Source organism: Urocitellus parryii, chromosome 7, assembly GCF_045843805.1.
Source record: "Urocitellus parryii isolate mUroPar1 chromosome 7, mUroPar1.hap1, whole genome shotgun sequence".
Lineage (NCBI taxonomy): Eukaryota > Metazoa > Chordata > Mammalia > Rodentia > Sciuridae > Urocitellus > Urocitellus parryii.
In genome coordinates this window covers 75,669,096-75,741,184 of record NC_135537.1, presented here as the reverse complement: position 1 = coordinate 75,741,184, position 72,089 = coordinate 75,669,096, and the positions used below count along the sequence as shown (strand labels likewise).

Genomic DNA, 72,089 nt, shown 5'->3' with positions numbered 1-72,089 from the left:
GGATACAGAAAATTTAAAGAGATTAAATTCAAGTAATGAAATTGAGCAAGCCATCAAAAGCTTACCAACAAAGAAAAAGTCAAGACTGGATAGATTCTTTTTCTTTTACTTTTCTTTTAATCCATTTTTTTTCTGTCATGCACTTTATTTTGTTTTGTTTTTGTGGTGCTGGGGATTGAACCCAGGGCCTTGTGCATGCAAGGCAAGCACTCTACCAACTAAACTATATCCCCAGCCCCTGGATAGATTCTTAGTAGAGTCCTAACAGACCTTAAGAAGAACTAACATTAATTCTCCTCAAATTATTCTTCCTCAAATAGAAAAGGAGGTAATTCTTCCACATACACTCTATGAAGCTAACATCACCCTGATGTCAAAACCAGGTAAAGACACATCAAGAAAAGAAAGCTTTAGACCACTATCCCTGCAGAACATAGATGCAAAAATCTTGATAAAATACCAGCAAATTGCACACAAAACACATTAAAAAGATAGTGCACTATGATCGAGGTGGTTTCATCTACAGGGTGCAAGATTATTTCAACATATAGAAATCAATAAATAGACTTAAATACATAAATACTTACATAAATAGACTTAAAGACAAGAACCACATGACTGTCTCAATAGATGCAGAGAAAACATTTGACAAAATACAAATCCAATCATAGTTAGAACACTGGAAAAACTAGGGATAGAAGAAACATGCCTCAACATTGTAAAAGGTATATATGAAAAACCCAAGAACAAAATCATTCTAAACAGAGAAAACTGAAAGTATTCCCTCTAAAAACTGGAACAAGGCAAGGGTTCCCACTTTCACTGCTTCTATTCAACAAAGTCCTTGAAATACTAGCAAGAGCAATTAGGTAAAAGAAACATATTAAAGGGATATAATAGGAAAAGAGGAGCTCAAACTATCTTGGCCATAGTCATGATTCTATATCTAGAATACACCAAAAAACCCCACCAGTAAACTTCTAGAAATAATAAATGAATTCAGCAAAGTAGCAAGACCAATAAATCAATTGCATTCAGATAAATCCACTTTATCTGATATGAAGATAGAAATGCCTGCTTGTTTACAAGATCCATGTGAATAAGTTTTTTTCCCTTCCTTTTTCCTTCAGTCTGTGGATATCTTTGACTATGAGGTGAGTCTTTTGGAGACAGTATATTTTTGGATCTTGTTTTGACCCAATCTGCCAGTCTGTGTCCTTTGATTGCTGAGTTCAGGTCATTTACATTCAATGTTATTATTGAGATATGATTTTTATACCCTATCATTTGATTTATTTCTGGCTTTTAATTTGAATCTATTGATTCACCATTCTTTTAATACAGTTCCTCTCTTTTTTATTGTTTTCACTTTTATTTTTCATTTCTTCTTCATTAAATATCTTACTGACTGTTTTGTCGTGCACACTTTCTAATTAGGAATTATTTTAACATTTGTTTATCATGGAAGATTTTTATTTCATCATCGAATCTGAAGCATAATTTTGCTGGATGTAAGATTCCTGATTGGCATCCATTTTCTTTCAGGGCTTGGTATATGTTGTTCCAGAATCTCCTGGCTTTGAGGGTCTGGGTTGAAAAATCTGGAGATACAAATTGATCTGCATTCTAAATGTGATCTGATTCCTCTCACTTGTGCACTGATCCACACTGCTAGAAAGGAAGACACATAGGCAAAATGAAAAAAAAAGCAAGGGAAGAAAGTGCCCCAAACAAACCAGGATACTACAATAACAGAATCCATGGAAAGCGCAGTTGATGAAATGTCAGAGAAGGAGTTCAGAATGTACATAATTAAAATGACCTGTGAATTAAAGCATGACCTAAATGAGCAAATACAGGCAAAAATTGATCACTCCAACAAAGAGATAAGAGAGCAAATACAGGCAAAAATTGATCACAGCAACAAAGAGATAAGGGAGAAAATATGAGTAGCAAAATATTACTTCAAAAAAAGAGAGAGAGGGCTGGGGATGTGGCTCAAGCGGTAGCGCGCTCACCTGGCATGTGTGCGGCCCCGGTTCGATCCTCAGCACCACATACCAACAAAGATGTTGTGTCTGCCGAGAACTAAAAAATAAATATTGAAAACTCTCTCTCTCTCTCTCTCTCTCTCTCTCTCTCTCTCTCTCTCTCTCTCTCTCTCTCTCTCTCTCTCTCTCTCTCTCTCTCTCTCTCTCTCTCCTCTCTCTTAAAAAAAAAAAAGAGAGAGAGAGTCTGGAAAAAAATTAGAAATCCTTGTAATGAAGAAAACAATAAACGAAATAAAAACTCAATAGAAAGCATCATCAATGCACTAGATCACTTGGAAGACAACATCAGATTATGAGGGCAGAATCTCCATTTCTTTGTTGAAGTGATCCTTCACTTCTAGTATTTTCTCTAATTTTACTTCATTTACTGTCTTTTACATAAAATTTTAACTATGATCATTCTATACTCTTCTCTGACATTTCATCCAGGGTGATGGATTTTGTTATTAGAGTATCTTGGTTTATTTGGATTGACTTGTTCCTTTGCATTGTCATATTGTTTGTATGTCTATCCATCTAACAGTATGGATCTGAGGCAGTAGAGTTTCTACCCTATAATACCTCACTATTTAGAGGGAGATAAATAATAACAGCAACCAGTGCAAACAATAAAACAATATACAGCATTAAACCAAATGGTTCCTACTATGACAGCTACAATTTTAATTATCACAATAAACAGAAATGATACGATCAATTATTGCCTACAATAAAAACAGAAAGTTTACAGTTTTAAATAGTGGAAAGGGAGACAACAGAAGTGATATGGAATGTGATGGTTATGAGGGAAGAAGAGAGAAGAAAGAAGTATAAAATTAAAGGAAGAATGAAAGAACAATAGAGGTTGGTTATTAGTGGAAGAAAAGAAAAAAATAATCAAGGGAAACAGGTAAGAGAAAAATATATATATAAAGTAAAAATTTAAAAAATAAAAAATACTAATAAAAAATACAAAAGAAAACTAAAATATTCTAATCAAAATATCCTAGTCCTCAAAAATCTGATCCATGAAAAATAACCAGCTTCCAAAATTCTAGAAATGAGAAAAATCCCAAATATGAGTATGTATAAATGTCCATGTACACAGGTCCCAATTTAAACAGAGAAAAAGAAACTAAAAACACACAAAGAAAACAAAAAAAATGAGAGAGAGAGAGAGAGAGAGAGAGAGAGAGAGAGAGAGAGAGAGAAAACCTGATGAAAAGTTAAAGAATTCTTTCTGTTGGAGTTCTAATGATTCTCAGCTTCTCTTCTCAGCAGTTTTAGGTGGAGTCAACTGGCCCAATCTACTACACCCTTTGGATTGCTGGAGTTAGGGAGGTAATCCTGTAGGTAGAATTCCAGGAGGCAGGATTTAGGCTTAGGTGGACACCAGGCTCTTTGCTGAATACTAATTCATCTGGAGATTTTAAATCAATGCACCTCTAGGGCCCAGTAATTTCTAGTTCATGCTGGAAGACTGTATCCTGGGGACCTTCCCTGCATTCCACTGTGTGGTGGAGGCCTCCATTCTTTTGTGTCTTTTGTGTCATCTGCAGATCCCACATTTCCTGGTCTTGGATTCAGTCTCCAAACTCAATCTCTCCCACCCTTGCCTGTCTGAATTCATGGCCAGACATGTCTCTCCTGGATGGTCTTGCAAGCAGCTGGATTGGAGGGAGAAGGGGAGGTCTGGGTGGGTTTCCACAATCAGTTGTCCCCTGTGAAAGCCTCTCTCCATGTTTTATCTTCTCCTGGTCACAGAAGCACATTCTATGTCATGCTGTGTGTTTACTGGGCCTGTATTTCAGACCAAACTCTGGTTTGCCAGGAATCAGCTCCATTAGCTGCCAGCCTCCATACCACAGCTGGGAAATGGTTGCATGCTGCCTGGAGGGATGGTGTCTTCTTATTTCCATGAGGATATTTGCAGCACCCCTTTCAGTTTAGTCACGCAATGTCCTTACTCTGTAAATGCTCCATATCCAGACAAGCCTCAGGCCTCTTAAAAATGTGGGTTCCTTGAAATTCCTTATCACCCTAATTTACTTGTGGAGGGAGGGCTCTGGCCAGTGTTTCTGGACCAGCTGCAACAACAACTGTGCCACTGGGTATTTCTTCCTTATTTTATTATATCTAACCTCCTGAATCCCCATTCTGCTTGGAATATCCGGTTTTAAATTCCAGTAAATCCCCCCTCCCCTGCCTTTTTGTTCAACCACCTTGCTGAGAAGCTGCCTGTGTGCTTTCTGGGTTTCACACCACAGAGCAACTAGGAAATCAACCTCCTCTATTCTGTTATCTTGCAAACCCATATTTTTTTTAAATTTTAAAAACCTATTTGAATAAAGAATTACTCTACCTTGTACGACGAGCTGTGCTGAGACAGTGAGGAGTCACAAGTTAATTAGCATCAAACATACCCCCCAACCCAAATATCTGATGATTTCAGATTATAGATAGTTTGACTTTCTTCAAACTCATCTTCAATAACCCTTTTCAGAATTTCATTCAAATAAAAGGTATACAAGCTACAGTTCTTTGCCTAGTATTGCCTCTGCAGTAATAATATTGGCTTGGGATGGAAAACAAAAGAATAAGACAAGTGGAAGGTGATTCTAAAAAATAAAAGCTGTATGAACTCCACTCTTAAGCTTCAGATTTCTTCAAAAAGTGCTTATTTTTGGAATCACCTTCACTTCTACTTAGCTCTCCCATCTATTTGTAATGATGCCATATAATAGCTTTCCAACTGTTACAAAGAATTCCTTTGGAAGTCACTGGAGTAGGAATTATGGTCAGATTTGATAGCGATGCTCAAAGAAAGGCTGCAGGAAATATTCTTTTATTAGAAACTTGTATTGCAAGAGGCTAATAATGTTCAAGGGATTCTCAGTGTTCCTCAATTTGGAAAGTAATTTATGTTTAAATATTTGAAAATGAATGTTTTAAAACAGCTACAAGGGCAAATATATGCCTGCATAAGCACTATATGATTCTTTTTTGTTTTGTTTTGCTTTTAATTGACAATTTTTTATTAGTTCTTCTTAGTTATACAAGACAGTAGAATCCATTTTGGTAATATTAACAAGCATGAATATATCTTATTCTAATTAGGTCCCTATTCTTGTGGGTGGGCATGATGGTGGAGTTTCTTAGGTATTTGTATATGTGCATCTAGGAAAATCATGTTAGATTTATTCTACTGTTTTTCCTATCATTGTTTCCTTTTATTCCCCCTTGTATAATCTATTGAACTTCTTTCCCTCCCCCCTCTATTGTGGTTTAGCTTCCACATATCAGTGAAAACATTCAACCTTTGGCTTTGGGGGATTAGCTTATTTCATGTAGCATAATAGTCTCCAGATCCATTTATTTATTGGCAAATGCCATAAAGTCATTTATCTTTATGGCTGAGTAATATTCCATTGTGTACATATACCAAAATTTCTTATCCATGCATCTGGTGATGTGCATATAGTTTGGTTGCATAACTTAGCTAATGTTCAACATCACTAGCAATTACAGAAATGCAAATTAAAACTACACTGAGATTTCATCTCACTCTACTCATAATGGCAATTATCAAGAATACAAGTAACAATAAATGTTGGTGAGGATGTGGGGAAAAGGTACACCCATACTTTGCTGGTGGTACTGCAAACTGGTGTAACCACTCTAGAAAGCAGAATGGAGATTCCTTAGAAGCCCTGGAATGAAACCACCACTTGACCCATTTATCCCACTCCTCAGCATATACCTAAATGACTTAAAATCCATGTACTATAGTGATGCAGCCTCATCAATGTTCATAGCAGCTCAATTCACAATAGCTAAGCTATAGAACCAACCTAAGTACCATTCAACAAATGAATGGATAAAGAAAATATATTATATATACACAATAATATTAGCCAGCCATAAAGAGGAATAAAATTATGACATTTGCCAGTAAGTTGATGGAATTGGAACCTATCAAGCTAAGTGAAATAAGCCAATCCCCCAAAACCAAAGGCTGATATTCTCTGATGTTCAGATGCTGATTCACAATAGGTTCACTGTATTGAACAAGGGGGGTGCAGGAAGGGAGTGGGGATGGGAGGGAAAGACTGAAGAATAAATTAGACATTACTTTCCTATGTTCATATATGAATTCACGACCATTGTAACTCCACATCATGTACAATCACAAGAATGGGAAGTTATACTCCATGTCTATATGATGTCAAAATACATTCTACTGTCATGTGTAACCAAAAGAACAAATAAGAAATTCCTAAAAAAAAAAAAAAGATTTTAAGATAGCATACTTATTTGCTTTTATTTAATATTTAAATTTAAATTCCACAAAGTCATTTCCCAAAATAGGTATCTAGATAAGGCTATGAGGTCTTACAGCTCACTTAAGTAAATAAATTGCCAGAGTTTCAGAAACATAAGTATCTCTGCTCTTTCTTTTCCATCACTTCTCTACTAACCACAGACAGAGAAAGAGATTTTAAAAAACACTTTTTAGCCCAATTCATTTGCATATTGCCAAAGAAGAGATAAATTTTATGACAACCTCCTGGTTTCAGGCCAAAATTCCTGCCAGTACTTATGTACTGCTTCCAGCTGAAGAGCTCAGGCTGGACACAGAGGTGGCTTTCTGAAATAAGGGTCTAGAGAGACCTGGGCGGAGTGCCACACAGCCCCCTGGACTGTCAGTCTCACTGTTTTACAAGGAGGCAGACAAAGCATTTCTTCACTGTGGGCTTCCTGAGGTACACCATGCTTAAACGGAGTCTGCCGATGTTACCAATGCCATGTTAAGTCACGTTTGCAGAGCCTTGATCTCAGAAGTTGACAGCAATAGAATAATGCCATCCTACTTCGGAGTCATCTTATGATATAAGATCCTCCCACATGAAATAGAATCAGGAAAAGCATGTTTCTTTCAATGGAAAATCCAAATTAGCAACCATGTTTACATTACTGAAAGGCTCATTGCTATTGAGTTTTTCACAAACACAAGTTTCAGAGCTTTTGGAACATATCCTATAATAATCAGCAACTGTACAACAAAAGAAATTTAGACAGATGTAGGAGAAATCCTACACTTATGACTGTAAAGAATTAACAATCTATTTAGGAAATGATATTACTAAAAGTTCTTTTTAAGTAAAAAACCTTAGGCTTGGCACGGTGGTACATGCTTGTAATCATTGCGGCTCAGAGGCTGGAGCAGGAGGATCACAAGTTCAAAGCCAACCTCAGCAATTTAGCAAGGCCCTAAGCAACTTAGCAAGACCCTGTCTCTAAATAAAAAATTAAAAGGGCTGGGAATGTGGCTCAGTGGTTAAATGCCTCTGGGTTCAATCACTAGTACCAAAAAAAAAAAAAAAGCCTTAGTAATGTTTTTATAATGAAACATTCATGTCTGAAAATTTAAATTTTTTCTTTACTGAAAAAGGAAAATTTTTTTTGTAATCCCAGTGGCTGAGGAGGCTGAAGCAAAAGGATTGTGGAAGAAGTAGTGTTCTGGTATACCAGGAAGCCCCGGAATACAGAGAAAAGAAAGAGGGAGCCACATATTGCTTTTGGAATTTTCCAATATTGTGATTGGAGTAGAGGAGACTCTGCCAGAGTTCCAAAGTGTTCATCACTGTACTTCTGTCCATAACAGCACATATTATTGGTGATCCATGGCTCCACAGAGATGTTCTGTCATGGTTGGAATTCTTCCCTTCATCAATTTTCTGTGTTCTTTGGGTACTAACAAAGTTGTCAATGTCATTTGGGTTCAAGATGTGATTGTTCTGTCTGGCATTGGAGGTATCAAGGGAAGAAACCCCACTCCTTCTCAAGAGTTAGCAAAAATTACTCACAGGTCATTCAACATTTTGGTGCAGGCTCTTTTCTTCATTCAGGAAATGTTTGTCTCACTCCCATTCATCTTAGTAGTCAGCCGGCTAATCTTCTGCATTGTTCTCTTCTGTACTCTGTATGCTGCTTATAATATCTATGTTTCAATACAGGGATTAGAATGCACAGAGGTTATAAAACAGAAAAGAATTAACTGACCTTATTACTTTGCATTAGATTCACAAATGGCTTTGCTCACAGCAATGGAGTCCTCAAACATTAGCAGTGGCTTTGTCTTCCCTATCTTCTTTCCTTGGTTCATTCCCAACACCAATGAAGCCAAGCAAACCTTTTCTGGTTATGCCTCTCTTCTTTTTTGGTGGGTCTTCTTAAGCAGTGAACTTCTATGAGATACTTTCCAGGTGGTCTGTCTGGAGCAGCTCAGCCTCTATAGAGAAGTTGCCTTCACAGCATTCATCTCCTGTCATCTGAAGGGGATATGAGGATTGCAAGAAGGCTCTGATGGCCCTTTTCCTTCTCCACCAGGGAAGCCAAGGGTCCTCTTTACAATCCCTTTCCTCTAAAGAAATGGAAGTTTTGTTTCTGATGCCCATGCGGCAGAATATTCCTGACACCCATGTGTGGATTTTTATGACAACTATGAGTCTGCAAATACCACAAGTTTTTCTGCAGCTGTTTCCTAGCATGTGCCAGCCCTTGTTTTATGGTTTGGATCTAGGAATGGCCTCCAAAGAACTCATGTGTTGGAAAATGCATCAATGTTTGGAGGCAAAAAAAATGGTTCTATTATGAGAGTTGCCACCTCATTAGGGATTAATCCATTGGATGCATTAGTAATTTGAACAGACTACTGGGTGGTAATTGTAGGCAAGTAGGGTGTGGCTGGAGGGTGTAGCCTCGGGTTATATCTATCCCTAGCCCCTTCCTCTCTTTCCCCAGCTGCCAAGAGCTCACAGATTTTCTCCCCCACATCCTTCTATTATGATATTCTGCCTCTCTTAAGGCCCAGAGCAAAGGAGTTAATTGACCATGGACTCTCTGAGATGATGTGCTCAGAATAAACGTTTATTCCCCTAAATTGTTCTTGCCAGGTATTTTGGTCACAGCAACAAAAAGCTGACTGATATATCCTGTGCCTGGACAGATTTGCATGCTTTGCTTTTCTCCCTGTGCCATTTACCCTCCTACTTCCCTTCCTACCGTCCACCACTCTTGGATGAAGGATTTTGCAATTCTAGCTGCTGGATTTTGTAGAGTAGACTTGTGATTTTTGGTGTTTTCTGTGAGGCACACAATTTGCAGAAAATAAAGCATTACCTCCAGTTTCCCTGCTTACTCTCTTAGAAACCATCACTATTTTATTTTTATTTTCTTATTTTTTTAAAAATTCAGATTAGGATCTGGTCTCTTTTGAAAAAAAAATAAAGAAAAAAGCATAAAGAGATGGGAAAAGAGGAACAACTTCACAGCCTGGTCTGCTGGATTTATACAGTGATTTTCTTCCTCCCCCTTGAAAGAGAAAATGATGTTGTCTTGGTACATTTAAAGTAACCCAACTTTGGAGAGGTGCAAATTTGGGACAAGTGGCACTACAACACAGAGTTCCCAGAGAACCTGAACTTTTCAACCCTGGGAGTGGAAATTTACCGTAGGCCACTGCACAGTCTATCTGGTATGTCAAAGGAATAGTGGCTGCTGTGAATAGGAACTAAAAAGTTAAACTTACTAAATCCACTAACCTGTGTTTGGTTGGTGTTTTTATAAAATTTTAAGAAGCTATGTATGGGAAGGGGCAAATACCAAAGCAACTGTACATTTTTTTTAATAAGGGATTGAACCCAGGAGCCCTTCACTGAGCCACATCCCCAGCCCTTTTCTATTTTATATTTTGAGACAGGGTCTTTCTAAGTTGCTTAGAGCCTTGCTAAGTTGCTAAGGTTGGCTTCAAACCTGTGATCCCCCTGCCTCAGCCTCCTGAGCCATTGGGATTACAGGGATGTGCCTCTGTGCCTGGTGCAACTGTACAAATTTTAAAAGTCACAATTATATCTGAGCTGCTTGTCAACAGAAAACTTAAAATTTAGGAAGTTCCAAGGTCTTCCTCTAATATTCCACAAAAATAATTTAAATACATTAAATTGTTATAAAACACCTCAATGTTTTATAACACCTCAATGTTTTATAACATTATAACAATGGCTCTGATACTTCAAGATCTACTTCATTGGCACTTGCTGAAAGAGAATTAAAGCTCCCCTCACCCCACAAAAAAAATTAAGAAGCATGAATCAAAGCTAAAAGTAGAAAAAGAGGAAGCAGCAGAAAATATAATTGTATGGAAGTTTCTGAAATATGTAGACTAATGAACTTAATACCAAAATAGTGAAAAAAAGAGTCTTCAAGGGATAATTGAAGGTCAAAAAGAGCCAGAAAATCTTTGGCTGAAGAAGCCATAAATATACAGAACAGGAAGAAATATAGAAAACATAAATTTATCTAAAATATTTATTTAAACAAATGAAGGCTAGAAAGCTTGTGATAACTGACAGAAAGAGTAGGGAAATAGTTAGCATTTGCTGAATACCTATTATGTGTCAGGCACTGGGCCAGACAGTTTTCATACTCTGTAATTTATAAATTCATTGAAAATTTTTTTTAAAAAAGAAGCTCAGACCATCATGAATAATTATCATTTATTATGCATAAGCAGTGTGGATTCAGAAAAGGCTTGCTGGTTGGCTATGAGCAGTAGGACTTGGAGCACGAGCCTGTCATCTGTGTTTTGAATACTTGTCAGGTGACTTGTTTAGCCAAGCTTGAACATCACTGATCTAATGCACATCCTTTAAGGTGGCGAAGGTGAAAACAAGACATTGTTGTTAAAGCATACAAAACAGCAGAGGACTGTAGAGGTGTGGGAAGACCCCCCAGGAGAGCTGAACTAGCCTGAGAGTAGGAAAGTAGAAAGAGAAACAGAAAGGACGGGGACATGAAAGCAGTCCTGGGGCTTGGCCCAGCCTGGCTACTCAGGGAGTGCAGGTTAATTAATTTGGCTGAAAAACAGGGCATAAATAACATGGGTTTTAATTAGGGAAAGACAAGAGAGGAAGACAATGTCATAATTGACTGGTTTTCAGTACTGGTCAGGGTGATATTCAAATTGGCAACGTGAGGCTAGAAAGCTAAAGGATTCTTGGCAGAAGTGTTACAAGTGCAAATTGCAATATACAAAAAGTTCCATGCATCCTACACTTCATGAGGTGCAAGAGGTAGGTGTTGAGTTCTAATAGCAGTAGGCAGAACATAGTCAATACTTAGGTTATGGATGGGGACATTATGCAGGTAGGTGTTGAGTTCTAATAGCAGTAGGCAGAACATAGTCAATACTTAGGTTATGGATGGGGACAGGTGGAAATAACGAATGAAGCAGGTATCAGCGTTCCTAGTTAGGGGCTGGGGCTCAGGATCCTGTGGCTCTCATAGAACCCAGGAACCAGAGCACCCAAGATATAGGAAACTAAATTAAAATGCTTGGGAAGGTCCAAGGAGAAAGATGAAGGTGCACACCTAGGAGGCTACACTATGGCTGCAAATTCCAGGCCACTCTCAAGTGGGAGACAGGGCCATATGCTGTGAAGGCAGGTGATGTGCTCTGAATCCCAGCATTTTCCATACTCTTGTGTACATTTGGCCTAGTTTCTTAACCTCTATGAGACTTCATTTTCTACCTATAAGACAGGAATCATAAAAGTGTCTACCTCATAGGGTTTTTGTTAGGATTAATTCAAGTAAAATATGTACAATAAAGAACCTGGCTTTAGAAAAGTCTCAAAGAGCCGGGTACAATGGTACATGCCTATAATAACAGGGATGTGAGAGGCTGAGGCAGATGGATTGCGCATTCAAAGCCAGCATCTTCAATTTAGTGAGGTCCTAAGCAACCTAGCAAGATCCTGTCTCTAAATAAACTACAAAGAGGGCTGGGGATGTGGCTTAGTGATTAAATGCCCCTGAGGTCAATCCCTAGTGCCAAAATAAATGAATAATAGAAAACAAAAAGAAAAGGGAGAAATAAAAGAAAAAGCTCAAAGAGTTACCTGTAGTTACCTTTTGTTGCCTGGCAGTGTCTATAGAATTTCTTTTTCAAGTTTTGGGCATAAGAGACTTAAAGTGAGAAGATATATGGAAATGACAGTTTGAACGAGGTAAGTGAAAAAGGGGGGACTTTATAAGTCATGCTCATTTGGTGATCAGCTATAGAGAAGCATCAATCACACCAAAGCTGTCACACAGAGTTGAAACGTTAGTGACCAGAATAATTATGATAACTATGACAGAAGTAGAAAGATTGCAAAGGAAAAGGGTGTGGAAGAAAAAATCTCACTAGAGATAGTGAGATTTGAAACAAAAATGTAGAGACTAGATCAAACCCCAGGTGGAGTTTGGGGACTTTTCCAAATAGCTGAGAGGTAGCGCTGGTCTCAGAGCTTCTGAGGTGAAGTGAGGACAGGGCACTAAGGAGCAGGTAAGCAACCCTGAGAGGAAGCCCACAGACAGTGTGAGAATTAGGAGAGAAGATGTCAAGGCAGAGTCAAAGAGGGGTTCAGGAGGGATGAGGTCCAGCAGCCTGGAATACAGAGGGAACCAAAGAAGAGAAACAGAGTTTCTGAGAAGCTTCTGAGAAGCCATGGAGCAAGCATCTTAGTCACCTGCAACCACCACAAGAGTAAAAAAGAGCCCCACTCAGGGTTTGTGTCTCTTCTTTGGTAAAAAGTTGGTTAACAGGTGATCTCAGGTCTTTTCCTTCTAAGGAATGCTATGCAGAACCAGCATACTGGGACAACAAGTGAGGAATTATAGACAGGGTACTTGTAAAACAAAAGGAGGTGGTGAATGGACACTGTTTTTCAGAATTTTTAAGGTGAAAGAAACTTGCTTACCAGCCTCTCTCTCTCTCTCTGGAGAACTAATAAGGTTCAGAAGAGGCAATCCAATAGCCATAGATGCAGAGAACAGAACTGTAGCCCGGTGAAAACAGAGCTGGCTAATTGATGAGCACAGCAAAAGAAGAAACTCAGCAAAAGAATTCTACAAAGAATGTCCTTTCAGATCTTCTCTATGAAAAATTTTGGTTTTTTACCAATTGAATCCACCTATAAGAACTAATTGAATCCACCTACCACCCATGAGTGCCAGGGAAACCCAGGAAGTCTTTCTGGGAGGATATAAATCTACATTTAAGTAATTGGCATTTTATTAATTACTTTTGATTTCCTATGGACAAGTCTCAGGATGATCTTCTCATATCCCTGTATTGTGTTAACCTGGACTAAACAGACTGCTCAGTATGTATCCTAAATGAGTTCAGTTTGTGATTATTTCCATTTGTCAAGTGGGCTTAACACTTTAAATCTATGAGCCTAAGATGAAAAGTGAAGGTCAAAGATTCTCAAGTTGTAGGTCTGGGGGATGAATAATTCAAGAGAGCTAATGTATAACATGAGGACTATAATTGATAATATTGCATTTTATAATGGTGATTTGCCAAGAAAGTAAATTTTAGATACTTTTACTACAAGGAAAGCAAAAAAAGTTAAACCCAGGAGGTGATGAGCATGTTAATTTGCTTGATTGCAGAAATCACTTCACTACATACACATGAATCAAGATAAGTATACCCAAACAACACATTGTAAACCTTAAGTAGATGATACAAAGCTGAAACTTAATTAAATTAAGCAGCAAAAGCTCACAACCATTATAGTGTGTTGGCAATGACTAATCTTATCATTTCTTTAGTATGTGACCTATTCCATTATAAAATGGTTCTGAGCAAAACTAACCTTAGTCTAAAGGCTCTACAATATATGAGGTATACTTAAGGAAATAGTTTGGAAGAATCTCTCAGCATGTAATTATTTATATTATTTAGTGGGATTGAGCTTTACAATGTACAGAGAATTTCTCCAAAGACTTTCTTGAAAGATTTTTTCCCCCCAGGGATGATAATGTTATGGATAAGATGTTTTGTGTTCAAGAATAAACACTTTGAACTCAACAAAAATCCTTTGAATTCTAGCCCAGAAAATAGATCTGGATTTTGATTCAACATATACCAAAAATATCTGGCATTCAGATCTAGCCAGGCATTGCCAGACAGCTCAATATTGTGAGATCAGAGCTTCCATTGTGAGATTAGAGCTTCCTTCCCACACAGACTTCAGCTTAAGCATAGCTTTCTTCAGAAAGGCAATAATTCACCCTCGACAGATCCCTTAAAGAACAATAAAACAAATATGTTAGAAAGTCTTAATTTGAGATTCAGGAAAGCTTCCTGGTTGTTACCTGGCAGATCATTATTTATCAGGTTGATAATAACTAATGTTCATGTAGAGCTTAATTGCTTATAAATAATTTCAATATAAACTATCTCATCATCTCTTTATAACCATCCTGAGAGGTAATTATTATTCTCGTTTTCTAAGTGAGGAAAACCAGGACTAATTTAAGGTTATTCAATTAGTAAATAGTTCAGGATACAGATCTGCTACTGCCAAGATACTTGTATTTTCTATCTTACAGCGTTCATGCATTCATTTGCCTATTTATTTATTCAATAAACACTTGTTGAATACAAAAGAGAGGCTGTCAAGAGGTGAGTTTGGATCCCAGTTCTATGAGATCCTTCTACAGAAACAGTGTGAATTTTCTTAGCCATAATCCTCCAAACGTGAATCCAGATATCTCTAGCAAACTACAGAATAGCCTGTAGGTGTGGTATTATAGCTCTATCTTTGGATTTTCTAAGAAACAGAATTGAAATAAATTCACTAAGCCAATACTATACAATATAGATTTCTAAGGTGACTTGGCTTAAGAAATAGAATCTAGGGACTGAGAAATTTCTAGAGACAAAAACACAAGATAAGAAAGTAGAAAGAATCTGAGGACCAATGGTTTCATAGTGGTTTTCTACCTGGATCCAGATCTAGTTAGGAAAAGAGTGATTATCTTCTTGGAATCCATAAAGATGACACCTAAACTGAAATTTAAAATAAAGACCATAATGGAAAAATTCAGGATATGTGGTTGGTAGAGACATGTTATTGACTCTTCAGAGTTGAATTAAATCTTGAACACTTGAACTTTTAGTTGGCTGGACATTTGGAATTTCTTCTTAGTCTTTAAACTCATAGAAGTTAATGCAAGTAGGCACAAATATTTCCTTATTTGTGATTTTAATGTGTTTGAAAATAAAATGAAGGTTAATGTTCTAGAAGACTTGTTCATTCTCATATTTTAAGTACACATCTTTCAGTGGTAAAATGATTACAATAAGAACCTCTCCTTTTATACTGTTTGGCTACTAATTAGTCAAGTCTCTTTTTGAGCACCAGCAAGCCACTTTGCCAGGTTCTGCTGGAAAATAACGATGAACAAGATCTTAGTTTTAATAGTTGCTTGTTAACCCTGAAAATATAAATGTGAAGTACATGTGTAATACAAGACTCTTAATTAAATCATGTGAGAGTTTAGATTTGTATATCTAAAGTGTCTGATGTATTATTTAGAGGAAAAATAAGCATATTTAATATTTAAGACAATCTTTAGTATTTTAGTTCAACAGTATTTTTTGCCTGTATTCCATGATTGTGGCATGAAGCTAACTAAAACATCTCTCAAACATTATTCTAAATGAAATAAGTTCATTTATACAAAAACCTGCATACATTGTCATGCTAGTTTTTTTTTAAAATTCTGCAATAAATAAAGGTAATTTATGGTGGAAAATCAGAACTATGATTGCTTCAGGTGGGGAGTAGGTGGAGTGACAGGAGGGTGTTGATGGTTGGGAAAAGCCAAGAATGAATTTTTCTAAGGCAGTAGCACTATTCATTAACAGCTATGTGATTGAATGGATATTTTTTTTTAACAGGACTTGGAATCAGCTCTAGATCCTCATGCATGCTAGGTAAGTATTCTACACTGAGCTGCATCCTCCATTCCTGGCGCATGCATTTATTAAATGTCACTGAATTCTAGATTCAAGATTTGTGTATTGGGTTTTATGTAATAATTGCCTCAAAAGAAACAACCATAAAATAATGTTAAACCCTAGTTGATGATATGTTGGAGTATTTGTTGGGGAAATGTACCAAAACAACTTGCTTTCAATAAATAAGGTGAATTGATGGGTGAAAAGCAGGATATATAGATAAGAATATGATAAAAATAAGTAGAACAAAATATGAGTACATAGTCTAGATGGTAGATATCGAAGGTGGTTATGATTAAATTGATTCAACAATTCATACATTTGGAAATTTACATGATAAAATGCTAAGAAACATTTAAAGAGTATGTACATAATGTTTAAGGTGCCTAGTGTTATCCTCTAGTGTATTATTGATGTCACCTCTGTTTGTTTGTGATTCATTTATTTTGCTTAAATCTTGTCACAGAAAGAGGGTAGGTGTCCACTTGTTGACTTCCTCCTCTTCCCAGCTGCATGGTTATTTTCTAGTTAATCATGGACTTAACTGTGGTCATGCAACTGAATCTGACCAATGGAACTGAGGCAGGGAAAAAATACCCAGTTATAGGCATGACTCATGAAGACCGCCTCTGTCTGAGGTTGAATGTAAACATCATACCTTGGTTACTCTGTGGTGAAGGGGTAGATCCATACACAGTGAGTCCCTGAAGAAGTAATGTTTGCCAATCAGAAATATCTGCTATTAACTTATTATGAGCTAGCAATACAGTTCTCCTTGTTAAACCATGGGATTTGTGCTTTTACCTGTTATAATAGCTAGTGCCACTCTAACTTGTACTCAGCTCCCCATTGTCGGTACTATCAGTATCCTTATTTAACCTGTGAGGTCAGTCTTGAAGTTAGACAGTTCCGTGGCAGCCTTAGGATTCTGACCCAGAAGGTCTGGCTCAACAGTCTAAGCTCCTACATACTTCATTAATCTGCTTCTCTATTCCTTGAAGATATTAATATAAGATGAATAATTACTTTCTTCTCCCTCTGATCAAATGACAGTGAGTTATCCTTCAAAGTACAAAAATGGAATATCAGGTGCAGATTTTTTTTATTTTTATAATGACTAAGTATGATGCTCAGCCAACTAAGTCACTCAGGCCATTTCTGCCAGTGGGCAAGCTTCCAGGTATGCAGGGTCTGGGAAAAGCAGAGGGAGGCAGGAGGGGAGGAGAGGATTCAAATAACAGCATCAACAACTTTTGCAGATATCCTATTGCCCATTGTCAGTCTATAAATAATAATAATAATAAAAGAGGGTGTCTCTATCCATGGTGTAGAACTCATTGTCATCTTGCAAGTTGGTGCTTCATTTCAAAATAGGGAAGATTAAGCTCTCTTCTTTAACCTTCACCCAGCTAAGTTTTATCAGTAGTGAAAACAGCTGAAAGGCGACATTACTCACCCCAAATAGATCTTTGAAATAAACCATGTGTATTGATAAATTCCTAACAATAAAGTGGGTCCTGCAAGACTCAAAATGCAAAAAGGGAGAGAGCAGAAGAGAACCTCTGCTGTTTTGCTGAACTGCGTGTTGATGACTTTTCCACCTCTCAAAGAAATACATCTAAAATACAGCACCTTATTCTCCAATATGCAGATGCATGGAGTGGAAACATCTATATATAGACTTATTACCATGGTGTCTCTGGAACTTGTGTTAACCATCAGGCTCTTAATTGCCAGATGTCATGCCTCTCTGAGTTACATTTAGGAAATTATTGATGCTGCCAAGTTCACAGTTAAAGAGAATAAAAAGGGACACTGCAATACTAACAGGCTTATGAATCAAACACAGACTCAAATGAAATGCAGCCATGGGCATTCTGTTTCCATGTTTGTTATTCTAGGTTACCTGTTGACAAAAGAATGGTGGCAATTGTTTTTGAATATTTTTCCATTTTATTATTTGACTTGAGTTTTTGATTGGCTCGTTTTATATGTGTATATATATATATATATATATATATATATATATCTCAACGTGATTGCTTCATGTAAGCTATGAATAGTGATCAACTCAGAATAATTCACCTTAAACTTTTATCATTTCTACATGGTGACTATTAATTGCTTAAAATTTGTTACCATTTAAACAATCTGAAATATCTTGAATCCCAAGATAAAATCTTTCTCAAGCTTCAAAATAGAAATGAACCAACTTTATTGTTTAAACTTAACCTTTAAAAAACTCTTGCAATCCTACTCTGAGTGACTGTGGTATTTTGTAAGTGACATTGATGAACACTGCTCTCAGCTTTTTCATTTGTATCCATGTTGGGGTCTGGTTTGTCAATATTTGTGAGCTGAATCCCAAAAGACCATTACATTTGCTCATGTGTGGCCCTAGGGTTGCCCTATTGGTCCCAGTGACCATAGTGGTCATTGGATCCCAGACTTTTGGTTCTATTCTATCACAGAATTCCTAAGGAGCCTGAATATTTAGGTAAATGCCCAACTTATAAATAATGTTCATTCCCAGGATTCATTTCCTCCCAGAACCTCAGAATGTGACTATTGGAAATAGGGTCTCTGTAGATATAATCAAGCAAAGGTGAAGTCATACTGATTAGCATAGCCCTAAATCCAGAATGTCTGGTGTGCTTCTACGAAGAGAAAATAAACACAGAGAAGATACACCCAGAAAAGGCCAGATAGTGACAGAGACAAAGATCTGAGTGATATGTCTTCAATAGAGGGAACATCCAGGATTGCTAGTAATCACCAGAAAGTAGGAAAAGACAAGGAAGAGTCCTTCCCTAGCACCTTCTGAGAGAGCATGGCCCTATCAACACCCACACTTCAGGCTTCTAGTCTTCAGAAGTGTAAGATGAAAATTACTGTTGTTTTAAACTATCCAGTCGGTGGCTTTATCATGGCAACCATGGGAAACTGATACAGAGGAGATTATCTCTTGATGGCAAAATGCAGCCACAGAGTAAGACCTCAGTTTCCCAGAGCTCATCCTCCAGTGGTATTGTTTTGGTCTACCTTTGCTACTCTCGCAGAATATGTAAAATTGTTTTATAAATCATAATAAAAACAAATCTATTGGTTCATGGTTCTGGAGGCTGGAAAGTCAACATTGAGTAGCAGTAATCTGGCAAAGGCCTTTTTGCTGCAGCATTCCCTGGAAGAAAAGCAAAAAGAGGGTGAGGGGAATGAGAGATTGAACTTTTAATAATAAAACAATCCCTTTTATTATTATTATCATTGTTTTGGTTTTTGAGTCTTTTAATCAGAAAGAAGTCAGGTCCTAATGAACTTGAAATTTTGGTACTCCAATATACTGCGGGCAGTTTCAGTAGTGCTAGCAGCAAAGCCTTTAAATACCCAAGTCACAATCAACTTGAAATGGATGTATATGACTATACATAATTAGGGAAAATAAAATTGATGATCACTTGATATTAGTTGTTTGGGCATGACCTTTAGAAGTAAAAGGTAAAGGAGAAACTATAATATCATATTTTTGAAGGTAACTATCTCTAGCTAATATTTTAGGGATACAAGAAGAAATCTCCTTTTGCTGTCTCTGCCAGTTCTTCTGTCTCAGTCACCAAAACATCCATCTTGGTTAAAGCCTTGCTCCTTTTCTTTAGATTTGCATCTAAATGAGGGATATTTCTAATTGTTTCAAGATGGGTTTCCAATCTCTCAATGAAAGTCACAGCCAACTAACTCCAGCAAATGTACCCTATATCTGTGATAAAAAGCCTCCAAAGGTAAGTTTTCCTGGCACATGGGTTTCAACAGTCTTTGCCTGAGGGACCTCTTTTCTTTCAGCACAGCTTCCAGGTGATTATTCATACTTTGTAGATCATGACACTTTTGAGACAAAGAGAAAGGATGAACAACATCTGCTGCATCTTTTTCTAGTTTCAGAAGTTCAATTTCCAGGCTTTTCTGATAGATTTCAGCTTGAATATTTGTGATCTGTTGTAGTCTGGAGAATTTCTCAAAGCAAGGAGCTGCTTTCTTAGATACATTTAACATTTCCTGAGTGACCAACCCTGAAGCCACGAAGTGGCCCAACAGTAGCCCTGGGGAGTTCGGCGTGGAAGCCAGGTCCCCAGGCTTGGCCGCAGCCATGATTTTCACACACCTCCCCGCTTGGCGCCTGGAGTGAGCGGAAAGCGCGACGAGCGCTCGGCGCAGGTCGATGACATCACAGGGCGTTCCCGCCCTGGCGGAAGCCCTGGGCTCAATCCCTTTTATAATCAGCAATAATATACTCCTAAGAGTCCTTGTGACCTAGCACTTCCCATTAAACCCACATCCCAACACTACGGCATTGAGGCTTGATTTTTTTTCACATGAACTTTTTAGGAGTATGCGTTCAAACCATAGCAGTGACCATCACTGTCTTTTCTGATGGAACCTGTCTGACTGTAGATCTGAAATCACCTTCACTGATTTAAGTCTCAAAGAATAGAGGCATCTCTTTACCAAAATATGTAGTATAAGTCTATAGAGCACGAGAGCTTACCAGTTAACACATGCATGAGCTTGTACAAACGGTCTAACCTTCCAAAGCCTTAATTTCATCTTCTATAAAATAGAAACAGTAGTAATGCCTACCTCATAGTATTATTTAAATTCCCAAGTTAATAAGTGAAAATCACTTAGAACAGTAGCCAGCCCACAAAAACACCTAATCACTGGCAGTTGTTGTTTTTGTCTATGCCAGTCCCAAATGTCCCAGAAGGAGAACTTAAAGCTGAACAGAAATTCTCACCATGGCGACTATAATTATGACTTTGACATTTAGATTCCATCCATGAAAATCCAAAGCTTATATAACATTATCCACAGTTGAAAACTGTATAGTCCTCGATATGAAATTCAGTAACTGCTCCAGTTCTCATTGCTCATGGGTGGTATGCCAATTTGGAAACAACTTTTCTCAAGGGAAAGTTTAATATAGAGGTTATCCATAGTCTGAGAAACATTTCACTTGACTTGTTTCCTCATGCTTGTTACATAAAATTCTGGACTAAGTCTAAGACAAGTGTTGAGCCCACTGACATAAAACCAAGGTAGCTCCTGTGTTAGTCAGCTGTTGTGACTCTAACCAAAATATGTGACAACTTGGAGGAATTTTTATTTTGGCTCATTGTTTCAGAGGTCTCCATCCATTGTCGACTGACTCCATTGCTTTGGATCTGAGGGGAGACAGTGCTTCATGGCAGAAGGGCGTGGTGGAGGCAAGCTTTCCAATTTATCAGCCAGAAAGGAGGGGCAGGAGAGAAGAGAAGGAGGAGGGAAAGGAGTGGAGGAGAAGGGAGGAAGCAGGGGCAGAAATAACCCAAGGCCACATCCCCAGTGATCTGTCTCTTCCAGCCATTCCTATACCTGCCTAGAATTTCTACCCAATAGTCCTTTCATATTATTAATATGTTAAATAGATTGATCCACTCAGGAGGCTACAGTTCTCATGATGTGATCATTTCACCTCTCAGCATTGCTGCATTTCCTCACACATGAGCTTTGGTGGGGGGGGGCATTCTAGATCCAAATCACAGCACTATCTCTCACTGGTAAATAATATATGCCCCTTGCCACTAGCAGCACTTAGGAGATGTAGGAATCATCTTCCATAGACTCTTGATAACAGTGACAAAAAATCATTTGTTGCTTAAAAAGAAATATCTTCCTTTCTCTTCTTGGAGTATGTAAACAAAGTGTTCTTCCTTTAACCAAAGCTTAGAACCGATCTTACATGACATGGTCAGCAGAGATGAACCAAGTATTCCTCTTATGGAGAGAATTCCAATTTCATAGACATCTGGAATTGCAACCTGCGGAGGCTGATGGGACATCTCCATTGCTCAGAAAACACAAATATATTTACTATTTCATCTGTCATGAATACTGCTGCTTCCTGAACCTTACCCATTTTCTCACAATATATTTATTTCTAGAAAGAAAGTCGGTCATAGTTATAACGAAGATCACACATCCATTTATCACATTAATAATACATAAATTTGACCATCTAGGCTGCTTAATATCCTTCAACTCTTTGTTAACTCATTTGCTCAAAATATAGAGTAACAAGTAAAATAGCAAAAGGTAGATGATGTCATGTCTCTAGGCTCCTCTTGACCGGTCAAGAAAAAAAATCACAGTTCTCAGACTTTCCTTATTTTTTATGATACTGAAAGTTTTAAGGAGTATTATTCAGGGTTTTTGTTGTTATTGTGGGGTGCAGAGGTAGAATGGGGATTGAACTCAGGGGCACTCAACCACTGAGCCACATCCCCAGACCTATTTTGTATATTATTTAGAGACACGGTCTCACTGAGTTGCTTAGCGCCTCACTGTTACTGAGACTGGCCTTGAACTCACCAGCTTCCCAAGTTGCTGGGATTACAGGCACATGGCCGGTCTGTTCAGGTATTTTGTAGAGTATTCTTCAATTGGGATTTGTCTGATTTTTTTAATCATGATGAAAACTTGAGTTACCTTTATTTTTGAAAAGGAAAACCAAGGTAAAATGCTATTCTCACTACAAATTGTCAAGCGAACTATCTACATGACATCATTCTTGATGTCGATCTTGGGCACCTGGATGAGATAGTGTTTGTCAGGTTTCTCTACTTTACTCTTTTGGGCTTCTTTCCATGGTATACTTCTAGAACACAGTCACAATGAATAGCCCATACTTTAGGAGTAGGAAATTATACGATACTTCATTACAGGAGCACTATATACATAAAATATTTGAAATTCACCTTTTCTTTCCATTCATTTATTTATTCAAAGTTATATTTGTGCCACCATGGGCTCATGGATATTTATGCTATACAATTTACTTATAATCTAGTACTGCTTTGTTTATTTTGTTGCCCAAATTGTTCCAGTTTTGGCCATTGAGATATCTTTCTGTTGGTTCCTGAATCCCATCTATATCTCCTAAGAAAATTGATCTATTTATTTATTTTGAGCATAATCTTGATTTTTGAACTAAGAGATGTTCCAGGATAATATTTTATATTACCTTCCCTAGTTGGTTGTGATGGAGAATGACATTAGGAACTGTGATCTGTGTACTGGATGTGCTCCTTGCTACTGGGATGTAATTTGTTTTAGAGCCTTTTGATTGACAGAACAAGAATGTATATGTGTCTAATAATTCATGAATACAATGTATCTATAAATTTTTCTATATGTAATCATCTGTTCCTATATTAAAATAAACATGAAGTCATGCTGATGCCTCCAATTCCAATTTATTGCTACATGGAATAACAATATTCCTTGCCAGTCTGAAAATACCAATAAAGGAGGAATATGGCTCACATCCATGGATTTAATTTTTCAATTCCAATACACACATGTCATACTGTCATTTATCCATCTTTGCTATCTTAAGGAAATTATTTCACTGTCCTAAAAATCTTTTCTACTTCACTGATTAAACCTTTTCTCCCTCCCCTTGTACCTCTGGCTGCCACTGATCTTTTTATTGTTTCTATAATTTTGCCTTTCCAAGAATATCATAAAATTGGAATCAGAATGTATGAAATAAAAATTAAGAATGGATTCTTTCATTTAGAATACATTTAGGTTTCATTGTGTTTTTTTGGCTGTTTAATAACTCCTGTCATCACTGAAGAATATTCCATTATATAGATATACCATGACTTATCCATTCATCTATTGAAGGATGTCTTGGATGCTCTAATTTCTAACAAATGTGAATAAATCTGCTATGCACATTCATATTCACTTTTGTGAGTGGTCATCTTTGCTACCTTAAGGAAATTATTTCACTGGGCATGTTTCCAAAATATCTGGGAACCCTTATGGTGGATTGCATGGTAATACTATGTTTAGCTTTATAAGAAAGGAAAGGGATTATTTTTAAAATCATTTCCATACCAATGTTTTATGATCGTACCAGAAGTCAGCAATTGTTGCATCCTATAACAATGGTTAATAATGATAAAATGCAATGATATTTTACAAAGGTATACCATATCAGCACCACTCATTTCCCCAGTGAATAAGTACTTTATCTTAATCAAATCATTTGGGATGAATAACAAAATTCACATAAAGAATAGAGAAATTGATGCTGATCTTTGTACCTACCACCTTAGAGATCTCAAATCTCACGTGATTCATGCTAACAGTCATGAAGAAATTATTTTCTTTATCAGTGTTTCAAGGCATATTCATTGGCCTATCTTTGGCATTCAATGAGATGTATTCATGCCAAAAATTGCAGTGCTATATAATCATGTAACATAATCCCAATGGTTTATGAACTCTGGCAAAATACAATATATAATTGAAGCACTTCATTGAAAACAAACCTGATGAAATTCAAATTTTTTTTTCTTTTTTATTTTTTATTTTTATTTTTTTTTATTGGTCGTTCATAACATTACATAGTTCTTAATACATCATATTACACGGTTTGATTCACGTGGATTATGAACTCCCCCTTTTACCCCGTATACAAATTGCTGTATCACATCAGTTTCCCTTCCATTGATTGACATATTGCCTTTCTAGTGTCTGATGTATTCTGATGTCTGTCCTATTCTCTACTATCCCCCCTCCCCTCCCCTCCCCTCCCCTCCCCTCCCCTCCCCTTTTCTCTCTCTACCCCTTCTACTGTAAATCATTTCTTCCATTTGTATTATCTTGTCTTACCCCTCCTTTCCTCTTGTATGACATTCATTAAACAGGGATGAGAGGTGGGAGGGAAAGGGAGTGAGAAGGGAAATTGCATGGAAATGGAAGGCGATCCTCAGGGATATACGAAATTCAAATTTTTTAAAAAACTCTCAGCTTGCATACTAATGTTTAAATTCCAATTAAAGAATATTGTCTACCTACTTAGATTTTCAGATTTATCATACATCTTATTAGTCATCTCAGGCTACAATAGCAAAGTGCCAAAGACTGAGTAAACAACAAAAGTTTATCTTCTTGTATTTCTACAGGTTAGAAATCTGGGACCATCTCGTCAGCAGGGCTGGTTTCGTCTATGGCACCATCTTTCCTCCATATGTATCTGTCTTAATGTGCTCTTTAAAGAGCTCAGTCATGTTGGATTAGGGCCCATCCTAATGAACTTATTTTAACTTAGCTCTTTAAAGCTCATATCTCCAAATAAATTCCTATTCTCAGGTAGTAGAGGTAAGAACTTCAATATTTGGGGGCACACAATTGAGCTTCATATATGTACTTTACTTTTTACTATCAATTTTTAAATTGGCACTGATCACAAATTCAACACAGACTCAATTTACCAGGAATGTCATAGAAAAGCTTTTTAAAAGGTGAGATTCTCAGGAAAGTTTTATTTTTCTTTCTTCATTTTAAAAAGCATTCAGAGGTGCCTGGCAAGACAACAGCCAGCTCTCCCAATCAGGGTTGGGACACCATTTCCTACAACATCATTTCCAACTAAGCCTCAGTGTATCAAAAATACTGTTATTACCAGGACCAAAGCCTGAGGCAGGAAACAGCTTTGACAGCCCCTGAACCTCAATTTAACCACAGGAAATCTGAGAGGTAAAAAGACATGTATAAAAATTAACCTTTCTCACAGTAAAATATTCTTGGTCATTGTTTACACCTTCAGGTTGTACAGAGGAAAATTAAGAGGTCTTAATGTGAAAGTTAATACCAACATCTACAGCTAGTTAAAGCAGAGCCCACATTCTGGGTTCCTAATCCACTGCTCATTCTCATTATTCTTTAAAGGAAAGATCACTTCATATTGTTAAGGGTCTTTTAGCTTGTAAGTAGGAAATTAGAACATTTATACATATATTCCGAATACTTGACCTATTTTAAAGTAGACCAAGTTCTGTACTGGCTCTTAAGGAGATAAAAAATATGCATAGGATTTTCAGAGAGCTTATGATTATATGGAGGTAGCTAATGGGAAATTGGAATATGATCTCAAATGTCTCTAGAAGAAAAGATAGTCGAGCTCAAATATTATATGAATGAAACAGAACAATATCATAAGAACTCTAAGGATAAAGAAAGCATTTCCTGTTGGAGTGATTAGTAGAGTTATGATTCCCACAATTGAGCAATACTAACAGGTGTCCTTAGGTATCAAAGTTAAAGTATTAAGCATCACTAGTAATCACAATTATATTTGGAAGAAGGACTCCATAAACCAAGCATTCAGTTGGTACAACACCTCACTATTAAAATTAACCTTTACAGTCACCTACCAGTTTCACAATATAACCAAACACATAGGAATATTAATATTCTTGTTTTCTGAAGGTTGTTCTCTCTCCATATGTATGTGCATGCATGTTTTACACATATATAAATATATATGTGTATATATATATGTGTGTGTGTATACATATACACATATACATATATATATATATAAAACATATATACTCATATACATGCAAAGGTGTTATTGAGAAATATTTCACAAAAGTAAAGCAATGTGAACTAATATACAAACTTAATGTCCACTTCAAAAGATTAAAAACTGTATTTATTTTTATTTTCTAAATAAACAAAACCACATGTATTATGGTTTAGATATGAGGTGTTCCCCAAAAGCTCATGTGTGAGACAATATAAGAAAGTTTACAGGTGAAATGATTGGGTTATGAGAGTCTTAAACTAAATGATGCATTAATCTGCTGATAGAGAGTCACTGGGTGGTAACTTTAGGCAGGCAGAGTGTAGCTAGAGGAGGTGGGTCATTGGGGTGTGCCTTTAGGGTATATATTTTGTCCTTGTTAAGAAGAGAAATACCTCTCCCCCTCGTTTCTTCCTCTCTCTCTCTCTCTCTCTCTCTCTCTCTCTCTCTCTCTCTCTCTCTCCTTGTGGGCACCTTCTGAGGGTCTTTTCTCCTTCATACCCTTCCATCATCCTGTCCCACCTCACCTTGGGTCCAGAGCACTGGAGCTGGCCGTCTATAGACTGATATCTCTGAAAAAACACGATCTGCAAATAAACATTTCCTCCTTTAAAATTGTTCTTGTCAGGTCTTTTGGTCACAATGACAGAAAAGGCTGAGTAAAGCATGCCTTCAGCTCTTCAGGGGATGCCATCTTCTTATGCTCTTTGCCAGACAGATTTACAGTTCGTACCCCCACAATGAACTGCAGTGAGAGTGTGAGTGTGCATGTGCTTGAAGATAATCACTATATATATATATATGCTAGATAATAAAATAAGGGAATCTATGAATATATGTCTTTCTTTATAGAGAATAATGAAAAAAGAAGCATCTCCCTTCCCCATCCCCCATTTTGTCTTACATTTTTACCTGAAAATCTATCACTGGTCTTCAAGGAAATTCACTCTAAACTACACTACAAACTGTGAGTTTTATAAAGCTGACTTTAATATCCCCCAACTTTACTTTACTGGAAAGTATTAATAAACTTGCTTCTGTATTTGATCATGTACTCTAAAATCCCCACCTGAATTAACTCAGAATAAATTGGTATTACTCTGAGAAGAAATAATCATGGGCTCCTTAATGTTTCATCACACTTATTAAACTTTATGTAATTGGCTTTGGGAAGTATATTTTAACATGGTACCAAAAACCCATGTTTCTATTTGTATCTCAGATTTCTAACCCAAAATTCCAAATAATCTATTTGTCATAAGATTCTCAAAGTAAGTACTTTTATCTTTCTTTTTTTAGTGCAGAAAGAAACAAAGACTTGAGAACTATTAAATAACACAAAGTCACAAAGCAAGTAAATGGAGGTGATTCCAAATCCAAATTTCTCTACGTCTCCAAACCATGATCTTTAACCTTTCCCCCAGTGTTGTCTATAATAATGTTGGTAGAAATTTGTTACAAGAATATTTAGGGATGTGAAATAATATGTAATAATAAATTTACCTTTTATTACAAACTCTTCATTGTGATAGTTATGAATATCTAAATTTGTTTTTTTGTGTCCTTATAAAGTGTCTACAATCATTGCTAGTTTACATTATTAAAAATTTTGTCTCATCATTATCTGCCATCACTCAGCTGCCTTTAATTATGTTCATTTATGCTGTTTATGGACCAGAAGTAGCTAAAGCACTTGGGATGTGTATTGGGTGAGTTTCTCAGAAGTCTAAGCATTTATGTTACTATTCCTTAAAGAGTCTGGGAATTGGTGAGCCAATAAGATTTGGAAGAAAGGATAAATCTCTTTGGGATGATACTTTTTATCACAACGAATAGCATTTGGGTGCACATAGTATGCTGATTCTAAGTCCTTTGAATATAAGCTGAGAAGTAGGATAAATGGGTCAATTGGTGAGTAGGGAGGTTTTGAGTGGAAGAATGGAGTGAAATCTGCTTGCTTTCTGTGCATGCTCCAGTTACTATTGCTACACAACAAACCACCACAGAATTTGTGGCATAAATAACTATGTTTTATGCTCACTGATTCTGTAGGTAAGGGACTTGGAGAAGGCAAGGATGGCTTGCTCTGTTTCATAAGGTCTGGGTTTTTAGCTGGGAAGCGGTCAAAAGCTGGAAATGAGGGCTGGGGATATGGCTTAGTGGTAGAGTGCTCGTTTCACACAGGAGAGGCACTGGGTTTGATCCTCAGCACCACATAAAAATAAATACATAAATAAAATAAAAATTGTGTCCATCTACAACTAAAAAAAATTTAAAAAGCTGGAAATGACTGTCTGGGTAGGGGCTAGACTTCTAAGGAGACGTCTTCACTCACTTGTCCTTCAGATAGTAATCCCTGTTTGCTAGAATCCTGACTGATCTTTTACAAGTGGTCTCCTGGTAAGAGCTTATTTGGTTTTCCTTACAAGGCTGCTGGTTTCAAGAGCAAGCCTCCAAGGCTTTAAATTCTTAATTATATTTGAACAAATATTTGGATGACGTAATCTGAAAAAACATGTTAATGTTTTAGTATAATAAATTTTGCCTGAGTATTTCTCTAAATGGAAATGCCCTCCATTCCTAAAAAGCACTTCTAGAAGCAAATTCTTATGTACAGAACAATTGTATTAGTCAGTTTTCTATTGCTATGACAAAATATTGAAGATAAACTGCTCACTTGTGCATTACTGGTAGGACTGCAAATTGGTGCAATAACTCTGGAAGCAGTATGGAGATAAACTCGGAAGCACCAATTGACCCATTTATCCCACTTCTCAGCTTATATTCAAAGGACTTGGAATCAGCATACTATGGTGATGCAGCCATATAAATTCTTATAGCAGCAGCTCAATTCACAATAGCCAAGCTACAGAACCAACAACCAGGTGCCCTTCAGCAGATGAATAGATAAAGAAACTATGTCATATATACACAATGGAATTTTATTCAGCTACAAAGATGCAAGAAATTATGGCATTTGCTGGTTTTACATGGATAGAACTGGAGAATATCATGCAAAGTTAAATAAGCCAGTCCCCCAAAAACCAAAGATCAAATATTCCCTCTGATATGTGGATTCTAACCCTGACAAGAGAGGGTGGGGAGGAGAAGTATAGAAATTCATTGGATTACACAAAGAAGGATAAAGGGAAGGGAGGGGGAAGGAGAATAGGAAAGACAGTAGAATGAATGGTACATAACTTTTTTATGCTCATGTATGAATACATAACCAGTGTAACTCTACAACATGTTCAACCACAAGAATGGGATCAAAATTGTAATGGTTTGCACCCCATACGTGCAAAATATGTCAAAATACACTCTACTGTCTTGTATATCTAAAAACAACAATATTTTTTTAATGTAAGGAAAAGTTGATATGAGCATTTTCAGAAGTTTCAATCTATGGTTGCTTGGCCCTGTGGCAAGGCAGAGCACCGTGGCAGGAAGTATACAGTGGAGCAAAATCCTCAATGACCTAAGTTCCTCTCTCCATGCCCCACCTCCTCAAGTCTTCACAATTCCACAGGCTGGAGACCAAGCCTTTGGCATATGAGCCTTTGGGGGACATTTAAGATACAAAATACAACAACCATTTAAAAAAAAGAAGAAGCAAAAAGAAAGAAAGGAAGGAAGGAAAAAAGAGATGGGGCACACCTATAGACCCAGCTTAGGAAGCTGAGACAGGAGGATCACGAGTTCAAAGCCAGCCTCAGCAAAAAGCAAGGCACTTAGCAACTCAGTTTGACCCTGTCTCTAAATAAAATATAAAATAGGGCTGGCTCAGTGGTCGAGTGTCCCTGAGTTCAATCCCGATACCCCAAATAAACAAAAACAACAAAAAAAGAGAAAAGCTATGATCTATTCTTTTTTTTTTTTGTATTTGAAAACAAATTTGGGAGAGGAAATGCCTCACAGAACAAAAAAAGCACAGCTGGCAAAGCACTTTGAGAGATTCATGGTGTGACAGTGTGTTCATCACAGCAGAACTCCAAAATGAAAGCAGGCTGTGGAAAAGAACCTTATAGTTGTGGGGGGGGCACTAAAAATTAATAACGTAGTCAGGTTTTTTTAATATTTATTTTTTAGTTTTAGGTGGACACAATATCTTTATTTCATTTTTATGTGATGCTGAGTTCAAACCCAGTGCCTCACACATGCTAGGCGAGTGCTCTACCACTGGAGCCACAAACCCAGCCTGACATAGTCAGTTTTTATTGGTGTTCTCCCCATTATACCTCACAGAGTACAAACATTCTTCATCTACACTCAAACTGAAGTGTGCTCTGGCTGGCAGAGGTTGCATCTCTGTGTCGCTACAAAGTGGATGGCAAAACCCTCTTCTTTTTATGGGAACTAAATATGTCTTTTCTCCTTACTGTCCCTGAACTGGAATGCCTTCTCCATATCAACTATATAGCTGGGTTTATGTCCCTAAAAGTAGTACCTAATTTAGACTTGATGCTCATAAGATTACTTTGGGACAGATATCTCCCATATGACAAAGTCCCATGTCTTTAAGAGCCTGTCTTTATAGAAGGCTTAGGAAAAGCACTAATTTAGTTAGAAGAGGTAATCAATTGTTCCAAAGAGTGGTTTGTGGTAGCAGTGACATTTTTAGAGGTTTTTTTTTTTTTTCATTTTTAACAACTACAAATACTCATTTATTTTTAACAGCTACTGTCATGTACTATTTATAAAATATTGTCAGTGTCAAAACTCTTCAAAAGGATTATATACCCTGTGGCTTACATGTTAAATTTTACTTATTGATTTTAATGATATGCTATTCACTTTTATTAACACAACACATGCAAATTTGGATTTCAATTGTTATTTAGAATTAGTACTTGAGAATATTAATATATTAGGTGTAGGTTTTCTTCTTGGCATGAATTTGGACCCTAGTTTCCAGAACAGAAGGGAAGTAGCACGGGCTGTCAGAACTCCATGTGCCCCTATTCTATGGCAGCCTATGCTAACAATACTGCTGTTCTCATTCGCTCATCCCACACCTCTGCTCACTCTCCGCCTCCACTTCCACCTGCAATTACTTTTTACATGTACATTCCTTTCAAAGTTGCTTTCCCCATTTTTTTTATTCCCACCAGATTCTTCTCCTTCCTTCCTGTAGAGACACTGAGAAAACGAAAAAAAAAACTTTGGTTTGATGAATACTGTGATAGATAATGATTGTGTTTCTCTTTCCAGTATTCTTTTCTTTTTTCTAGGAATAGAATCTTTCCTTCCAATGAAAATCCATGGTACGGAGCACAAAGAAAACGAACCGTTCCTGATTCCTCCCTGCTAATACACACAGGCACATATAACCTACTCCTGGCCAAATGGAGTGCTGCATCTCCCAGCAGTAACAATTGATTCAGGGATTGGACAGTTAGAATCTACTTCCTTGGATAGATGGGTTCTAGAGAGAAATATGATAACTGTGTTTCTAAGTTATGATGAGCTTTATGATCCATGTGAGCCTGGAGCTGTCAGTGCCATACTGAGAAAGATGGCCTAAACATGAAGCGACTGAGAAGACACCAAAACAAATAAATCAATCGAGAAAGAGAGCCCTCACATCCTCATTTGAGCATTAAATCCATTTATGTCCATCATCTGAGGTTTTCAGGTGCCTGAGCTATAGCACAGATGAACCCCTGATACCAGATGTGCTATCTCCTTGGTTGAAAGAGTAACAAGGCCAGTTCTTCCCCTTCAAATAAAAATTCTCACTTCCAGAGGGAACCAATCAATGGTGATGAGACCATCCATTAAGAACTTAGTTTTGGAGAAGGAAACAAAGTCTTTGGACTAGGTTTCTCATTATGCAGGAAGAATAAAGACCTGTGATTTGTCAGGCTCTCTTTGGATGCAGTGATGTCCAAATTATGTTTCACAGCAATTGATGGGAAGGATATATGACAATAAAAATGAGTTGTGTCCTCACTACTCACCAGACTGCATGTGTCTACACTGTGTCAGATGACTATATGAAGCCCCCTGCAAGGAATTCAGGCGCATGCCATTTTAGAATTGTAAGAAAGTAGAACTAGTTGAATCTAGTGTTTTTTCCAGTGAGGCTAATTGAAAACAACAATAATTAACTATCTTCAAATATTGAGATAACTGCTATTTTAACTTTTGTGGTAATTCCAAATATAATATAAAGTTATAAGCAAGGTGATTTAAAAAAAAATAGACCCATGCAGATGAATAGCATACCTTCTAGAAATGATTACATTCTACTGATTTGTTCCCCTTTTGCAGTTTGCTGCATTTACTGGCTCAATCTCTTATCTTCTTTAGAATGCAAACATCAAAAGAGTATGTGGTTTGCTTATCTCTGTTTATACAGAATCTATCAGTTTCTAGTATACATATGATAATATTCTCTCCAGCACCAGTTGTTGAAAACATTTCAATTATAATGTTCATTTCTTTGTCAACACTAGTCTCCCCAAACTCAGAGAACATCAGAAAGAGTGTAGAGTGCTGCAAAATAGTCCAGAAAGTGATCATAATACCTGAAATTTGTTGCATATTGTGTTTTCTCTACAAATATATTAACAATTTCCATAGAAAATAAGTTTCTAGTCACATCCTACATACACAATCATTTATATACCCAAAGATTCAGTATCCAGAAAAAAAGATCTTATTTCAAATGAAAAACTATTTATGTCCTCATATCCTGAGATATTTCCAAATTATTTTTGTCACTATTTTATTAAATAGACCAAAGTCTCCTCCAAATATTGGAGGTAGAATCCTATGATACACTTGCACTCCAATTACTTATGATATTGAATTATGGATCAATGATAAACAATGTAAGAGATTTGTTGTTTTAAAATGAGAACTTATCTGCTAATATGTTCTTCCCACTTGGCAAGATGGCCCCTTTTTACTTCTCTAAGTTTGTGCTTCTACTTATAAAATCTTTCTTTTGTCAAGACATTGATTCTAAAAATTGTTCTTTGTTCATCTGTACAAATACCATGAGGTTTAGAAACATTCATGGCAATGGTGTGGTTATATCAACCCCAGGGCAGATGGCTAACTGTGTTTGTAGGTTGAGTTTGATTTTGGTAAGACAGCTTAATTTTGAAGTTTGCATGGTTTTCACACTGAAGAAGCTGATTTTCATTTGGAGATCAGTATTTAACATCAGTTCTTGTATCCTGACAGCGTTACTATGAGAGGTGAATTTCCTAAGTGATTCCATAAGTTTGGGGATATTTTTTTAAAATATTTCTTTTTCAGTTGTAGATGGGCACAATACCTTTATTTGATTTATTTATTTTAATGTGGTGCTGAGGATCGAACCCAGTGATTCATGTGTGGTAGGCAAGCGCTCTACCACTGAGCCACAACCCCAGCCCAGGTCTGGGAATTTAAGGTCATAGTTTAGAATACTACATGTTTTGTTCCATTCCATTAATCACCCACAGTGCTGTTGTGAACGGAAACTAACACAACATTTATAGTTTTGAGAAACACAACATTGTTCTTGATGATTTACAGTATCACTAAAGTCATTGAAGTATAAATGATTTATTAAGTAATAGACTATTGTGACTTTAAGCAGGTATGATTTTGGTTTTATTGCAAGGCACACAATCATATATACAATGCATAATTATCACCTTCTAAAAGTATTATATATAAATAATATACATTATAGTAATGAATATATGAATATACTTTTCTTTCAGAGAAGAAAACCATCTTGGCACAAGTAGTTTATGCTCTTTTTGGATGGGATTTTCCTATTTATGCTGAATCATCCAAACAACTCTTGCTTAGAAAAGAAATCTTTTTGAGCGGACATATAACCTTGCCACAATTTTCCTTACAATGCTCTCATTTAAAAGCAGTCAATGTGTTCCTTTTATTCCAGTTATTCATCTGTGTCCCAGTAGTAGATGAAACATCTATAAATGGTCTGATGCAAGTTAATAAAAGTTTATTTATCAGTAATATATCACAAAATGGAACCATTTTTCTTAAGTTGTCCTTGAAAATTTCTTGATTTCTTCCCCAAAAGTATTTTCAAACTGTACTTCTTTTTTAGTGGTAAGCCCTGACCCTAAACTCTTTGCCTAGAGGATGATCCTAGGTTCATAAGCAGACCAGGGGCACTAAGAGTGTTTTCCACTTTCGTCCGAGTTAGAGTTGTAAGTTTCCTCCTCACTGCTGCCTCCTGCGTGTCTGGTTCATCTCTCTGCATTTTCTCTGACCCCTCACTACATCCTGTCTTCCCAAAGTTGTTATAAGCACAGGAAGAAAGAGTTCACACAGATAGTCAATCTCGAGGCCAGAGACACAGCAGGCAGTGCCCTCCTTGCTGAGGTGGGAGAACAGGAACATCAGGAGATGTCTGAGAGGCAGTGAGGTTTGGACAAACGCTTTGTCTGGAAAGACGATAGGATGGCAGTATGATCGCTCTTCACAGCAGCCCACACACTGACACTCACACATACCTGCAAACAGACATGCTTTGGACAAAGAAACACATTTATAGAAGGGGTACTTTTCCTACCCTATGTAATTCACTTTATCATTCCTTTAAAGCAGTACCCTAAAATGACCATTTGCATCTTCCTTCTCTTCCTTCAGTTTGAGGAAGTCAGTGTTAACAATAATCCAGAAGCTACTTATCTTCCTCCTGGGGCTGCAACTTACACATGAAGAGATGCAGGATTATCAGAGAAAGATTCCAACTTCAGTAATGACAATGCACGCTTGGGGAACATGTAGTGTGCTAATTTAAAGAGAACTTTACCATAATTTCATCCTCAAATTATATTTGTTTTATACTTTCATTCTGGGTGAGAATCCACCAAGAAAATCTACTGGGTTTAGCTGTTTCATAAAAAAGGTCTTCCTGTTTCTTCTTTCAGTAGAGTTTGTTCCTGGAACTCCTCTCTCTATAGACATCCTAAGCAATGTATGGTAGCCAGGATTTTTAAATACTGTGTTCACATCAATCAATATTTAATCATCTACATCCAGTTACAAGGATACAGGAGCACCTAGGAATTTTCAATACAATTTCAGAAATGTTCAAAAGCTCTCTTCATTTTCATTAGGAAAAATATCTTCCACTTTGCCTTATACCATGGGTGCTCAGATCTAGAATGGACACAAACATGATCAAACTACAACTATGAAGCCACAGGTAAAACCTTTAGTGCAAGGGTAGGTTTCCAGAAGGAAGGGGAATATCTGCTAGAGAGAAAGCATAAAGTGAACAAAAGTCTAGATGTAGTAATAACCTACAGTTATATGGGGCAACACATTAAATTCTCCTAGTAAATTCCAAAAGGTGCTGCCCTAATAAGATACAGGTTTCGAGATGGGTGTCATTTCTAAATTATCCCTTTCTTCTCTCCAGGCAAATTACAGAAAAAGCCATTACCTCTGAAACCATAAGTTTCAGGGGGAAAGAGAGAATTTATATGTCATTTGGAAGTTTTAGCAAAATTATCCTAAATACACTGCTTATGGCATTATCCTCAGCAGGCATGCCCTTCACAGAACACCATGCAACTATGTCCAGGAACCCTGAGTGACATAATGTCCCTGTTCAGCACACATTTAGGAACAATTTTACTCCCTGCTGAAAGCCACAAATAATACCTTGAGATGCACATAATCAAAACACCTTACCTTCCATGAATAGAGAGAATCTGGTGATACCTATATATCCACAAAGAGATTCCACAAATACAATAGATCCTGCCAAGGTTACAACCTGGGAGTGAGTTTGGGGAATTTGTTAACACATGTGTTACCAGCATGGCTAAAGGACTAAATGGTGTTCAGGAGTCTGAAAGAAATCCCTCATGACTGACTTCCAGAGACTAGTTTATGTTGCAGCAAAATGTGTCAGTATCAACTCTTAAGAATGCAAGGGATATCATTAGTGTGCTCCCGGGAAATGTCCTGGCTGAAAAGGAAGCCCATTTCTTGTTTCAACATAGACTATTATTTACAGATGAAATCATATACACTTCTGGTGGCATTTAAACCACTTTATGTTTTTTATATCAATGCATGCTTTATCAGAATATTATTTATCTGAATAGCATGCTAAAACAAAATAAAAGTCAGCAACTGTAGTTTTCAAGATATTAGTCTATGTTAACAGAAAGCCACATTTTGCATGTTTAAATAAGTTCTTAAATGTCAAAACAATGTTCTGTCATATGTGATTATCAGATGCCTCATTTGTGGGTCCAATTCCTACTTTGGTGGAATTTTTTCCATAGAGCCACATGAATACGGGTCTACCCAGCAGAAAGTTAGCTAGGCACTGAAAATGGTTCTCATTCTTGTTTTAGATTGTTGCTGTCCATGTTGAACATCTGAATTGGATGCTACTCAGTTCTGAAGCTAATGTTTGGGGTAATTTTTTTCTTTTTATTTATTTTTTCCTAAATAGAGCTTTGAAGCCACATTGCATAGAAAGGCCACAGCAAATGGGGATTGAACTAAATTCAGGAAACCGGAAGAAAAAGTCCTATTTCTTTGTTCATCAAAGGAACTGGGAATCAGCCTTGCTTGCCTGCTGTAGAGAAGAGTTGCATTTGTGCCTTGGACCCTTCATCCTCCATCCCTACAGCCCTGGATATTTCCACTGACTGGGTTTCTCATGCAGCCTGCACCTTCAGACCATGAAATTTCTAAATGTTTATAAAAAACCCATCTTCTCCTCTCAGACTGCAGTCGTAATCTGGGTAAATCCTAGATCGTTGAACTCTTCTCTTCCTGGAGAACCGTAGGAAGACATCTCCACGACTAGTCATACTGGCTTATTCATCCCCTCCACATCCCTCATGTAAGTGGGGTCCTGGACTGTATTCCTGACTCTGCTCGTGCTCTGACGCTCCATCCTCATCTTGATGGGAAAGCAGAAGTCTCTAAAGCACCTCTTGAAGTTTTCATCAAGAAAGGCATAGAGGATGGGGTTCAGGCTGCTGTTGGTGTAACCCAAGGCAATGCAAAAGTAATAGCTGGAGAGGGCGGCTGTGCTGTGGGAAGTGCTACCCAGAGCCTCCACCAGGATGAAAATGTGAATGGGGGTCCAACAGATGATGAAGACGGCCACCACCACCAGGACAAGCCTGGTGATCCGGCGCAGGTTTCGGTCTTTCTCTCGGGAGCCGGAAAGGAGTCGTACACTCTTCAGGCGCAGAATCATCAGGGTGTAGCAGACAATGATTATGAGGACGGGGATCACAAAGGCAAAGACGAAAACGCAGATCTTCATGAAAAGGTCCCACCAGGAGTAGTCATCATCGGGGAACTGCAAGGAGCACTCGATGACATCCACATCTAGAGGAGGCAACCAGAACCGCAAAGAGAAGCCTGTTGTTAGTGTTGCCTGCAACACAATGTTTTAAATGTGCATCTGAATACCGTTGATTTAAAGGTCCAATGACAGTGAGATGATGTTACCTCAAGCAAATGAGGAATAGATGCCATATTACAGTAACCATTCTATCACTGTGCATAAAACCGAGAAGCTGGAAAACAGCCATTTATTGGTACACGATGCTTAACAGAATAAATAAGGTGAGCTAGCAGTATGACTTATCCAGCTGTGAAAGTCGGTTTGGCATTGCTGGCTTTCAGGAGAGCTATATTGTTAATTTATAGCATTGGCACTTATTCGCATCTCTGTGTATTAGCAGTTCTCCCAGACCTAAGGCTCTGGCAATTAAAGCTAGTGTCTATTTGTAATAAATGACTGAAGATTTCAAATCTAGCCATCGAATTAACAAATACCAACTTATCTGAAAAACATCCACTGCTTTATGTGGATCCACAAAAACTGATAGAGAAATTTGTCTACCTGATGACCCAGGAATTGTGATTTAATGGAACCAAGCATGCTCATTATGATTAAGGGTGTTGTTGAAACATGAATAAATTTGGGGAGGAGAATAAGAAAAACAAAAAGAAGGAGATTAAAAGGAAACAAAGAAATACAAATAGAATCATCATCATTATCAAGGGAACTTTAAATAAATCAGGCACACTTTTACCATTACTATATAACTCAGATAAAACAAGTGTGTGTGTGTGTGTGTGTGTGTGTGTGTGTGTGTGCTGTGTACACATATGCTTAGAAAATGGCTTGATTTGCTCTGCTTCTCTTTGCTAGATTGAATTCCCTTGGAGTGACCCTAATATTAAAAAAGACCCAGGATCAGTAGTTTTTAAATTACTTTCATGGGGTGGGGCGGTCCATTTACACATCCCCAGACTTCCCATTCCCCAAGGCCAGCCAGCCCCGCCTCCTTCTGCCCCTGAGCAGTCAGGAAGCACACAGCAGGTGGATTTCACTTCGCAGTGTCCTCCCTCACAGATGACGAAGTCATGAGCAGAACTGTCAGTGTCATTTTTGTTTAAAAATATTTTATTTAGACGAAAAAAAAATGTTTAAAAAATAGCACGACAAATATATTTTAAGATAATAAAACTGCTACATTATAAATGGGTTCAAAAATAATTCATGGTGATCTTAATCAAATAGGCTTTACCAAAACTAAATGTCTCTTATTAGAATTTCAAGTAGATGTACTGTAAAATACAAAATATAGAATCACTTTGGATACTAATAAAGATGGCTCTTATAAAAATATTTGAACTTTAAGTAGTAAATGAAAGCTCCCAGAGTAAGTGGTCATTTTGGTTCCCTAAAAAAATCATTTCCAAAGTACTATTTCTATGAAGACTATCAGAAACTAACAAGGAATCATTTCAGTTTTTGCTTTAACTTCAATAGGAAATTATTTAAAACATTGTCTTTCTAATTTACCATCACTGTTATAGAAAGAAAAATATCTATTAAACTTTTGGTCGATAGTATTTTTTAAATGTCAATTTAATATAAATATCCTACTATAGATTTTTATTTTTCTCTTGAATCTGGTAATGGTTTCCTTAAAGGTCAGAATATACATTTTTTGGGGGGAGGCATATTTCCTGCTTAACTTTTGCATTCTGCATTATCTCTTTCTCATGTTTGTCCTCAGTTTAAATGTCACCTCAGAGGCAGTTAGGTAGAAGTCTCTCTCAGTCCTTCCCTTACAAATTACCCTATGTATTGTACTCACTCTATTTCCTAGACAAAAGTTTTTTTCAATCCATAATTATGTGTTATGTTTCCTAATATTTTTCTCTCAATGTAGAATGTAAGAACCTTAGGGTAGGAACCTAGCCAATGTTCAACCCTTAGCAAAGGGTGTTGCCTGGAACACATAATGCATAGAGAATACGTTTTAAAATAAATAAACAGTTATATTCCACGTGAATATCAAAACCTTGGAAATACATATTATTTACAGTAGTGAATATGCCAGAGTCACCTGCCTAAGTCAAGCAAAGCAACACAAGGGCTATTGTATGATTCAGAATCATCATTTAACCATCTTGCATGGAGGAGGAATTCAATAACTATTTGATAAACAGGTGAAATAATCAACAATAGCCAATTTTACAGCAGTGTAGGAAATAAGTATCGATGATAGAGTTGGAAATGTCACCCAGAAATATCAATGAACTGGAATTTATACCATCAAGAATAGGTACTCATCAAGAAATTCTAGTCCAAATCTGCCATTTTCATTAAAAATTCAATTTCCAGAAAAACTATGCATTTTCAGGTTGTCTTTACAATTTCCTCAGTTCCAAAAGTAGTCTTTCCCCAGATAATGCATAACTCCACATATGTGGAATCTAGAAAAACTGATCTCCTAGAAGTTGAGAGCAGAAAAGTGGTTACCAGAAGGTGGGAAGAGTGGGGAGTCATGGGCTAGGGAGAGGCTGGTCAAGTACAAAGTTACAAGTAGACAAAGGAACAAGTTCTGGTGTTCTAGTGCACAGTGGGTTGGCTATAGTGAACAATAATGCATCTTCAAAATAGCAAGAGCTATTTTCTTACCACATAGAAATGACGAATGTTTAAGGTAATGGATATGCCAATTTGATCATTCCACAGAGTATATAGGTATTAAAGCATCACATTGTATTTCATAAGTATGTACAGTTATTATGCATGAATCAAAAAAATTAAAGCAGTCTTTTTATTTTATATCAATATCAGAGGGTCTCAGCTTCTACTGACACACGTTCCAACATCTTATGGCTTCCATAATTACAGAGTTAGATTTTATAGCCAAACTGAAGATTTTGTTGTGTGTATCCTTTTTGGTTAAAATAACAATGCTATTTATGCTTGTAGTTTTTATACTTAGCTATCACAATAACAGTAAGAGTCAGATTATGAATTCTCAAAGTATATAATATGTGCACCTACAATATGTAGAATATCAGATGTAGAACACAGTATGTAAAATACAATATGTAGAATATCACTCTATTTTTATAGAGTGAAAATGTTGTTATATAAAAGAGCCCTCATTATTGAATGAATGTCCTGACAAAGGTGGATAAACATAAGCAATAAGCCTAGACCTATGAAAGGCCACTCTATTGGATGACAATGCTGATATTTATCAAGTACTTACTTCACACTGGGGACCACTTTGCCAGCTTTCCATGCATCTACTCAGTAGATCTGAAAAATACCTGAACAGGTAAGCTCTGCTGTTAACCTTATTTTGCAAATGAGAAAACTGAGGCACAAAAATCTAAGTGACAGTTCCACAGGGACAATGCCTGTAAATGGTGAAATCAAGATCCAATTCCAGACAGATTTTTCCAGAATCTGTACTCTTACCAAAAAAGTAATACTGTAAACTCTGAGGCATTAGCTGAGCCAGTGTTTGTCCAGGTGTATGTATTCCAATGCGATTGATGATTGATTCCCTTTCAGTGAACCTTCTCTACAAACATGAGACTATGAACCACCAATGTCAGTCAGCCCTGATCCAGTGCAGAGAGCGTATCTGGACTGCCTCTTAAGAGTCCTAACATGCATGCACTACAATGCTCCAAAATGAATGCAGAAAATGGGGCAGTCTTTCATCACATCAACAAAACCTATTTTTGAATTTTTTTTAAAAAAAGGAAGAACAGAACCCTCCTATAAGACTACTTTAATTTTCTCCCATTTTTCTTTTTTATGCTACACAAATTAATCTTCTGCTGACATTGGTGTATCTTTTCTTCCATTGCATCTGCACACATTTATCTACAACATCTCCTTCCTGGAAAAACCGCATCTATCTTCATTTCCTCTTTCAAAAGCCTAATTGAAATCCATTTCTTCTAGGATGTCATTTTCTGACAGAGATTAGAAGGAATACAGTGGATAAGTCTACAAGTGTAACATGAAATATAAAAATTGTTTATTTATTTGCCCTGGGAAAATCATCTATCTTCTTTTATTATTTAGGCCATTCTTCTCACTCTCCTAGTTTAACGGCAGCATCTGCCCTTAAATTGGAGTTTTGATATACAAACACCTCAGTGTCAGAAGACTTTCTTGTAATTTATTTCCATTTGCTGTAGGCAAGAAAACATGTGATTAATCATATTTTTAAATGCTTCTCTAATAGAGAAAATTAGGCATTTCTTAAAATTTGCGATGTATTAGAGCTTATCACTCATTGGCTGTGGTTGAGCTAGAAATTCATTTTATAGTTTTAGATGAAAAAAAAACATGTTTTGTTTAAAAACAATGGATACATGTCATTATAATGTATCAAACCCATACAGGATACAACACCAAGAATGAACCTAACTTGAGCTCTGGACTTGGGGGGAATGTTAACGACGGAGGTGGCTGTGCCTGTGTGAGGGACAGGGTGTAAGTGGGAACTCTGTACTTTCCATGCGATTTTCTGTGAACCTAAAACTGCTCTTTAAAAAAAAAAAAACTGTCTAAAACCAAAGACAAGCTGTGCATGTACAAAGCAAGATAAGCGACAATTATTTTAGCACCTATATTTTTACTATTACCTGGAAAGTCTTTGCTGCGCATATTCAATTATCTGTAATCACAGGTATCACAAACCTCCCTAATAAAATGGATCATCCAGAGACTTGCTGGAAACATTAAATAGCATTTATAAAGTTCAAAGTGAGTTGTTCTGCAGCCCTCCCCTCAGCAAATCTCTATTAAAACCAAAGATATTTTCCATAGCTTTGTCTTTTACTAGTAAAGCAAAATTATTCCAAAAACAGTAGTTCTCACCTTGGCTCAGGTCAGAGTCACCTAGGAGATATTAAAAATCTTGACAACCAGGTCACACTAGAGGTCAATTAAACCTTGGAGGCAGGACTTGGGTGGCAGTATATTCTAAAGTCCCTAAGGTATTCTAAAATACAGCCCAGAAATACAGGGAAAACATCAGTTATCCTGTCTGCATGGGGCAAGAACTAATATGTCCAAACTGAATGGTTGTGCTCATCTGTATTACTATCCATCTGTGGACTCGATTTTTGAATGGCCTACAGCCAATGAAGCTGTCACAATGATGTGGAGATTAACACTGAAGGATAAAGGTGAAGAGATCTAGCATATGTCTCTAATGATTCAGTTTCTTGTTAGGGAGAGAATAAAAAGGAAAGAGCAGTGTGTCATGGAGTTGCCAGATTATATTTTCAGAATCCACAAGCCTGTAGATTTTTGCTTCATTCCACCTATCCAGATTCTGATAAGCATTTCCAGAATAGGAGATGGTGGGTATCTGTGTCTTAGTAATGTTGATATCCCATTCTGCATTTAGAGGTGGAAAGGAACACAGAATGATTTTATAAAATCAGACATTATATTTTCATTGTTTTTTTTTACTTTTATATGTGCCACTAGATATGTGCCCTACTTGCTCCCAAATTAAAAATTTGTATGATTAGAAGTTTTTTTTTAATAAATGGAATGAAAATGATGACTCTTACCTTCCCTGACTTTGGTACCTCCAAGGACTATTGCAGATATGCCAACAGAAGATGACAGGAGCCAAATACAGATATTGATGATCTTTGCCTTCAAGGGTGTGCGGAAATCCAAAGCCTTCACAGGGTGGCACACAGCTATGTAGCGGTCCACACTCATCATGGTCAGAGTGAATATGCTGGTAAACATGTTGTAGTAGTCAATGGAAATGACTATCTTGCACAGCACATCCCCAAATGGCCAAGAATTCATGAGATAAACAGTGCTCTGGAAGGGCATGGTGGTAGTAACTAAAGCATCCGCCAAAGCCAGGTTAAATATATAGATGTTGGTCGCTGTCTTCATCTTTGTGTATCTAGAAGACAAGAAGCAATAGCATTTTCCTCCATCTTTTAAGTCAAAGTCGTAAGGTGAATGTGTTTGTGACTACTTTGGGTTATTAATTTTGCCTATTTATTTACTTATTCTTTAAATATCATTGTGTAAATCTAGAAGGAGTATTCCAGACAGTCAGAGTAGTTGAAAACTGGGCAGAGATCTCTGAGTTTATTGAGTTTTTTATTTTAGAGGTTTTTCTAAAAAATATTTTAATAATAAAAATTATTTAAAATATTTAATAAAAAAGATAATGAAGGTAGCATGAATAGATAAATAGATGAATACGTAGATCTTTTCAACAGAATTGCACTTAGTAAAGGTCTTTATTTTGTGACTGACAATTAATTCTAATTTGACAGAGGTGTTTGCCTTTTAGCATGTTAGACACTTTATCCTTTTCTCTTCCTTAGGTAAAACAAAGATAAAACATTTCTCCTCAAAGTTATTTTTAATAAATTAATCATTGTAATTATCCTATCTTTTGAACATGAAAAAATGGTTTTTGATTCTTATAAATGTCCAATTGCAAAGTCTAAAACAAAATTAGATTTGTTGGTTTTTGTTTTTCAGCATGTCACTAGCTTGTCATTTTAAGTGTATTTTATAAATAAATTGGGCTGAGTTCTCTTACACATATCACAGCACTTCTGTAGCAGAGGAGAAATAAATCTATCTCTACTCCAATCTCAACAGATTTTTTTTTTACAACACATATTTGTCTCATCTTTAAATGAAGGAGACAGTAATTTTCAACATAGGTTCAAAGATTGCTTTTAAGTCCAAATTATTTATATTATTATAACAAAAGTTTAGAGCAATTCCATTTTCACTTAAAACTGAATTTTGCTTATTTTGCTTGGACAATGCTTCTTCCAAAATCCATACAGCATTAAGAGACCAAGAGGTAAAACCATTGCTTTCTACACACCTCAGATGTCGTAGACCTTCTCACAGTTCATTCATCTGGGCCCCCTTCTCTATATATAAATTTCCGCATGAGAAACATCTTTTAAAATTCAGTGAGAGAGCAAGCAACCCTGGCTTCCCTTAGTGACAGAATAGTCTAACGTGAAGTCCTAGTTCTGAGTCTGAACTCTCTATGTGACTTGCTGAGTTTCAGTTCCTGATAAATAGGGACAATAAAACCTAACTGGCAGTTCATGAGATAAGGGCAGCTGATGACTTGACTCATAGGATCCCACTTCACCCCCAGAGTCATGCCCACGTTCCCCATCCAATCCCCCTCTCCCTTCTCATCGTGTTAGGAAGTGGATACACTCATAGTTGGATGGAAAAGCATTGGAAAGGCTGGGTTGGTGTCCATTTCAATGTTCTGTTACTAAAAGAGTGATTTAATCTAGAAAATAAGTACTCTATTTAAAAATATGTTTTGTGTATCAAGCAAGTATTTCTACTCAGAGCCAAAAGTTTCTAATGGGGAAGACTGAAATGTGATTTCCTCAGATATTGTCTTCTTAAAAAATGTGATTCTATTAAGAATTGTAATGCGAAAATAAATAAATAATAAATAAATTTTTTAAATGTGATTCTATGTTTGAAAAAAATATAGCTTATACACCGATCTTGTACTCTTTCAACTTTCTCCCACCCCCAACACCAAATTCCTGCTACTGACCAAGATTCCAACAGGCAATACCTTTGGTGCCTACTCTCAGATTTTGTGACCTTTATATTTCCCGCTTTCTTATGAAGTTAGACTACCAGTCCTTGCTTTATAACATTAGGGAAACCTGGGTTCTAGTCTTTTTATTATTATTATTATTGGTCTTTCAAAATATTACATAGTTCTTAATACATCATATTACACGGTTTGATTCAAGTGGGTTATGAACTCCCAATTTTACCCCGTATAAAGATTGCTGAATCACATCAGTTACCCTTCCATTGATTGACCTATTGCCTTTCTAGTGTCTGATGTATTCTGCTGTCTGTCCTATTCTCTACTATCCCCCCTCCCCTCCCCTCCCCTCCCCTTTTCTCTCTCTACCCCTTCTACTGTAAATCCTTTCTTCCATTTGTATTATCTTGTCTTACCCCTCCTTTCCTCTTATATGTCATTTTGTATAACCCTGAGGATCGCCTTCCATTTCCATGTGATTCCCCTTCTCACTCCCTTTCCCTCCCACCTCTCATCCCTGTTTAATGTAAATCTTCTTCTCAAGCTCTTCGTCCCTACCCTGTCCTTGTTTACTCCTCTTATATCAAAGGAGTCATTTGGTATTTGTTTTTTTAAAGATTGACTAGCTTCACTTAGCATAATCTGCTCTAATGCCATCCATTTCCCTCCAAATTCTATTATTTTGTCATTTTTTAATGCAGAGTAATACTCCATAGTGTATAAATGCCACATTTTTTTTAATCCATTCATCTATTGAAGGGCATCTAGGCTGATTCCCTAGTCTTTTTTTTTCCTTCCAACAATATGTAGATTTTAGAGAGTCATGTTAGTGTTTAGTGTTTCATCCCTATAACGAATAACTGAAATAATCAATTTGTAAAGGGAAAAGGCTTATTTTGGCTCACAGAGACTGCAGTTCATAACCTCTTGCTCTGGGTCTGCAGCAAGGCAGCACATCATGGCAGGAGGACATGGCAGAGCAAACTGCTCACCTCACCACCAGTACAATGAGTGGGCTGGGAACCAGCAGTCCTTTTCCAGAGCACACCACCAATGACCAGTTCTCCTACTAGGTCCCGCCTCTTACAGGCCCCACTACCCTCCCAGTAGTACCACCCTGAAGATCAAGCCTTTAACAGATGGACTTTTGGAGACATTCAAGATCCAGACTATAGGAGGGGCTCACTGTCCACCTTGAGCCTCAGTTTCTCCAATTATAAAATAGAAAAGTATAATGTTTATCCCATAGAGTTCCAGAAATAATCAATGAAATGCATCTGATCCCAAGAGCATGTCTAATTTAGTTTTTGTTCTCAAACTCATGCATGTGGTTGGAGGCCACCAGTTAGCACAGCAAACAGAGGACTGTAGTTATAGATAATGCTCATGATCAGATTTACCCAATTCAGTGTGAATATAAAAGATAGGAGTAAAAGTGAAGACTGAGACCCGATACACTGGAGAAAAACTGACAGAATCATACATAAAATAAAACATATCTTAAAGTAATCACAAAATGTTTAAAGGTAGTTTGCTTTTAGGTTTTTTTTTTAGGTATTTATAAGCAATAGATGTCTAGAACTGCATAAAAATTGACCTTATACAGAATTCAAATCCTGTCATCCAGTCTTAGAATGAGAAATATGAGCATGGACAACAATCATAATAACCACTTATTTCAAAAAGCTCCCTGTGTCAGGCACTGTTCATACAGTCCACAGACTTTATCTCATTTAGTCCTCATAGTAACTCCACATGGTAGATGTTCATATCCCTGTTCTATAGATTAGGCAACTAAGAATCACAGAATTTCCTCAAATATCCTCCCTGTTAGCTGGGTATAGTGGCACACACCTGTCATACCAGCAGCTCAGAAGGCTGAAGCAGGAGGATCACAGATTCAAGGCCAGACTCAGTAGCTTAGCAAGGCTGTAAGCAACCTAGTGAGATTCATTTCAAAATAAAAAAGGGTGAGGGTGTGGCTCAGCAGTTAAGCACCCTTGAGTTCATTCGCTGGTACCAAATAAATAAATAAATAGAATTCTCAGCGTTATAAAAGGCATAGCAGAAATTCAAACCCATCAATCTCCAGTACTTTATAATTGAGTGCAGTATCTTGACTTTCATGTGTCTTACTGATTCTCACAACAACTTCCCTTCTAGTTGGCATTTGAGATGTATGACTTTTCCCTCATGGATCCGAAGAGTTCCCCACAGGTAAGTTAGGTGCTTTGTCATGAGAGGTGGGACCTCAGTGGGAGGAACTGGAAGGGGTGTCAGGTGTCAGGGCAAAACCTCCCTTCCAGGGTTCTAAAGACACATGTTTATACACCTACATCACTGGAGGAGGAGAAATCCCAGGTATAACTAAAAGTGATGAATAAACTATGTGTTCCATCAATACTTGCTGATGATCTCTTAGGGACTACCTGGGACTGAATCCTGTGAACATGTGAATCTAAAAGTAGACCTTTACCCTCAGAGACAATCCAGGTGAGCCCTCAGGTAATTGCTTATAGTTAGCCACAAAACATGAGTCGGTTCTAACTCTATGTCATTCACTGTATATCCACTGGTGAAAAAACAAGGTAGCTTTGTGGCTCTGATAGGAGATGACAGTATTTTCTATTTCATCCATGTGGCTTTACAAAATTTCTCAAGCATTTCAAGTAAAATGGCACCATCTGGGTGGGAAGCTTTGGCTTGTGTGGAAAAACTGGAGGTGGGTTGGCAGCAAGTGGCTGCACTTTTTAAGCATACACACCGCAGGAGCATATGGCACTAAAAGAGCAAAGTCTGGGGGCTGTCCTCACTAAACTTGAGAATGTTACCAATCAAAGTACAATGCACAGGATGAGGTGCAAGGGGCAGGTCAGGAAAAGGGGTCCACCTGGGAGTGGGGAAGTGTGAACCTCAGGGGAAGAGTGTTTCAGAGAGGCGAAATGCTCCCCCAGGATATCTTAGTGTGTTCTCTTTATAGAGAATGGGGTAGTGGCTTCTAATGTGACATCCATAGGCCCTTGTGTGATGGTAAGAGGACCAAAGTTATCTGCTGATGTGTCAGGAACAAAGGTCATCAGGCAGAGTTCCTAGGAGATGTGCAGGTCCAGAAGGAGGATCTCTGTCCTTATGACTCAGTCATGAGGGCTTCTTGTCCTTTTCCATTTGCTTGCTATGGTCCAGCAACACACAGGAGGAAGAGATGATTAGTGAATCATTGGCCTCCTTTGCTGTCTATTGCATGAGCTTGGTTTTTGTTTTGTGATTTCAATGATGCTTCTTTAATCAGGAACTCTATTTCACCTTCACAACAATAGCACAATAAGCCTTTAATCTTGATGACTGATCACCAGCACACATTCAGCTTTATTGATTCCTGTTATTTTTAGCCTTTACCTCCAACGTGCCCCATGTTTCTTACACACACCCTCTCGTCTCTCTCCATTTATATTCACGCCCCCTCCTCTGTCTTCATGTTTTTTAAGTGCCTACCCCACAGACAGCAACATGTTATCATTTGAGGATGACTGAAAAATAAAATCGACATTCAAACCCAAATTGTATACAAATTTAAATTATCATCTGCACTAAAGAAAGAAGAGAGAGATCGGTGAAATCAGGACATATTTGAAAGAAGAGAGGATGTGGCAGGACCTTCAACTTTGAGAAAGATTTGGATAGAAAAGCTAGTGTCTCCTTCAAGAATGGGTGAGAAAAGGGATTTCCGGGTTTAGGGATGCTGCTGAGGATTGGGGGCAGGTGTGACTGGATGGGAACAGTATATTGGGTTCCAGAAGACCTTGAACTCCAAAGGACAAAAATCATTTTAACATTTATTATTTCTTATGTCACAGACACTATTTCAGAAACTTCTTTTTATTTGGCAAAGTTGTCGTGATGAGCAAACAGCACACACAGAAAATTACTTAGCAGTGGGGCTGGTCCTTGACAGTTGTGCAGTGGGTGCTAGACGACACTGTCACCAGCACAGTGCTGCTGCTGCTGCTGCTGCTATTGCTGCTATTATTAATTACCTGCCAGAGCCCTAACAACCCATAGCGCAATTTTGTTTGATGCCATTGACCCTACTTTTGGGGGGGAAAGGAAAGGTCTGAGTAAAAAAAAAATCTTAGCAAGTATTCTCCATGTTTCTCAAGGATTCTTAGAATCCACATGTAATAAATACAGGAACTCAGGACCATCTTATGACAAAGATTTCTAAGGAGTCAGGGTTTTATCAAAGAAACAAGGTAATCCTCTGAACTCTGCTACTTCTTGCAGCTAGCGATTGGAAAGCATTCTGATAAGTGTGGCCAAATCTGCATCATGGGCGTGGAAGATATTTCACATGAGAAAACAGGGCATGCTCCAGAGGATAAGATGATTATAAAACATTAGCATACTGACCCTATATGACAAAACACTTTCACATATGTTATGGTATTTGAGGTTTTCCTTAGGTGGTCTAGTTGTTCATGGGTTTCTATGGGAGATTGGTTCTGGGACCCATAAAGACACCAAAATCCATGGATGTTCAAGTCCTGATATAAATTGGTGCCATATTTACATATAACCTGAGCACCTCCTTGATCTACTTTAAATCATCTCTAGATTACTTATAAAACTAAATATGACAGGCCTGTTTGGTATATGGAAAGCCAATCATACCCATTTGGGGGGCAAAGAGACAGCCCAGATGAAGTAGGTGACTTGTCTGAAACTACAAACTTGTGAGACAGTGGGAAGTCAAACCTTAGTACCAATGTGATAAAAAAGAAAAAAATATAAAGATTAGTGACCATTTTTCTGAGTGGATTTTTTTAACATACCAAATATCTAAATATCCATGAGATACACTTGCAATGCTGTTTGGTTAAAAAGAAGATTGTGATCAAACTAACCCATGAGAGCTGGCAGCTGTATCCCAACAATGAGTAACCACTCTGAGTAAGAGGAAAGTTCTGCAGCACCAGGGAAATGCAGTCCTTTTTAGCTGACAGTGGGAGACCAGCATGGTAAGAGACAAGCTTTGGGTATCCTCTGCATTTCCAACAAACATGGTTATTCACTTTACCAGGCATGTTTTCCAGATACATAGCATTCCAGATTTTGTGTTTAAAATGATCAGAAAGTTTGAGGGAAGGGGGGAAGATGTTGATGACAAGGCAAAACCTTCAGTTATAAGAGGAATAAATTCTGGGGATCTAATGTTCAGACAATAGTTATTAATACTGTATTGAATACTTGAAATTGGTTAAGAGAGTAAGTCTTAAGTTTCCTTGCCTAGCACACAAACCCATAAACATGCACAAAATGGTGTGTGGTGATGGATGTGTTAACATTATCATGTTAACACATGATATATTTCACAATGTATTTGCATTTCAATTGTGTTAGGTTTCTTTCATTATAAAAAATTGCCTGAGATAATCAACTTGTAAAGAAGATTTATTTTTGCTCACAGTTTTAGAGTTTTCTGGTCATTTGGCCCATTTATTTTGGTGGGGGGTGTCTGTGGCCAATGATATATCATAGTGGGAGCATGTGACAATGGAGATGATTTCACTTTGTTTGGAGAGAGAGAGAGAGAGAGAGAGAGAGAGAGAGAGAGAGAGAGAGGGAGAGAAGTAGATAGATATGAGAGAGAGATTGCAGAGAAGGAGAGACAGGAAAAGCCAGAGTCCCAATATCCTTTTCAAGGACACTAACCTCCCACTTAGCCACACCACCTAAAGACTCCACTACCTTCTAACATCACCACATAATTGTGACCAAGCCTTCAATGCATGGGACATCATGATCTAAACTGCAGCACAAACCATCACCTTGTACATCTTGGATACATACAATTTTTATTTGCCAATTAGATCTCAAAAAGCTTGTGGTGGGAATGAACCTTAATGTAAACTATGAGCTCTGGGTGATAATGCTTTGCCAATATAGGTTCATCAGTTATAACCAATGTCCCATTCTGGTGTGAATATTGATAATGGGGGAGGCTATGCTTGTGAGGGGCAGGTAGTATATGAGAAATCTATATTTCCCAATCAATTTTGCTGTGTTCCTAAAACTACTTTTTAGAGTAGTCACTCTAAAAATTTCAGTGAAAATAAAATGATCAGGAATACTAATTATGGTCCTGATGTGACTTCTCACATTTAAAAAGAGACTTTACCAGGCATGTTTTTGTTTCACTAATTCTCCAGATAGCTTTGGTTTGTCTCAATAACATTAGTTTGCTAAGTATCCTCCTAGATTACTTGCTAGTGGAATTGTGTTTGTTTACAAAAGGGCAGTGGTTTACTTATTTTCTAAAAAGAAAGGAAATTCAGTCATTGTTTCTCCAATGATTTGACTGATATCTCCTCAGTCTGTAATATCCTAAAAGAGTCATATTCACATAGGATTCCGACCCTTACAGTTACCCTGCATTACTCCTTCACATGCATAGAGCAAAAGTCTTGAGCAGAACTCCAAAGGAACCTGAGTTCCTGAGCCGTTGTACTGCAGTTGCACACAGTAGCAATGCACAGCCAGGATCCCAGGTGTGCAGCTGCATTGCACCCTGGCAGTCTGCCCCTGAAGGGCAGTAGCCAGGAAATACAGGGACTGTCCAAGTAGGAATTTCACAGGACCACCCAGTGCCCCAGGAACAGCTCATTCCTCTGTCTCACTAGTTACAGTGGTGTCATGGTGCACCCTTTCAACTCCCAGAACAAATATTTGAGTGCACCCAGTTGTGCATGCAGTGTGAAAGTTATCATGTCTGCCAGCTCCCAGAAGAAAGTTAAAATTATGAACTAGCATGTTGTTTCCTAGTGCAAAGCTACTTAGTGCCTAGAGGTATGTGGATATTTTTAATTCCACTCCATATCTTTACATATAAATCTGACCCAGATAAGGTCAAGTCTTAGAGCGTGAACTAGTAGAGAGGCCCCATGATTACCCTTTCTGCTGTGCCCTATGTCAGATGAAGTTGCTCCTTCCCTGGGTAGGAAGCAACACAGTAAGGCAGAAAGAAGAGAGAAATTTAGAGTTAGACAGACCCTGGGCTCAGATATTAGATTGGTCATTGAGCAATCATGGGCCCTCAGACAGATACTTGAAACTCTGCAGTTTTATGTCCCATCTGGGAAAAAAAAAAAAAAAAGCTCTAACAATCCTTATTTCATAGGTTTGTTGTTAATTTAAATGAGCTAATGTTCAATAGGAGCTAAGAAGATCATGCCTATTGTGGTACCTAATCTCTACATGCTCCTAACTCCAGTCATGCCTAAACTTAAGGCCTCCCCCTCCAGCTTCTGACCAGTTTCTTTGGAATCTCTCATTTCATCATGTTTTCCTTATCTTTCATTTAAATTCCAATTTGCTTAACCAGTACAGAAAGCAAAAAAACAAATAATAACCCACAAGCCTTCTAAAATACTATCCCATTCCTAAAATCTATTCTTCTTACATAGGTTCTTCTTATCTAAGACATAAACTGGAATTCCCTCCAAAACAAGAGGAGGGAACTACTGTTTGATTTTTCCACTGAGGAATAAAGAAATGTTATTCTGAAACTTTCTATTATTAACCCAGTTCTAAGTCTATATTACTTGTACCACTAAAATCACATGAGCCAAACTTTAGAAAGGGCATCTGTCCTGCAGCCATACCGGGCTCAGAGCCTCCTGGGGCAATAATTGAGTTCATCCAAAAGTTAATCTGGAATGAAAGGAGGAACTCTTCTCTTCCAGAGAAAAATAAACCCCTCTCAAAATGAAGAGTGAGGCAGACACCAGGAAAAACTGTAAAGCCAATAGAATTGAGAAGCAATTTTGGAGGCTACAATTTTTTTTTGAGTTTGTTAAAGTTTTAAGAGCTTATACCAGGTCTCCAAATGAATTTCCTTCCTTCCCTCCCCCTAATTCCCCTCCCTCCCTTCATCCTTACACTTGCTTGATCTCTGACCCTTGAAATGGTTACACCAGGTTTTGGACTTCTTCTGCAATCACACACCCCAAGGGTAGGAAAATCATTTTAGCTAATCCATATAAGCAATTGCAATGAAACTGATTCTCTTTTTTTTTTTTTTGAGAGGCTGTCCAAAAGGTACAAATTTCTTTGAGAAGTGAAAGATAGGCTTTTAATTCCTGAAGTTATTTCTGTGACATTTGCATCAAAGGAAATGTGTAACGCTGATTCCAAAACAGGATTTAGGAAAAATGAGAATGCACTATTCAAAGCCCCAGACAAGGCCATTGTTCAACAGGGAGCATCAAATGGTGAATTATGCAGGCACAGCATTGCACCTTGGTGTTTTTGTTAATACCTCTCTCCATGTGGTTTGGGGGAACATTATCTAAGGTGGGCTATGGTGACACTTGTGAGTCTGTGAGAGACGTATATACACACCACTGCAGTGATGACAATAAGTATCTCAAGGAGGGGGACGAAAAGAGGCAGGCACTGTGACAGACACTCTGGGCTACCCTATTCCTTTACATACAACTCCAGTTCTTGATACAGTTACCAAGGGACCAGACTGGCCCAGCAGTGCCCTGAGTGAGTAGAACATGCCACAGAACCTAGGAGAGAGAAGCATGGAACTTCTGCTCAACAGCGGAGGGAAAAATGCTCTTTCCTCCAATTATGAGCAAGAAAATAGGTGCCTTCATGAAGACCAAGCTCCACACCCAGAAAACTTGGGTTGTTTGTTGCCTGTGGAGAAGAAATTTGAGTTTAGCAAGTGTAACAATTTCCATAGTCTTTTTTGGTTTGCTTTTCCTCTGAACTCCTTATAAAGTCACCCCCGTAGAGAAATTTCAATGTGCTAAGGCTGAAGGAGAAGGAGGCATAAGACTTCTACTCCCAGGGCAAGGTCAGGAGGACTGAATTCTAGCAACTAATTAGTGAAAACTAATGAGAAAAGGGAAAGGCAAAACTTATGACCAATAATTAAAGAATTTTCTGATCCTGCTTTTTTTAGTAAAAATTTCCTTGTTTATTTATAGCTTTCCTCTAAATTAAACAAAAATAAACATAACATTATGGAATTTGAAGCTTGAGAAGAGTGTTCTCTTAAGGAGAATAGAGGGAGAAGGGGTTGTGTTTGGGTTGAGCTGTGTCCTCCCCAAATTACTATGTTAATGTCCTAGTCACCAATACTTCAGAGACAGGGCCTCCAAAGAAGTAAATAAGGTCAAATGAGGACATCTGGGTATGTCCTAATCTGATATTATTGTTGCTTTTATAAAAAGTGGAGATTTGGATACAATTGTACAGAGAGACCGTATTAGGATACAGGGAGAAGATAGATATCTATAAGAAAAAAGCAGAACTCAGAGAAGGCCACCCCAATGGATACCTTGACCTTACACTTTGGCATCCAAAACTGAGACAATGACTTTCTGCTATTTAAGCCACCCAGTTTGTGGCACTTGGTAAGTTCAGTCCTTGCAGACCAGGGTAGGCTATGTCACCATAGCCTATCTTAGATAATGTCCCCCAAACCACATGTAGAAAAGTATTAACAAAAACACCAAGGTGCAATGTTGTGCCTGCATAATTCACCATTTGATGCTCCCTGTTGAACACTGGCCTTGTCTGGGGCTTTGAATAGTGCCTTCTCAAAAGAGTCATCCAGAAAGAAAGTTAGTTGAGTCTGCAGAAGGGATGGATAACTGGGAGGCAGAGATTGGATTTAGGATTTTTCAGAATGTACCTGACAGTTAAAGTCACAAGAATGGACCAAGCCATTGAAAGGGGGTGTGATGGACAGTCTGCTGTATCCTCTCAGCCAGGCTGTGACTAGGTCTTCCAAACACCTATCTGAGTGTTGCTGTGAAGGTGTTTTCTGCAAGCGATTAAAGGACATAATTAGCTGAGATCATTCTAGACCTTAGGGAGATCATCCTAGGTCATCTAAGTGGGCTTGATATATCAGAAAATAAACCTTATGAGCAGAATTGGGGTTTGCTGGGGAAGAAATTCTACTTGTGGATATCAGCCTGTACTTTCCAGCTCTCTGAAGCCTGTCCTTTACGGATTTTGGATGTGCCCAGCCAGCTAGCTCCACAACCATGTAACCCAATTCCTTGCAAGACATCTCTTAGCATGCATGTCTACTACTGGTTCTGCTTAGCTGGTTGAACCTTGTCTAATACAAAGAATATGTCAAGTGGGGACATAAGACAGCTGAGAAGACCCTAGGAAAAATATCAGAGGAAGAGGAATATGTGAAGTGAAGCCAAGAAGATGAGGGGGAAACTGAGGAATGAGGGTTTTCAGAGAAACCCAAGGTTGGGCAAAGCATGCCAGACCTCCATAGATGTCAGGCACCAGCCAAACTCCAACAAGCCTCTGAAACATAAGAGCCATAACTTTGGCACAGGAGTCTCAAGCAAAGCAACCAAGTGAAACCATGAAAAAGAGGAATGGGGAAGACAATGAAACCAAGAGGATAAATTATTCCTCCAAGAAGTCCGCCTATCTGCAATGCACAGGATGATAAAGGACATTAGCTAGAGGAACTCAGAAGAATGGAGGGTTGGTGGATATTGAGCATGTTCATGTGCTGAATGGACAAGAGACAGTGGACAGGAAGAGATTTCAGATAGAGTAAAAGGAGATAACTGGATAGCAAAGCCTCCAGAGGATATGAGGGTCAAAACACAGGAACTGGTATAGAAATAAAGAAATTCTTCCCCTGAGATGGAACAGAATGTAGAGAGGGTAGATATCAATATGCACAGGAGAAGAGACCACAGAAACTGAATTCTCCTCCCTCAGTGACCTACTGGTTAAGGTCATTCATTAACTGTTAAAAGAGAATATAGTCAGATGAAAAGTTTGGAAACCAGTGCATATTTAATTCTGGCTTCCATTTTTATAGGAAATGGGAGAAGGAATTGGCTCATGTTAGAAAATAGGATAGAGACATAGAAAAACAAGAGTGACCTTAGTTTGTTTAATCTGCCCTTGATTTGGACTTCTCATCTGTTAAATGGGTATTGTAATAATATATCTATTTCTATTAAGATTAAATAAAATAATTCCCATGAAGTAGGTAGATTTACCTATATGACATCATGTTAAGCATTCATTAAATTTTAATCATCCTTGTTAATGCAGGAGACATTTGTTAAGCATGGAAAGTTGTGGTAAAGGTAGGAGACTGGATGTTTAAGATATCAGATGTAGGGCTTCCTGCCAAGGTCCAGGGTACAGGTGTGCTGGACAAGAGTGTTTACTAAAGTTTAACATGGCACTAGGAACCTGCGAAGCATACCCAAGGGCACATCCAAGGATCACAGCTCCCAAAGTCTGGCAAGGGGAAGAGGCTTGAGTACATGGATTTTAAGGTATTAACAGTGAAATGTAGATGTGCCCTAATATTAGTGGGTCATGATTGTTGGTGCACAGTAAATGATGAGAACCCTTGAAACTTTATCTTCAGAAGACACTGGGCAGCATTCCCAGGTGCTCAAGGTGGGAAAAACTACTTGTAAAGCAGGTCTAAAAATAGTCATCAAGCTCTAGTTTTCCAAAGCTCTAGTTCCACAGTTCTGATTTTCTCCCCAAGTTGGAGCTTTCCATCCTAGACCTATAACTGCCCTTCATTTGAGCATCTAATTGTCACCTCTTAAAGGATTTTCTTTAAAACTGAGTTACACTAGGAAATTTTTCTATGTATAATATTTTAAAGTAGTGTCTTTCTCAAAACTGATGCTCCATCTTTTCAAGCAAAGTGGTCAAGCCCCCAATTTCCATTAGAAGAAGGGCATGTGGATTCCACACTTGACTTGGCTCAGTCCTGAAAAGCATATCAAACCTCCTTCTCGTTGCCCTCTCTTGAATCATCATCCTATTCTTCTCCTGAGCTAACTAAACACAAGCCCGTCACCTTTTCTTCAAAGGTTTTATTTTTCAATTCTTGAATCATCTCTCAGCATGAACAAATTCTAAAAACTTTTTTTTTTACCCTCTTGGCTATGAATTTAAGTGAACTGTCATACCTGGCTTTCCAGGGTAGCAGTGTAACACTTCATTTTCATTTATTGTCATACTTAACCTCTAAATAGTGAGAATGTGGTAGGAGACTGGATGACATTGTTCTGTGAACTACTTTTTAAAATATTTTTAGCTGAATTTATCTCCATCTAACAAATTTTAATGGTGGCTATCTTTGGGAAGTCTATCCAATAAAGTCCTATGTAATCTGCAAGAATTCCTTTCTTCCTCCCAACATGTCTATCTTTGCACAGAGCATCTAAGTGCTGCTTTAGGATTCTCCATTCTTTTTAATTCTAGTCTACAGCCATTTAAAACATTGAAGAGCAGCTAGGAAGCTCTTTTCAAACTCAAGATTTCAGGTACTCATTCGAGTAACAATAAGATGTACCTGTTTCACTTAAGCACTTGATAGGGGATGAGTAGAAACAGAGGAGATGTGTTTGTCAGAGTCCTCTTTTTGTATAATGTTTCATTACCAAAAAAAAAAAAAAAGGACCTCTATACCAAGATCTCCTAAAATTTTTAATTACAATGTAGAATACAGTTGTCTGTTCTTTTGTGTAATTTTCTCTTTGAATGGAAACCAGTCCTGAAATTACTAATGACTTGGACCAATGATTTGTCTTTAACATATTTTCTCATATTCTTTACTCATCACATAGAAATTGCTGTGAAATGTGATAAGCAATGTGGAAACTAAGGGTAGCATGCTACAGCGTCTAACTATAAAGTGAGCTTTATAATATGTATTTAAAGGCTTAACTGATGATTTTTAACTTCTGAATATAGATGGAGATAAAAGACCTGACATTTCAAAGCTCCCTCCCCACCAAAAAGATAAAGAGGAAATTTAATTATGGTGACTTTCCAGTAGAAAGATTCATGCTACTGTAGATATTGTTTTTAAAGTTCACATTTAAAGGCTCTGCCTCAAAACTAAAGTCAACATGAAGGTGAAGAAAAGAAGAAGGAGAAGGGGAATAGGAATAAGAAGAAGAGGAAGAAGAAGAAGAGGAGGAGGAAGAAGAAATAATTAGTTCTTCATCCTTTCAATGTCCTTAATCAGGGCAACTTGCCTCCTCCATTTTTAGGGACAACAGGAAGGAATGTAAGCTTTCTTATACACTTTCCAAGGTGTATTTCCTAAGCAGTTTGTCTCAAGAAAGTGAAGCACATATATCTCAAAAGGCATACATAACAAAATACATCTTTTCCCTTTTCTGTCTATTTAAAATTAAGAATCAGTTTACTTACCAGAAATTTAGCACATATGTGGATATTTGGAACTTTATTGGAAGTTAACATCAACAAAATTCCACAAAAGAGCAATAAAATAAAAACCTTCAATATCTCATCGTGGGGCAAGAAACAGCAAAGCAATTTTAAAAATATCGCCACAGTCCACAGTTTAGAGGATGAATATTAGTTGGCTAATTTACAAAAGTCACTGATAGTGTAAAGATATGAAGCATTTTAGTACTAAAAAGGCTCCTATATGGAGTATTATAACCTTAAATAGAATATTAGGTTTTGTTTGTTTGTTTCATAAGCCATAACATCAGTCTGATGAGTCACAGAAAATTCTGAATTGCCTTCAGTGCACTTGGTGGGCCTGAAATTCATCTTAAGAAATATTTAAAGGGCAAACAAAGTGCTGCAAACTGGAGCAGGCAACCAGGTAAAATGCCACGAAAACCATCTGGCTTCTTGATCAAGAGACATTGACCATACAGTCTGAACCTTGGTACCTTCACACACACTGTTTTCAGAGGGTTTTGGCGCCCTGGGATGGGGAGCGGGGTAGGTCTCTCTTAAATCCTGGAGGCACTTCAGGCCTGCAGTCCCCCACTAAAAATCCTTCGCCTGTTTCAAGAAGCCACCCTCTCAGAATTTCCTGAACCCTGCACAGAGGAGTCCCCCACCACCAGGCTGGCTGCTCCAGGATCCCGCTGCTTCCCTCCCTGCCTCGTCCTGTCTCCACCACGCCCTGACCCCGGTGCTCACCGGATGATCACGAACATCACCAGCGAGTTGCCCACCAAGCCCACGACGAACACCACAGAGTAGACCGCGGTGATGATGACGGGGATGGCGGGGGAGATGTGCGCGGGCTCCAGCTGAGCTTCCTCGGAGCCGGCGCTGCCGTTGCCTGACTCGGCCCAGCCGGGGAACCAAGCGCTGCTGTTGGGGAGCAGGCAGGCGCTGGGGGCGCAGGTGGGGCCTGGCTCCCCACGGAAGATCTGGACCGGTGTCTCCATTGTGGGGCGGCTGCAGCTGGAGGCCGAGGAAAGGTGGGCACCTGCGTGGCTGTGGAAGCGAGAGGACACGTTGGACCCGGAGAGGCAAACTTTGCCCGCGCGGGGGCCAGCGCGCAGAGGCTGGCAGCGCTGGAGACCAGCAGCCCCAAGGATGCTCAACCCGTCGCACATTCCCCCGGGGGGCGGGATGGGGAGGACAGACCTCCCTGCCTTCCCAGTCAGCTGACGCCCGGCTTGATGACCCGCAGGGGTGGAGAGAACTCGCTTCTAAGATGACCCCCAGCCAATTCCTAGGTACTTTCCACTGGTAGAACTGTCCGCAGACTGCTGATCTGAGTTCCAAGGACAAGGGACGCCTCCCCCCCCTCCTGCCCAGAGCACAGAGTCCTAGCTGGGACTGCGCCTCCTAAGCCCAAAGCTCACCTCTTGTTCCCAGTGGCAAACGAAGTAGTCGCTGTGGAACCGCGCGTTCCCAGGTCTGGCTCAGCCTTCGGGGTCTGTGTGCACCTGTCGTCCGGCGTCACTGGCTCTTGGACCTCTCTGACGCTCTGAGTAGAGCGCGTTTTGCCAAACACGGTCCCGGTCTCTACTGCTCAGTGCGGGGCTCCCACTACTGGAGGCAGTTGAGGGGGACTGGAAGCAGGTAGGATGAGGCCAGGCACTGGGTACCCGCTGGCTGAGAGCCGGGCTCTGGCTCCCGCCCGAGGCCCGCCCATCGCGCTCGGCCCCGCCCACTCAGAGCTACTCCCCTCCCCCTCCAGCCCAGCTGCCCTAGGAGAGCCCCGCAGACTCACCCTGAGCACTAACTGCCTGCCTAGAGGCGCACACTGCCTTGTTTTAATGCTTCTAAAGCCTCCCCAGTGACCTAAGTCTGAGCTCTGGGTCATTTACATTCAGTAATAGGAAGGGGCATGCTTATTTAGTGCCAGTGTTCATCTGGATAATTCATAATGTGCTTAGAATTTATTGTCTGACACATCTTTTTTTTTTAATGAGAAAAGCTATGGTAATTTCATCTGTATTTTGTTTGTTTGAGTGATTCATATAAAGTTGTGAAATAATCCAGTTAGAATAAGACCAGGTCCTAAAATATTAATGATTTCAGGTGCATACGTAGAATTGGCTGTGCATTTTGTAACTTTCAGTCTGCCTCAATTGGAGTGGCAGGCTGCCCCTAAACTGCATCTTATAGGTACTAACTGTATAGCCTGTTATTACCTGCCAAGACAAAACACTGTCCTTACCCAGGCCTCATTCCTGGTCCTGGAGGGTGATGGTGTTTCTCTCCCCTACATTAATCCTGGGAAGCCATCACACTGTCCTTCTTTACTCTAAAGCCCAGAATTTAACCTCTGTGGAGAAACTCAGTCACCACAATTTCTTGTATGACTGTGCCAGTGCAAGAATTACTGCCAGATTCAGCTGGGTGAAAGAGGCCCTGGGGCAAAGGCAGGGATCCAGGACTGTCACTAAGGTGAAGATTGGCAAAGAAAGTGGGGACATTCCCCTTTCTCATTGGGTATTGGAGGTGGGATAGGAGAACAAGGACTAGGCAGTGAATTTCCCAAGTGGATTCACTGTCTTAACCTAACACACTGTTTTCCATAGTTCAAGTTCAAGATCACACCTCAGCACTCTAAAGGGCTCGAGAGACCTTCCCTTCATCAGCTCACAGTAGAAGAGGGCTCCTAGTTCTTTCAAGACACCCTGACCCCAAAGGAGATTTGGTCACCAGAAGTTTCCCACAGCCTTAAAATGCACAACTCTTTGGAGAAGTATGATGTGAAGAGCAAAAGAAAAGCGTCCCTTTGGCCAAATGTATCACTTCAACTTTGAGTTTCAAGATTATCAAATCTTGTATCCTTTAAGTCTGTTTGTAAATTCTTTTTTTTTTTTTTTTTTTTTTTGCGGGGGGAGGGGGTTACTCCTGAGCTGCTGGGATTATAAGCCTGCACCACGGTGCCCTGCCTATGTACAAATTCTTACTGGAAAGTACCATGTTTTTGAAAAATAATCAGCCCTTCTGGAACCTCCATGTATCTAGGGGTGACTTCTCCATAAGGAAGATGACAAACAGAATCTTACCTCCTATGGCTAAAGACTAACTTCCTGTTAGAATGATCCTATGCTATCACCAAACTAGCCAAGCAAATTCGTTTCATTTGGAATTAGCAAAAACTGAATAGTACTAGAGTTGAAAAGAAGGTAAAAATAGTTTGTCAATGAAAACTATTGGGAAATCCAAAATTACCCATGTATCTTTTCAACTGTTACTTATCTATTTATCTATGATCTCGTGCATTAAAGACACAACTGTCTTTGTGGTACACACTTTTGAAAGTGTGCCTATCTTTCTATTGCACTCACTTTCCACAGTGGTTGTTTTCTTTATTTAGCACACAGATAGGTGGTTCACACAGCTAGATCTGGGTTCAAACTCATATGTTCCATATGTGCAAACACGGTTCTTGCCTTGTGCCTATTGAACAGAACTGTTTCATATAAGGAGACAAATGCAGACCCCATATGCCCCAAGCGCAAAACAAATTTAGGAGGGAGGTATTTAACAAAGAAAAGAAGAAAGGAAAATGTACTACTTTAAATGATTTAGGTAAAGTTTTACAATTGTAAAAAATTCTAAGAGTCGGACAATACAATTCTATCAATTTAAATTCTATCTCCTTTTCTCATGTATATAGTTGTCCCTCAGTATTCTCTGAAGATTTGTTCCAGAACCTCCACAGATATCAAAATCACAGGTGGTTAAGACCTTTATATAAAATGGCATAGTATTTGTATATAAGCTATGCCCTCTTCTAAGCTTTAAATCATTTTTAGGTGACATAATATCAGACATAATACAACTGTATGCAAACAGACTGTATTGTTTAGGGAATAAAGACAAGAAATAAAAAGTCTGTATGTGTTTAGTAAAACCACAATTTAATATGTATGTATTTTTCAATCTGCAGTTGGTTGATCCACAGATACAGCAACCATGTATAGGGAAGACAGACTGAACATAATGAGTATGAAAGGGTTTCTCTGGAATATATTTCTATAACTAAAGCAGGATGCAGAACTCAGCCAGGACTTCTAAAATGTAAGAAGATGTCCTAATGCTGATCATTGGTAAAGAAAACTCTACTAGTTGAGATAGTCTTTTGAAGATAAAATAACACTGATTATAATAAAAGTGGTTTTGTTTAATTTATGTACCCCTAATTTTCTCCCTTTTTCTTAACCAAACTAATGGCCAAAATAAACTGAAGTCAACATGGGCAGAGCATTGAGATGCCTTGAAGCGACTCTGGTTGCCAGGGGAACCCGCCAGAGTCTTCGAGTTTGCTAAGTGTGGCTGTTTCTGTGGTGTCAGATAAACTACTAAAATGCCATGCACTATTATATACTGATATAGAGCCTGGACGATAAACTCAGTAGGACTTATGTCTGCTTGCCATTCTACTCAATACAAATAGCTTCTAACTACAAGGAAAGCATTTTAAAAAGCAAAAAATGTTGACAGATTTTTATTGGTTAATGATACCACGCATCTTAGGTGCTGAGCAGCTCTGGCATTTCTGTCAGAGGACTAAATAACTCACCAGCCAACCATGATTTATTTGCTTTCTTGTGGCTCTGTGGACAGACGCAAATGTATGTCAAGTTGAAAGGAGCAGCCCTGTTTGCTTAAAACCCCAGGTTTAGCCACCACAGGACACTAAGCCAGGACGCAGCCAGTCTCAACACATATTGCTAACTGGACCCAAGTGGCAGAATTAAAGGCAGGCTGTGCAGTTAAAACAACATCCAAGACAAAGTCAATCTCTTCTCAAAGGGAAGGTGCACTCAGGCATGAGAGAGAGAATCTAAATGTTCAAAATTTTATGAATAATTAATTAAAAATTAAATAAAGGCAACTCTGGTCTCTGTTATATAGGCAAAGTTTTAAGAAGAAAAAAATAAATCAGAATGACAGTCAATGCATCAAGTTTGTGCACATTTGAAAAACAGTTCTGCCTCTTGGAGACATGTTACATACACTTGTGGGTAAGTTGTCATCACAAATATTTAAGTTAGACTTCTTTGGAGTGCAAATATCCTGTGAGAAATTGTACATGTGGCTGGTGTACCATCTGCACATACGTACTGAAGGCCTGAAGATGCCAGGTAACCACAGTCAGTGACAGGATCAGGGGTGTTCTTTCTGAAGAAGTGGCATTGAACTTGACATGTAGTTGTAATTGTTATTACCCAAGTGAAGAGGTGTTGGAGGGAGGGGAGGTAGAGAACCATTCCAAACAGGGAACAGCACTTGTGAAAGAGATAGGTGGGCAAGAATTGAGTCTGTTTGTGGCACCACAGTCAAGGTGTCTGAGCCTGATGGTCAAGAACAGCAGGTGTAAAGTAAGATGGCACATCCTATTGGCTTGCCAACAATTTTGACTTCAGTGACAGAATAAGAGAGAGCCACTGAAGAAGTTGAGACAGGAGGGAGACAAGCTCCGATTTGAGTTTTTGACATCGCTTGTCTTTAGTGTGGCGAAGGTACTGGAAGGGAAGAGAGAAGAGAGGAGTTCCATATTGAATCAGCATTGTTCACTGTTATTGCTAAAAGCCACCGTCGTATGATATACAGTGTATAAATGAGGGGTAAAATAAAAACTCTTACCTGGGGACAGAGGCTGTGCTAGATGGCCAGTGTGAAAGACCCTTGTCTCTCTATTCTGTCCAGAGGCCATTCCTCAGTTTATATCACAACTTTAGGAAAAGAAAAGCCCGGCCCTGCGGCCAGCATTGGGATAGGAGAACTGCACTCCTTGTGGGGGAGGATGCATTTGCTTTCTCTTTCCGTCAATGTCCAGTTCTCAGCCTTTGTGCTGTTTGGGCATCCAGAATTCAGCTCTGGGGCAGGAAGGCACCATTTTTCCAGTTTCCCAGAACCATGTGGGCTGGATATCCTCAGGTTGCCTGTTTCTCCACTCTCCACCTTTTCACCCTGCTCTGTGTCCAGGAAGGTTCTCATTAGCTCCGGACAATGGGAGACACCTGATAAGAATCCAGAGGGCAGGTGGAGAGTAGAGTTGTGTTTCTGTCTCCCTTTTCTCCCCTGACCCCAGGATTCTGTCATGGACCTGTGTCCCCCTCAAAGAGCCCAGCTCCTGCCACAAAGTCCTCTTTGCACAACTATTCTCTTGAAACTCCAAGAAATGCTGCTTTTTCTTTGCTTCAGGCAAAAGGGTGGTAAAAATTTTCTTCTATTTCTCTCTGGAGTGCCGAATCAAATCCTTGCTGGTTTTCCCAAACATTTTCCATACCTTATATAGTCTCTTTATTAAACCTTCCTTAGCTACTGAGTTTGAGGTAGTGATCTGTCCTACCTGAGGATCTGGGATTCCTGGTTTAAGTGGAATCTATGCTCACCCTACTGCAAAGAAGGAGCTGGACAATGTTGCAACTCACCCAGTTCCCTAGGCATTGTTCACCTGTGTTTATAGAGCAGGAAGTTGATTGTGGTTTTCTTTATTGGGGGGAGGGGAGACTACAAGGGATTGAACTTAGGGACATTCGATCACTGAGCCATATCTCCAGCCCTATTTTGTATTTCATTTTGGGCTCCCAGAGTTGCTTAGCACCTCAATTTTGCTGAAGCTAGCTTTAAATTTGCAATCCTCCTGCCTCAGCCTCCCAAGGTGCTGGGTTAACAGGTATGCACCACCATGCCTGGCAATTGTGGTTTTCTTTAAGCTCATTTCAAAAGACTGCAGTTTTGTGTTTGATCATGTGTCTTTCAAAATGCCCTGATTGAACCTAAAGTGATGTTGTCAAGCCCTGCCTTCATTTTTTTTTTTTTTTAGGAAAGAGCTTATCTTTGAGTTATCTTGGTATGGATAAAATAATTCATTAGTGCCACAAAACAACATTGATACAGTAGGGCCCTAAGCAGAGGTTCATTATAACCTTTAATCATCAAAGTCCATGCTTTCCTTGAGTTTTTAAAATATATATGCAATAGGTCATAGACAATATACTTCATATACAATAGGTCATGATTAGGCTGAATATTGACTAAACAGCATCCTCATTTGCCACTGTGAAGAGAGAAGGCTCCTGATTGGTCAGTTGATTCAATTCTGCCAGGCCATGGACTCACACATATCAAAGCCACTTTGCATCTCAGCTAATTAGCTTCTATGGACATTGTTTGTAGGAAGTTGAAAAATTTTATGAGTTTTTCTTGGTATCATATCTCAGATCATTTTATTTATCTAAACTCTTTTATAGAGACATATTGGATTTCTGAGGAATTCTTTCACCATTTTTTTTATCCTCTTTATTGGTTTGTTTTCTGTCATGACCAATAGATTCCCTTGTCCCTACCCCCAAGCCACAAACAATAAAATATGTTAATCATTACTGAGTGTTTCTGGGAATTATATTCTCTTCCCTAGTGTGTGCATGCCCCTGGTTTGCATTGGGAAATTCCTTGGGATTCTTTTCAATAACATCCATATCTCTAGCTCTGATGTAATCCACCCAAGAGAGTCTAGAGGACAATTGGATGCCTTGCCACTACCATCATTACTGTCCAGGGTGCATAGGAAAACACTGGCTTGAAGTTCTCCAGCCTCAGAGAACTGAATGGGAAATGCCATGGTAAAGGCATGAGCGCATTCTTTAGGCGAAAGTGTTGCTCATGGTTCATACGGACATCGTAGGATTTCATCTGATGTACAAAGACATGAGTGTCAGGGGAGAGCATGAAGGTCAAGAGCTTTTCATCTCCGGGAATTATCATAACTACTAGTGTGCAACCCAGCAAGCAAGGACATTTAGGGCAAGAAGGAAAAAGTACTGACAATTGAGGGAGTGACTGACTGCTAGTTCAGAGGATAACTGGTTTCCCTGGAACTGAGCGTCTCCTCGGTCCCTGAATGATTTCTTTCTTTATCACCTTTAAATGGCCCAGCAAAGGCTATACAGAACCCCAAGCAAACAACCTGGCTTTCATCCCCCCTAATTCTTGATGCAGAAATTATTGGACAAGGCAGTGGTGCATACTCTCAGTTCTGCAGAGGGAACACAGACCTCATGATGGCTGGCCAGTTCTTGTACCAAACCTAAAACACAAGGTCACCCAGAATTTTCTGCTACCACCCTTAAATTCCCCAAACCCTAAGTCCTTTATACAAAAACTAAAAAGCATTTTGACTTAATAAATGTTCACATTGATGTGATTACTTATAATACAGTTTCTGGCACCTGCTAAACCTATGTTGTCTGAGTGAATTAAGAATAACATCAGATCCTATACTACATTTTGCAGAGAAGCAGTGAGAGTGGATGGGCTAGGAGCCAGAGACAGTGCTTACAGACTGATAGCTTATGTTTGAAAGGTGGCATTACCTTGAGAAAGTAGTTACATTTGACTTAACAACTTTGATAGCATTTTCTTTTCCTTTTTTTTTACATACATCTTAAAGCAAAATTATGACCTAAGTGATAAAACTCAAGGGATGATAAATCTAGAGAAAACAAGTTGTTGGATTCCGTTTAGTGGTACAGAGCTCTGTGTATGTTCATTAAGATAGAATAAATTCAGTGAGCCTAATGAAATTTATGAATTCAGAATTTCAGAGGTGTCAGATTCAGAATCATCTACATATCTGAAGGCAGTGTGTGCCCAAAACATACTTATTTTGCACTAGATTCTACAACTGTTTAGTTAGCACTAGAAACAAAAGTCCCCTGAACAGAGCAACAATGGCTCAAGTAGTCCAGGATTGACACCTGTAACTGACTCTTTTGTCTTAAAAAAAAAAAATCATCAAAATGTAGCATTTTACCGCATGTGCCACTAAAATTAAAAGCTTTAGACTGCAAAGAGTGATATTTTTAAAAAAATTAAAGGATACCTCTACAAACTGGGGGAGAGAGAGAGAGAGAGAGAGAGAGAATGTTTGAATAATTTACCCTAAGAATGAGATAATTACAAGGATAATTCAGATAACACAGAGGTGAATTCTGTTTGATTTTATCTCTGTTTTTTTTTTTTCTGCTCTCAGTTCAACAAAATGTGAAAACAAGTACATATGAACAGCAGAGGGAGTAGGTGCTATAAAGTAATATTTTTTGGTAAAGAGATAAAAGTAAACAAAGATAGAAATGACATAAATATTCTCAATAATACAGCAAAATTTAAATCCAGTTGTATTTCAAAAACATTTTTTTCTTTTCAAAAATCTATGCATCATATTAAACCACCTCTTTGAGGTCATAGTAATAAGAATATCATGCATTTGTGTTAGCCTTTGATTTCATCAAAACACTTCTGATAATAATGTCTCATTTGGTCATGATAAATTCCTGTATTTTGTGCAAAAAAAAATCCTGACTATATCAGCTATATAATTTAAAAAGCAAAATCCAAGAAGTTAAATTCCATAAGCATGATCATTTAATAAGTGGAGGAAGTAGGAATTGAATAGTTCTTTTGAATTCCAACCCAGTGATCTCTTCACCTTCCCAGGGTGCACAAAATTTTTAGTTAAAATGAAAGCAGAGATGAGTCATAAGAATAAAATTAAAATGTGAGAAGAATGTCAAGTATTCACTTCAACGTTGAAGCATGAACTGTGGCTTTATTGTCTTCATCGTGCAAGAGCTAGCTCACATTTTATGAAACACACAAATGGTCACAGTGGAAATTATTTTGGGAAACTGCATTAATGTTAGTACAGTGTGTTAAGCTCACTTATAAAAGAGGTATATTTAGACACTAAAGCAAGTATAAAGAATCAATTCCACAATTAAAAGAAAGATATTGTGTAATCAAATGCTACAAAATATATGTATTTGGGGGAAAACAATTGATATGAACTGGATGAAATTCCCCATCTAAAATTATAAGTGTAGTACAATTTATTAAGTTTAGATAGTAAACAATAAGAAAATTCCATTTATAATTGAAAATAAGCAAAGGTTTTTTTAATGGGTTTAAAAAGGTTGTCAATTATTTTTAGTAGTACATTCACATGAGCCATAAACTATTTACCATAAATAAATTCTCATAGAATGAGAAGTTGTTTCTCCCTCTCATTCTATTTTTATCCTCCCATTCTACCTCTATCCCATGTAAGTAAATTACTTTTTGAGTTTCATATGTAATACACTTTTTTATGAAATTGCTTTCTCTGCATTTTTTTATACAAAAATATCCAGTGTTCCACATTATTTTTTGTTCTTGTAGCTAGTACATACTGGAGATATTTTTAATAGCAAGATACAGTTTTTACATTTCATAGCATAATTAAAATTTTTAACTTCTTCAGAGCGATCCCCTTTGTGGGTATATCAGAGTTTATATAACTAGTCTTTCACAAGTGGAAACTTGAAATTTTTTCTTTTTGTCTTTTGATAGCACAAACAATGCTGCAGTTCATGCATGAGTGCAAGTCTATCTTTTAAGATAAGTTATCAGAGGTGAGCTGCTTTAATCAAAAATTAGAGTGACATGCTAGAATTAGCTGTTAAAACTATGGGGATCTTTTGATCTAAATGTTAAAAACAGGCACTGTAAAAATTTAAATTCATATAAACTTTAAATAAACTCTCAATGAAGGTAATACATACTTAAAGCAATGAATCACCTCCTACTTATTTTATTAAGTTTTGCTATAATCCATGGTCTCAAATTTATGTCTATTGTTTGGATGTGGGAGAAACTACACAGTGGTGTACGCCTGTCCATCTTTTCTCTACTCCTTGTTCAGTAACATTGCATCAAGGCTAAATCAACCATAAAACAGAATTTACACCACAGAAATTGGCAAGTGCCAAGTCCAGATTTTCTTTTCTCTAGAAAGTGTGCTGTTAAGCATTTATCTGTATAATCACATTAAATGTCTTTAATGTATTTGCAATCCATGACAATTTAGGAGACTTCCCTTTTGTAAAGTGATATTAAACATTTTCAATTGACATCTGATTCTCACTCTTCATAGGATTCATTTTTCTTATCAGGCCTCCATACTTTCACAGCAAGATAAGTATTTGCACTTTTTACCAGAATAGAATTGGAAAAACTGAAAAAATTGGGGAATCTTTTATATAATTTCTACCTCTAATGTCATGTTTCCTTCCTCATGATTATTTAGTTTTTATATTTGAAATTTTTCCCATTTTCAAAAATGAACTGCTATGTTATTATTTCTTGTTATTATTTTGTACAACCATATTTAATTTTTTCTTTTCAGTTTAATCCATGCGATTTTTCAACTTTTCCATTGGAGAGTAATTTATTTCATCTTTTCTTAAAATACGTGAAAGTATTTAGTGTTATGAATTTTTCTTCTGGGCTCTGATTTTATTTTATTCCAAAGGTTCTTAAAATATAATGTTCATTATCTGGATTTCAGGAAATTCTCTAATCTTGATTTATAGTTCCTTTTTGATCCAGAAGTTGCTTAAATGAGATGATTTTTTTGTAGAAGAAAAATCATAAGAAAGAAAATTTCTGGTTCCTGATTTAAAATTTATTTCTGTCCTTTTGGTATTATGATCAAAATGTTGCCTGAATTTTCACTTCTTTTTTTCTTCTTTTATGAAATATGTTAAATTTGCTTCTGTGGCTTAATAAAAGGTCAGTGTGAATAACTCTATGACCCTTTAAAAAATTTATTTTCTCCAATATGAATATATAGTTTGATAACTGTCAATTAATTGCACTTATTACCCATGTTATTTTAGTTTTTTATATCCTTATTTACTGTCTACTTGATGTGTCATATAAGAATGAGATGAATTAAATCCACTCACTTTTTTGTTGTTGTTTCTCTTTTTCATTCTGTAATTTCTGTTTAATGAATGTTACTGCCATATTTTTAGAGCATTGCTGTTCATAACTTTTATGTTTTATTGCAAAGTTCACTTAGTATCATTAATTTAGTTATCAGACATTAATTTTGTCTGATAATAACACCTGGGAAGGAAGGAGTTAAGCAGTAGGGTCTGCAGTTCATTTCTCTTCAGTTACAGGATTTGGGGGACACACCTGAGATATAGAGGAGGCATGTGATCCAATCTAATTATCTTGTAAACGTGCCATAATCGTTGCCCTGAGTGGGGGCAGAGGGAAGGAATGGAAATTTCTAGGAGAAGAGTCATTTTAAAAAAAAAAAAAATCCACAAAACCAAAAGTTGGTTGAAAAGATAAAAATTGACAAACCCCTAGCCATTCTGACCAAGAAGAGAGGCTTTGAATGGTTAAAATCAGAAATAAAGGAGGAAATATCATGAGCAGTCTTGCAGAAATAAAAAAGGTCAAAGAAAAACACTATGGACAATTGCATCACAACAAATTAAATTAAATGGAAAAATTCCTTAAATACATAACTTAGAAAACTCGAGAAGAAATAGAAAATCTAAATAGACCTATATCAAATTAAGAGAATGAATAAATAATTTAAAACCATCCATGAAGAAAAGTCTGGGCACAAGTGACATCACTGATGATTTCTATGAAACATTTAAAAAAAGAATTAATAATGACCTTTCAAAAATTCTTCCAAAACTGTTTAAGAGGAGGAAACACTTCCCAAATCATTCTATGATGCCAGCATTAGCTTATATCAAAGTAAATTAAAATACTGCAAGAAAAGAAAACTACAAACCAATATCCTTTCTGAATGTAGATGGAAAAATCCTCAACAAACCACTAATTCAGCAAATCTAGTAACATATTAAAAAATTATATGCCATGATTCAGTGGGATTTATCCCAGGATTACAAGGTTGGTACAACATACCAAAACCTGGTCAATAATATACCATAAGACTGGAAAAAAGAACCAAGATCATATGATTGTTTCAAAAGAGGAAGAAAAAAATCATTTGACAAAATTCAACACCCTGTCATGATAAATTCATCAAATTAAGAGTAAAAAGGAATTTCTTCAATTGATAAGAGTTCATCAATGAAAATCTGACATTACATCAAATTTAGTAGTAAATGATCAAATGCTATTCTCCTAAAATCAGGAACAAGACATGAGAGTCCACTTTCATGTTAATCACTCAACATCTACTGGAGGCTATGTTCAGGGAAATTGTGCAAGATAACTAAATAAAACATTCCAAGATTAGTAAGGAAGAAGTAGAACTCTCTCTGTTGGCAGATAAGAGAATGTTGCATCTAGAAAATCCTATGAAATTTACTAAAAAACTACTATAATTAATACATGAATTCAATAACTGTGAAATACAATATTCATATTTTAAAAATTAGTTGTGTTTCTATAATAGCAATAAACAATCTGAAAATAAAACTAAGAAAACAATTTCATTTATAATAGCATGAAAAATAATAAAATATTTAAGAAAAGTTTTTACAAAAGAAATGTAAGATTTAGACACTGAAAAGTATGAAATGTTGAAGAAAGAAATTATATTATATCTGAATGGATGTAAAGATATGACACATACACAGATCAAAAGACTTAATAATTTTAAGGCAATACTCCATACTCCATAAATTGATCTCCAGATTCATTGCAATTCCTATCAAAATTCCTATTTTGTTTTTGTTTTTGTTTTTGTTTTGCAAAAATTGAAAAACTGCTTCCAAACTCCA

At 37.7% G+C, this 72,089-nt stretch overlaps 1 protein-coding gene and 1 pseudogene across 1 annotated transcript; both read right to left on the bottom strand.

Annotated features, from left to right (window-relative positions):
* Positions 1 to 19,342: 19,342 nt before the first annotated feature.
* Positions 19,343 to 20,034, bottom strand: LOC113186845 (HAUS augmin-like complex subunit 2 pseudogene; annotated as a pseudogene).
* A 17,087-nt stretch (positions 20,035 to 37,121) lies between these two features.
* On the bottom strand, positions 37,122 to 59,459 carry Oprk1 (opioid receptor kappa 1). Its single transcript, XM_026394403.2, has 3 exons — positions 59,206 to 59,459; positions 43,190 to 43,542; positions 37,122 to 37,654 (listed from the first exon to the last, which is right to left on the bottom strand). The coding sequence occupies exons 1-3, from the start codon at positions 59,457 to 59,459 to the stop codon at positions 37,122 to 37,124; spliced, it is 1,140 nt and encodes a 379-aa protein (XP_026250188.1).
* Positions 59,460 to 72,089: the final 12,630 nt, after the last annotated feature.

What these genes read in the sequence shown, in the direction of transcription:
- Oprk1 (XM_026394403.2), bottom strand. Translation starts at nt 59,459, where the DNA reads ATGGAGACACCGGTCCAGATCTTCCGTGGGGAGCCAGGCCCCACCTGC. An exon ending in GTGATGTTCGTGATCATCCG is followed by an intron (nt 43,543 to 59,205) that starts GTGAGCACCGGG and finishes CTTGTCTTCTAG; the next exon opens with ATACACAAAGATGAAGACAG. An exon ending in AGGTACCAAAGTCAGGGAAG is followed by an intron (nt 37,655 to 43,189) that starts GTAAGAGTCATC and finishes TGCCTCCTCTAG; the next exon opens with ATGTGGATGTCATCGAGTGC.